This window comes from Anopheles nili, chromosome 3 (assembly GCF_943737925.1).
Source record: "Anopheles nili chromosome 3, idAnoNiliSN_F5_01, whole genome shotgun sequence".
Taxonomy (NCBI): Eukaryota; Metazoa; Arthropoda; class Insecta; order Diptera; family Culicidae; genus Anopheles; species Anopheles nili.
Genome location: NC_071292.1, coordinates 67,625,674 through 67,691,825, shown reverse-complemented (window position 1 = coordinate 67,691,825; position 66,152 = coordinate 67,625,674). Strand labels below are relative to the sequence as shown.

Below are 66,152 nucleotides of genomic sequence, written 5' to 3'. Positions count from 1 at the left end.
TGACTCGTTGCGCTTGCTTGCCAATGTGGCGTAAACTCCGCAACACGAATGCTGATAACGGCTGGTACGCAGGGAGAGCGAGAGTGAAGCAAACAGGACGCCGAAACCCTCCTGGTTGGGGGCGTGCGAGTGCTGCAAATCCATCCAAAAGCTGGCTCCCAACTCCGGAGACATTCCTCAAACGTGTCCCGTAACCCGCGCTCACAAAGGCTTGTCCGTGTTCGCGGGAAAAATGGCACAATTTGATGCTCGGGCTGATCCTGCGAGCTGATAGCGCATTGAGCATCGCGAGTGGGGCAGGTTTTGTTTGCAAAAAGGCGTCTGGCCACGGGTCAGTGGCTCCCGGAGATGTTGTCGTCCCCGCCTCGCCACCTCGTTACGAGCGCACCCGGGAACGAACCGACCGATGCAGCTGACGATTGCAGCAGGACGACGACGGTCCGCTGGCAATTAGCTGAAACCGATGTAATCGGCGTGTAATTACGATGAATTATTAAATCATCCTCTGCGTTGGCGCGCGCGTTATGGGGAGACAGAGAGAGAGAGACAGAGAGCGAGTTCAACTGCATCGCGAGCGCTTATCAGTGCGCTGATCCAGGAGAAAAGGTTCGGGAACCGCGCGACCAAAATGAAGTCAATTCGGAAGCGGGAAAAACACACATACTCCCACAAATCGAAGGCAATCGTGAAGGCAAATCGAGCAATGGTAAACAAAGCCACTCGGCTGGTAGAGCAGCGAAAAAAGTTGCATCAGATTGTTTTTGCGGTGTGATTTTTCTATGTTGCTTTTGAAAAGCATCACGGGGCAGAATTCCCATTGACGATGACTTTAACTACGGAAGGGTTTTCGTGATCATATACTGTTTAGGGTTCGTTTGAGTGAACAGTGTTAACAACTCCTTCTTGCAACGGCACCGTCAGAACCTTAAGCAGTCCCGTTAGAGAACCATAAGCTGTTATTATTTTTAAATGGATTTTTCTTTTATAAAAGTTTGATAGATGCAGCTGATTACAAAATTGACGAGTTTCGTAAAACAACCCTTTTTTTGTAGGCCTAATTACTTCAACAAATTTAAATAAGTATAGCAGAGATTAATTTCAAAACTGATTTTTAGTACACCTTTTGATACTTTGTTTATTTTATAATGTTGCGCTCACTACAAGTCATCATCGAATCAGTCATTTTTTGAAACAAAAAAGAGATGAGTATTTTTGCATTACCAAAAGTCCCTTAAAAATACGATCTACCCTCCTTTACCACAACGTTTTGTTCACGTTCTACAAAGTCCCGGATAGCTGGGATTGAGGCCAGCCTGGCATTGGGACCCGGGACTTCCCGTGGTGTATACCTTCTGGGTGATGATGTTGTTGTACGAATAGTTGCACACAAAGTATACCTTCGTGGCACCTCCCTCGACCCAGTTTTGCATGGCGCACCCGACCTTCCAGGTGCGATCGTTGACCATCATAGTGAAGTGACCGATCTTCTTGCTGTACAGATAGTGGGTAGAGAATGAAAGAAGTGATCAGAGAGTAGACATCGTTAGGGCATTTCTTAGCTTTACTTACGCTTGGGACCGAGTGAACATCTCGATGTGAGCCGGTTTCGTGTACTGGTACTCACTCCACCAGCCGGTAATGAAGCGTGTTATCAAATCGTTGACCGAGTAAGTCGACTCGTAGAACTTTATTAGCGCAATGTTCTGCCCGGAGGTGTAAAACTGCGGCGTGTTGCGGCATCGATCGTGGGCGAAAACGCACGAACGTGCATTATTGCCAGCCTGAGAAGCCAGCTCGTCATCCCACACCATTGTGTACATGCGAGCGGCCGGTGCCAGTGGAAATTGGTAGCCGGAAGCGACGCGCGATCGATAGAGGTTGTGCAGGTGCAGGATGTGCGCCTGAATCGCGGCAGTCAGTGGTACAACACTGGCCGACTTGCCGTAGCAGAAGTGGCCGCCTGCCAGCGGTGGTGGATTGCAACCTACGTTGGGTCCACCATGTGGGCAGAGGCTCGGCGAGCAGTAGTAGCTGGGGCCGTATCCTTGCGCGATCGGGATCATGAAGAGAAGCGTGAGTGCTGCGAGTAAACGAATAAACATAGCTTCTTGTTAGCGTGGGCTAGAAAAGTGTGCAAGTAATTTACCGTTTATTGCTCGATGCATTGTGTACTTGTTATATGCTCAAGAAAACCCTTTATATTCTATGTCACCAGCTCGCGATGCAGTAAGGATGTTAAAACTGCAAGTTAACAATTATAAAACATAGCAACATAAAAAATCATTGTATAATTATTTATGCGTATTCATTCAATCATTCATTCGTTATTTTAAATACTAAAATTGTATAAGAAACACTTTAAAACACTCCTGTGAAACACAATTGATGCAAACGGTTAACCTTTATCATATATAACTCAGGTATATTTGAGATTTTCAAGAACTCAAGAAACAATCTTTTTTCATTAGTTTTAAATCATAAATCACTCTGCTATCCTTGATAATACTTTATAAGTTCTTTAATACTCAATTTTCACAAGGATTTTTAGTTTACTAAAAATTTTTAGAACACTAAGCCTTAGGCTTCTATTGTCCTTTTAATTATTTTTCGTACTAGTTGTTTCTATGTTTGTCAGTTTTTTATGTTTATCTCAAAAAAATATCTTAAATGTAACAACGCTGTAATGATGATTCTATCTAACTTTACTGATGATTTTTAATGGCACCATCGAGTTTCACAACTTTGTCTTCCAATTAACAGAGCATCATCTGGTATATCTTCGCACCAATGAAAAGAAAACCAAATTACTGCGATAAACATATCTCCGTCTGATTTCGAGAAAAGCTCGATTCGAGATTAAAATGTCCAAAAAACAAAAGCATCAAATTGAGGCTAATTTTTCACACAATTTACACACGAGCCACCCTTAGCGGCAAAACGGCCCAGCGCCCTGCGATCCCAACCGAAGCTCGATTCACACCCTGCTAACCGAAAACAGCAAGACCATTAACGGTGATTCCGACCGCAAATGTCGCTGACACCTTGCCGGCCTAGAAGTAGTGCGATAAAACCCATCCACGCCACTCTAATTAACGGCTGCGCACCACGCCGAATCGGCTGACCGAACTGAACACCGATCGCACCACGTTGGCCTATCGTACCACTTTTCGCACGATCTCCGCACCGCGGGAGATTTGAACGCGCGCGCAGAAACTTTCTTTCCGCTCTCAATCGCGGTTGCGTCGTTCCGGACCGCATGCAGTTTCTTACGTGCGTGGTGAACCGAGGGAGTCCAATCGAAATGACGCCTCCGGAAAACAAAATAATTCCTCAAAAGCGCACAACTTCTTGGAGCTGCTCGTTCAGAAACGCTGGTTGTGACACACCGGGTTCGAGCACCAAAACGCGACTACGCGCTCACGCGGCCCAGCTTGACTACGGACTCCAAAATCGCCGAATCGGGCACCAACCATGCCGCTAATCACCACCGGTCGATTGCCCTACCGAATCGCAGCCCGAAAGAAAGACAAAAACTCACCAAAACCCGGTTTGATAGTGTCTTCATTTGTGTGTTTTCACTTCTAGTCGCGCTCCCTCCCCTGGAGCTGGAGTCACCGAATCTAGAAGGCATTGGCATAACTTTAGCCTACTTTGGGCTGGGCAATGGTGGAAAGGCGGATGGACCCTTTCAAGGCCGACCAGCCGGATGATCCCACCGGCGGTTTAGGGCGTTTATCGGGTTTGTGATGTTTTTTTTTTCTTCTTTCTTTCGTGAGATGTAACCTCGTTGTAGCCCCCGTGTGGTCGCAATATGAGCAGAAGTAGCAGCAGGAATGATGTCTCGTTTTGGGTTCCGGTCCCTGTTTTCGGTAGGTGTGTTGCTGCCTTTTAGGGGCTTATTTTCCGATTCCGAAATTGGTCGAAATTAAACGTCGCGCATAAAGACGCATCATTTATCTTCGTGAAAACGAAAAAGACAACAAAAATCCTGTCCAGCCCTGTCGCAGGGCGCGGAGTGATAAATTGTCCAGATCACGCGATTTATTAGCACGAGCGCGCACACGAATTACAGGAAGCCACCGCATCGAAGGACTTTAACGTTCAGTTTATTTTATGACCTGTGTCTATAAGGTATTGGCAAACTGACCGGGTTTTCGGCTGTCCGGTCATTGACTGCGGCGAGATCGGTTTTATGTCAAAAACTACCAGCTTGAGCGTAAAAAAAACCTAAATTTTGCCAGCGATACCGTCCGGACGTTATCTGCCGAAGGACATCTGCGGCTCGCGGTGATGAGTTTGATGAGTTCTCCGAGGCTGCCACGCGGGAGATGGCAATCAATCATGCGCCGATGGGAGCTCATCGGCTTATCCGGTCAGATTGGCGGTTTTGCTGGTGATCTGCTTAGCATCTTTGAGAGGTTTTCCGTTCCCCACTATCGTCGAAAGGCCGGAACGAAACCTTGATGCGCCATGGATAACTAACCTAGGCGCCATTTGCGGAAGGACGGAACATTATGGGAAAGAAAAAAGGGAAATCAAACCAACTCATTTGGGGGATTTAAATCAGAGAGATTAATGTCTGGTGATGCTTTCGAAGGTTATGAATGGGTTGCTTCTTTTTTGTCATAGCTTGTGAGGATAAACAACTTTCGAATGATTCGCCTACCGGAAGCAAAATCACGTTGTTCATCCGCTCAAATGTAAGGATTTGTTGTAAATATTTACCTTATTTCAACTACAACTAACTACTTGAGTTATTTACTGTGTCGTATGTGTTTTATTATGTAGTTTTACCACCTGGTAGCTAATTTAGGAACACTTAATAAATTAAGTTCCGCTTACATTTGAATTATTATGCAAACAAGAGATGTCTTCAATCGCATTGGATGTGTTGTAAATTTTGTATAATCATAAAATAACCGCCTAATGAATTATTCATCCTTATTCAGAAACATATGGATCACTGGAAATATGCATGAGCACATGCTACGCATTTGATTTGCAACGTGATCGTTGAAATTCGAGCTGATCGTAAAAAAGTGAGGCAAGTTGCATACTTTCAGGGGTAATATACGTTTCAGTTATATGTATAACACTGTACTTGAACCCGCGATGAACGACCGATTATAAATGTGTTTTTTTCAGTAAAAACATAAAATAGTTCTCTTATTGTCATTGCCTTGGAGATTAGCTAGCACTGTTTGCACATGAAATCACGTTTATTGTAAGAAATCGTCCTGTATTCGATGTACGATAGAGAATCACATCGTCAGGACAGGACATGCGATGTTTTATTATAACCTGTGGAAATTAAGGATACAGCGGATCTGTGATAAATTTGTAAAACTTGATATCCGAAATTCGTGAAACAATTTATTGATTCCCGCAAAAAGTTGATTACTTATAGGTATAATGAATGTCGGCACCATCATATGAAAGGGGTTATCTTCATCTGAAAGGGGTCTCCCTTGAAAAAGTTCGGCATCCTTAGCCACAAATTTGCCACATGATCTTGGAATGCACCAGTCGACATTTGTAACTTTGGCCCCGTTGCTAAAATTGTGTCACAAGCACTAGGTCTCAGCGTCGCAGCCACCAACAAAGCGGGAACCTGTTAGTTTCGGCAAAACTATGGTAAATGCCGCGTGGCCGTTGGGTTGCTAAGAATAGTGCCCGCGCGCCCACTGGCCACCGCACAGCCACAGGTACCGGTGGTTTCGAGTAATGCAGGAGCAGAACCCAGAACGTACATCCCGACGCAAACGCAGCCGCTACTTCATCCGGAACAATGCGAACCGGGGCGTGTTTTTGAAGTTGCGAATTTAATTTTAACTCCACTCCACTTGACGGTGCGTAGGCACAGAACGGTGATCCGGATCGGCCCTTGGGCTGCCTGCCCCTGGCACCGATAATCGGTGTCAGCAGACGCGCCCCATTGCCGCAGAACGCCAAACGCGAGCAACTTCGTCTCCGATAAAGCGAGCGACTGCAAAAAGGCCACATTGTGGCACATGAGCCATGGTATTAGCTCGACTTGCTTCCACGACGCTGCTTCCTGCGAGGAAGAGAATGATTGCGTTTCCTTGCGGTCGGGCGGATGTGGTGTAGATTGCCCTTCGACCAGCCAGCAGTGGCAGAATGCTTCGGTTCTCTGACGATTCTTTCGTCTACTATGTAAAGCACGTTTAGTTCTAGCAAATGAACCCTCGTTACAGCCGGATCCGGGGAAAAGTGCAACGGAACGGGCCTAAACCCTTTCGCTTGTTGGTCCTTTGTCTTTGTCGCGTTGCGCGCACGCTCCAGCCGCAGTTTCTGTCGATTCCTGCAAGCTGCTGCTGCATCAGCACCAGCGCCCAGCGGCAGTGGTGGTTTATTATTAAACCATTTTAATGAGCAATGCGTTGCAGTGGTGCATTGCTGCGTGTTTAAGGCGCAAAGGGATGACACTCGTGGATGCCGGCAATCTGGACGACGGCGAAGACGACGACGACGACGCAAACGCATGCATGCACACACGATCAAGGACAACGACGCGTGCCGCCTGGCCGGGATATGCCACGGAATCAGCAGCTGCTGGTGCCGATCTCGGCCGATAGCACGACCATATTTAGCACGTGTGTCACAGAGGAAGTGCGTAACGATTTTGCAACGCGTGTCCCATCGCTCAGAATGGGTTGGGTGCTGGTAACCCTTGTGTTGGAGCATTCGAAGCCATAATCCGAGGGGGAATAGTTATTAATTCGCTTGCAATGAGAGGCTCATGATGGATTACGATTTTGCCTGCGTTTAATGAAATAAATGATCCAAGGAGGCTGATGGTTTTGTTCGTTTTAATGTCTGAAATGCAAATAGAACTAATTTCATGTTTCGATTAGTAGAGCTAAGTCTCTTTCTATATATTTGAGATTAGAACCACATCGAGAATTTGAATTTTCAGCATGTATTGTAATCAAATTCAGGTAAATTCGAACGAAGGAATAGATTCATTAAAACAGTAATCTCGTTTCATGAAGAACAGTAAGCTTGTTTCATGAAGAAGCAGCATGTTTTCATATTTTTTATGCACATGGCGTTTCATCAAAAGCATCGACTTGCATTCCGAGCCTCGGCTACTATTTTGGAATCGTCGACTATTTGTTTTTCCATGAACCTAGCCACATCCCACTTTGTACACATGGTTCCGTATTATTCTGTCTAGGCTACTCCATAAAGCAAACATATATTGCCACCCGGCTGTTGCACTTTGTGTTTTTGGGGGTGCGAAATTGAACTCCACAAAAGGAAGTTAATATTTGCTTACGGTTGGAGCCATGCAGGATGTTGTTGACGCCGTCTAGTCTGGGTGTTGTTGACTCTATGGCATACCGGTACCGGTAGGTAATCATAATGGTGTCTAGATGTTTTTGCACAGATGTCGAACACGATGGCCTTCCAAAAATGCATTGCAACTATGCATTGATAATTGTTTAGAATTGCAAGCTGAGTTGAAACATTTCTTTTGAATATTGTTTAGAAATTTCAACCATAATCATGTATGCCGATACTAATAGTTTTACATGAAAAAAGAAAAGGCCTTTAAAAGTAACTCAATTTTCATTGGACTCCAAGAACTTATCAATTTCCATTCTCAAAGACCAGCAGCATGATCGCTGCAGTGCATTTTCCTACCCTATCGCTTATGCTTTCTATTTATTTTAGACAAGTCATGACTCACATGTCGGTAATAAAACCGCAACCCGTCTGGTTTCGTGACGTGCGGTCGAAGATAGCCGGGTCCAGACGATGGACGCATCAGATTTAATGCACATTTGGAGCAATAAAAGTGCACCAAGGAAGCGTTTAAGTTCCGCCATTGGCGCCTAGCCTTTGTTTTTGAGGGCTTCGTTGGAGAGGGCTCTGTAAAGTAAGCGTTTTGTTATCACAGCAGTGAAAATCATCATCTCCGTGCTCGCCTAGCTGGCACCACAATTTCCGGTCTGCCAAAGACTCGTTTTACATGTGTTTTGTCCTCCAGGGGCACTTCTATGCGCCAAAGGGGCTGTAAACTTTCTTCAGATTTCGATTGAGACGTGTTTTCCTAATCGGCTCGTAAAGACAATAAATTGAGACATGTTGAAGTCGATCGTTCGTACCAATAAATACCAATAAATAGTTGTGAGGGAAATTATCAGAACAATTTTTTGGCTCCTAAAGCCTAGAGCCCGAATGTGATTCCATAAGTTAGTGGCCTGATTAACTGCTTTGCTTCCGATAGGAAGGTGTTAGATTCAGGATGAAATATACATTTGTTTTAATACTTTGAAGGTATAATTCCTACCATCCAACACCTACTGAATGACAGATTGAAAACATGCATTTCCGCTGATCTAAGATCGGGACGAGATCGATAAATCCTTAACCACCTAACAAAAATCTCCATTCAAGAGCCGGAAACCTGCGATATAGCGCCAGGGACATCGGTAGTTTACGTTACCACGAAACCGAGAGGCCGGGAAAACTTGCCGCATTTCCTCGAGAAGTTGGATTTGAAAACAAACAAAACCTCATCACCCTGCTAAGAGATGAGCGCGCCTTATTCAGGGGCAACAACCTCAGCATCGAGTCCTCTCAGAGGACCAGACACCAACCGGTGGTACCGGAACGGAAGAAACCACTTTGAGGCGGAACGGTTCCGACCGAAGGACGACCGCCGCGATGTTGATGTGCTGACAAGCCCCGAAAACCAGCCTTCATGGGTGTCGGTTCACTAACCCGAGCCCGGAACAGCAGGTCCACCCTTGGAATCAAATCGCTGCCGTCGTAAAATGTCACCCGAGCCGGAAATCGAACACACATGGGCAGGACGATGTGGCATCAGTTCCGGTTCGTGGAATTTTACTGCTTCCTGACCCAAGAAGAGAATAGCCGAATAAAGCAATTAGCTGGAAAAGAGATTAAGGGATTGTCTTTTTTTTTTTCGGGTGGCACGCTCTTTTCCGCCAACCAAACGACAACCTAAGAATGGTTGCAACAAGTGCATGTTGTTGATGCTGCAACTTTGTGTAAGCAAAAATGCATACATGCACACAGAAAGAATCGGCACGCGCTCGCTTAGTGCGCAATAATGGGTGAGATTCGTTGTGTGAAGCGTAAAATACGAGAAATAATGTTTGTGCGTTGCCATCCACGGCAGCGTAATGTTTAGAAGATCAACTGGATGATGCTTCTAGAGGAAATAAGATAATTTTCCAGCATGTTTACTGCATGTATCTTAGAATGTCGTTGCAAAAGCACAATATGCTTGTGGGGATCAAAACTGCTTCATTTAGATTGTGTTCAAAAGCATCCTTTTTGACTTTATTTCCACAGTATAAATTGTTTCTTGCAGGAATGCAGTGTATTACAAAACTTTAACAAAAATCAGTGCCTAATAGCACACAATGAATCATTCCATTATTACGACTCATCCCAAATGAGCGCTCAAGTAACACGTCCAGCTGAAGTAAGTTTCAACCGCCACTCCAGACGTATTTTCTCGTGCCTTCGCCTTTCCGAGGGCTCGTCGGAAAATCAAGTGAAAAACAACCCCAAAAATGCTCCGACGGTGGCTATGGCAGTTCTTTTTCCGGATCTTTTCCATCAACGGCACCATGGCCGACGGAATCCATCATCTGTCGGGGCCTTGGCCAAATGGGGAAGGCTTCCGTTCGTTCGCCCCTCACGTGGTACGATTAATCTTCTTCATACGCCGCTTCGCTGTCCTGGTTTTCAGCCCTATCTCTAAATGTGTCGCGGAGATATGAAGAAGGCATAAAGTAAGATGGAAAATGATGTTGTCTCTTGAGCTGATCGTACGCGAGGATCTGAGAATGCTGACAACGTGCCGTCGCGATCGTCGTCCTATTCCAGACCCATTCGAATCCTGCACCAAACCCAGATCCCTCGAGGCCGGAATATGACCGGCTGTTTACGCTAAGGCATCCTAAGCAGACATCCGTGCGGAAGAGCTGGCGGCGGCCGTTAAACCGGTGCCATCGTGTTTATGAAAAAGGTGTCAACCGACAGCAGGGAAAAGACAAATTGAGCCCCCTTTTACTTCGCATTACCAGAGCGATCCTTCCGGAGCCAGTCTGCCAGCTCGTGCCAACGTGTGGTACTGGTTTGTTCAACCCCCTTTTTTTTAAACCTTTTCCCGCACGCGTCGATCGTAGAAGCGCACGTGCGAAACCTTAAATAGCTTCCTTAAAATAGCACGTGTGGGCTTCGAACGTATTGAGTGGATTGGTTTAAGGGTTTTTTTTGTGTGTTTTGTTTGTCGCGTGCACTGGACGTTATCAGTCGCGGAGAAGTCCCGTTGTGTCTGCGGCACGAGCCTTCCAGACGGAACAGATGTCCGGCTGGAAATCAGCAAAACCGTCTGGGCACACTCCTGTGACCTCATTTTAAGGTCCTTTTCCATACGTTTTTTCTTTCGGAGGATTCGTTCTCCGATGTTTGAGACAAAAAACATCGCCATTTGTCCATATGGCACGGATGAGGTGTTGAAATTTTTTGTTTCCTAACTTGTTAACCCTTCAAGGACTTCGGGGCTTCTATCTGTGTATACAATTGATTTTATTTCATGATCGATAAGTACCTTTAATAATTAGGCTATTAAATTGGAAAAATCGAATCCTTACAAGCATAGAGAAAAATTTCTCTCTCTTTCAGAAAAGTTAATTCATTTTCACAATAGCTTGCAACGGATAGTGCAGCTGTCATGGGTTTGTGAATTACTCTTTTGCGCGTCGCGTATATTTGCACTCGGTTTTAAATGACCCACAGGAAAAAAAACAAGACAAACTACGGGTTTCTTTCGGCGCGTCACAGCATCCTGAGTTTTTAGCGATCCCATCGGTCCATCGGAACACGTGTTCCAGCCAGCAGTGCATGATCTCGCGTCTAACCCTCGCCGAAACATGTCCCCAAGGTGATGGAAGGTTTTCACAGTTTCCTTCAATGTTCATTTCACGCTACGTACGGGTGAAACATAAACAACTGTGACCAAGGACGAGGATCTCCCCTCGGAAAGTGCAATGCAAGTGAACTGGGAGAAAGAACGAGTTGCGAAAGGCGCAGGACGAAGTGACGGTTGGTTTGTCTGCGAAACATCTGCCTGGATTTAAGACTGGGGGGAAATTTTCTTTTATGTTCTTTCTTAGCGTCATTTTCATTGTACAGCTGCTGACAAATGCAATAAAATGCATTTACAGATGCCTTTGGAAGCATTAAATATTTATCACGCGAGAGAGCTTATCCGATCTGGTTCTTGTTTTGATTCTGAAATTAAAATTGTATTAAAACAGTCATAACTCGCATCTAATGCTGTCTACTAAATCCTTCAACGAAATTTAAAGGTTATAAAAGTAAACTGCTACACAGAAAAGAGTAATTAAATACTCAACATAAACAAATATCTGCTCATTCCACAGTTTTATTGACCGCTTAAGGATGCTCTAAAGCCTCTACCAGTTATGTTTGCAGTTATTTTCCTGCAAATAGATGCGAATTTTCAAAAGATCTCATGCCAAAAATAGTCGACTGCCCTCCCAAGAAGTGATGCATTTGTGCCGAAACCGCTCCATAACGATGCCATTGATCGTTAGAGGTCGCTCTGATGGTCAACCGTAGCTAAGTGCATTTCGGTATGGTCCCGATCTTGAGTTGCTATCCTCCACGATCAACCCGTGCCACCCTGTTTACTCAGTCCATGGAGGGGATCGTCAAAAAGCCATCACCCGTTCGCAGTTTGCCAGTTTGATTTATGCACCCGTTTCTTTATGCAGGCGGAATGAGATCTTCCACCTCCCAGCTCGATCACCAGCGATCCTCGGTGGCGTGGCAATGAAGAGGTCGTTTGCATCCTATAAAACGATAATTTGAGCGGCTGATGAGGCGAAAACTATCCCTCCGAAAACCGCGCCAAAGCAAACTGACGGAGACCAATTTCGGTCCGTTTTTGGCCCCCGGGGCATCATTTGACGGTAAAGGTCAGAAAGCGGCAGGTTGACGACGCACGATGCGTGATAGATCAGCATATCCATACACCCATACCCATGCGCTAGTGGCAGGTCGTACCTTTTTCTGCAATTAGTACACCCTCCAACGGGCCACACACGGTGTGGGAAAATTCGCGGAATCGCCGACCGCACGAATCCGCGCGTCAGGTTGATTTACGCGACTTCTGAAGTTGGCTGCCACCGTTTTGAAGGAATCGCCGTGAAGGTTGTCACTCCGGGTCGGTGACGTGCCGGTCGTCACGAAGGTTGTTCCCTTGGCAGGTAGGCTTCGAGGTGCAGCTTCTGTGTTTGTTTTGCTTAACTAAAACCCGGCCTCGTTCTCAGCTCGATCCGCAAATTCGCGTTCCGTTGCGATCGTGCAACAAATTGCATGCGCCACGCCACGCCGTTTGGGGTGTGAATTTATTGTCGATTCAACGGGGCTGCATTTATGACAATTTTCGGTTTTATCACCCACCATTTCAGAGGAGGATACTAAAAAATGAAAAGCAAAGAAATAACGCCGGTAGTAAATCTGCCTCTGCAAGTAAAGCAGTAATCCACGGGACATTCGTTGCGAGAGGCCATATGGCGCAGGATACTTGGGCCGTTTGAGCCAAGTACCGCGTGTCGGCATGCGAGAACCCAGCAAGTAGGTTTATGGCAATCTTGACACAACCATCGAGCGCGTCGTGTTCCAAAAATGATGGCCTCGAATTGGGGGAATGGTACGACAAACCACGGGCACATGTTGCCGCTCGCGGTGGTTTGAAATTTCGGTCCATTTTTGGGAACAGAGACAAGGCTCCCATGGGGAAACAGTTAAAGAAAATACGGGCGCACCCATCTTTGGGCGTTTTTCTTCCATCGACGAGGTTTTGTACTGGCACGCGACACTGCAGCCAGCTGTTGTGGCACGGGAAAGTATTCCAGCGCCCTCCGGAAGTCTGCCGGAGCGTCTATTTGATGGTTGGTTAATTTTTCGTCCATTTCCACATCCCTCGTTCGTGTCAGAGATTTTCCACGCGGTGCTTTAATTTTTTTCTGTCTGTTTGTTGTGAGCCGCAGGGTGTTTCGTGCTCCGAGAATGCTTCCTGGAATAACGATCGCACATTGTATGTAATCGTAAGGGAGGAAGGAGATATATATCAGCATAAATTAAAGTTATCAGAGGATATTCCGTTCGTTGGAAATTACGAGGCATCGGATGTTGCTTTTTTCTGAGGTTTTTCAGCTCAGCCAGTAAATCACATTGCCTAATTATGCCCAAGGCTTATTTGCCAAATTTATAGCCTAACTTTTACGTCCTTGAAGTCATTACCATTCTTCTTATTAACTGTGTGAATGGGCTTACTAGCTTTCAAACCACTAAATCCACAAGCAAAGGAGACTGATGCTGATTGTGGACTGCATCACCTCAAAGCATTACCTAAACACCTTCAGCTACCATTCCTGTTCTGTGATCCAGAATAAGAGCTAAGAAAAAAAACGACAACTCACCATCGGTTTGTGGCGCCATCAGTGAGCATGGAATCTCTTAAATTATATCACCAGCAATGGCAACGAAATTTCACGCCCTATCTCCTCGTATGCGAGCCTATCCCGCCGGCCTTTCCCGACCGATTCACACCATTAACGATCATCCCAACCCACCAGCCTGGCACGGACCATAGCTCAGGCGAACGTATCATTCACACCACCCGAAAAATTCCACAACGAACGCGCGGATTCACCACTGCGCCAGACATTCGGTGGTCGGATTTAGTCAGTAGGTTTTCCACCCCGTTTTAACCGTTGCCAAACTTCTATTGCTGCTGTCCCCGCGACGAGATGGCGCGATTTCGGTGAATCCGAAACCGTGAAAACATGCGCGAGGAAGAAAAGTCACCGGGAAGGCCTGGAAAACGGCCGAAATCGAACGGCACCATCTGTCACTGTCAACTGGAATGGGCAGGCGAATGATTTATTCGAGAGTTGAGGTTAAGCGGGAGACTGCTGATAATTTTTACCGGCCTGCTTGGATGTTGCTGCGGGAGAGCGTGTTTTTATGCCTACTTGTACACCGGCTTACGTTCATCTGGTCCACTTGTTCCAACAAGTGAGTGCTTCGTATATCCCACTTCAGTGTTGGGGGCTTTGCTGGAAGAAACAAAAAAAAACACACACACACAGCTCCTTCCCGAGGTCACCTCCCCAGTGGAGGGATTTAATGACGACGATGCCTTCCAGTCGCTAGATTGTGTAACGGGCGCTCGTGGTGTTGCAGAAATGCCACCGCCAAGCGAGAAGCAGTTCCAGATGCGCTTCTCGCGAGGATGACACACCACCGACGCGCCAACGGCAGAACATCCGAGGGTGCGTTATGCACAGATTTATCTCCCCGTTGGCCTTCAAAAGTCGGGTAGGGCGCGATGGGTTTTTTCGTCGTCTCGGTGGTTTGGTCGACGTTCGACCCTGCTCATGACCGAGGGAGGTCGATCTGCCGCCGGCGGTTGTTGAATTTCGACGCGCGACGTTCCACACGGCAGCGGACCGCCTCAAGGTGATCTATTATTGCCCGGTCCGGGCTTTATTAGCGCGCATTGTCGGGGGGCCTTTTTTGGGGGCTGGAATTTTAGAATCCATCTCCCCGGCACTGGTTCGACGCCGTCTACGGTGGCTCATTCGGAAGTGGTTCTAAATTTAGTGTTGCCGAAAATGTCCGAGATAAAACGCGTCCGGAAAAGCGCGAGACATCGTCCGCCGGAAAACGGACCCGGGTGGCGCTGGTGGTCCGCAGGAAAACAAGGAAAATCCCACACGGCGGGAGTAGAGAGCGAAGTGTATTTTTTGTTTCACCCTATCACGCTCTACATCCCACCATTCACGCGGAGGAAAAGCAACCGCGCAGACGAAGAATGTTGTCGAATTCTCGGGAATTAAAGAAAGACACCGTGTTCGGCCGTTGCAATTCCATAAATAACGTCTAATTAGAAGTCGATGCGTTCGCTAACGGAAAGGATGATTCAGAGGCCGCACGTCGCGTGAGTGGCAGTTTTTTTTTTTGACTCTCTCATCCCGGATCGTGGAAAATGCGAACAAAAAAACCCCCGACAGCCGCTTTGTTAGCGCTCCGTCACTTGACCGTCAGTTGACCGAGACATTTAGGGGTTGTTTTCCTGCATTGCAAATTGCATTTACCGTCCCATATCGTAAGGCTGCACCGCAACAATGTCGGCGTGCATTCCGCTGCATCTGGTCGGTGATCGGAAGCGTTAAAGGATTGAGCAACGGATGGAATTCATCATCGGCATCTGTCGGCAGGAGCCGTGTGGCACTTAGTGCCACAACATCGACGGCCATTGACGGAATCGACCCACGGGGCGAGAATACAAAGCAAGGAAACGGAAGGAAGAGAAAAACCCAGCACCAGGAACATTCGTGGGGTTGGTTATGATTGATGACAACTGCTACGCAGCCGATCCTTGTTTGGCCCGGTGTGTCAAGGCAGAAACGAATACTGACAAATTGCTTTGACGTTACGTACAAAAATCCATCTTCCATTCGAAAGAGGTGATCGTTGATCGCCCCCATCGGTTTTCACAGGCTGTGGGAGAAAAACAAGCGTATCTTTCCGGGCGATGCAACGCCACTGGGTTAATGGCGATCTAATGAAAGCCCGTCTTCAACGGGTGCTCTCGTATCCTTTTTATTTTCGTCACACCAACACCACCGTCGGTGAGGTGATGGAAAATGCACCCCATGGAGGGGGGTGGAGAAAAAGTGCAATTTCCAAAGGTCCTGCCGGGAAGAAGGTGAAACCCCCGATGATTGATCTTGTTGCCGGTCGATGACAAGATTTTTCAATATGTCAACAATTTTTAATGAGATCCCAGGCGACACCAGGCGTCCCCACCGTCCGACTCACCGGATGTCGGCGCGAAAGCGAGCCGTAATACGAGCTGTTTCCTGGCGGCGCGCGGCTAATGGACAGCTTTACAAGTGTTGCCTTTCAACGGACGCACCGCCGGTCGCTACTTTATGGCTTGTTTTGCTAGCAAACAAGCGACAATGTAAACGATTCGCTTTCCCGGTGGCCCTCCTTGTCTCGGTGAAGGTTGCAGCGGATTTTCCAATAGAAAATACAAAACCACCCATGTTCGCCTTGTGGCCGGAGTGCGTTTTCCAGCGCGTCAGCAGTAGTTTCAAGGTGCATGGAAGGTAAAATTGAAATCAAATAATGACATTTTGAGACCCCTAAGCAGCATTTTCGTAACGCACCCGCAATTTTCCCCAGTCCGGGCAGGCTTTGCGGAGTACGCACGGAGATCAGTTCACCGGTGTCTTTTTTGGCTTATTTTTAGATCCAACCGGATACTGAAGCAACCTAACAAAGAGGGCACTGCCACACCAAAACGGGCCATAGCGCGGTTGCAACCACGTTGGAACCCTCGTTCCGGGCTACGCCACCTCGTCCTGCTCGCTTTTCCCGCAGCAAAGTACCCTTGGAGTCACGATCGATAAACAACAGCCCTCGAGATGACAGCAGCTGTTGGCGTGCTGGAACCAGCACGTCAGTGGCTTCAACCAAGCGCACGCACCATTCCATCCCAGGACAGGTAATGAACCCATAAAACACGACCGACCGCCGGCTGCAAGATGGCCGCCAACCCGGGGACCCTGGGTTGCTCTGGCACGACGCTCTTCCGACGCGTGATCGATAGTGAAAGTTATCGTCGCCTGGCACCGTCTTCTAGGCGTACGGCTAAGGGGGAAGTAAAATATGACAAGTACCGTGGAACGACTAAAAATAAGTACGTCCCCGTAGTGCCGCGTGTGTTACAGCGTGCGTCTGCCAAAACTCGGGCCAAAAGGACAACGCGTCGACGTTGATTGAAGGTGCGCTCAGTGTTGGTTCTGGCGTGCCATACATCGCGAACATCGCTTTCACTCATCTCTCAGCCGAGCTCGTCCGAGCGTATTTGTGAAGGTAAACTACGCCAGCCTGCAGGCAGCAGGTTTTTGACCTTGTCTCGAAGGATCCCGAAATTGGGCATGGAACCAACCACTCCATCTGGAGCGCTCGATAGCGCACGAGGCGGACACCATCCAGGCGTGGTGTCTATTTTCGGGAACAGAACGCACCTAAGGTGGCATCGATGGTGCGCGTGCCGCTGATCGACACCTCGCCTCGTGAAACGGCTCAATATGCTCCTTCCGGTTGGCATCCAGCCACTATTTTTGGTTTCGCATCCAGCCACGGGGCCATTGGCATCCGGAGTGTGCGTGTGCGCGTTCGTTTAGCTGCCACTGACTGGGGCTTTTCCCGCTTGGTTCACCTAACTGGGGCCAAGAATCCGTCGGTTGCTGTTTTTCTCCAGTGCGTGATCGTCTTCCGATCCTGGAACTCGGCGTAATCTAAACAGAATGCGATCCCCTCGGTGGAAAAGCGCCGGGAAATGGTGAGCAGCACGTGCACGGGCACCACTCCACGTTGAAGATCTCGGTTACGTAGCAACCGGTGCAATGAACTGTGAGCCACTCGTTCTTGTGTACGTGAGGCGGGAAATAGCCCGGTCTACTTGATCTATGGTTTGTTGATCGCGCTCTGCGTGCTTTTCCCCGCGATCGAAAGGGGCCCTTTTTTCCTGGCACGAGCGTGGCTTTGTGCACTCTCCAGCGTATTTAGTGCGTGCAGTTTCGTGCGATCGTTTAGAAAAAGGTTGCTTTAAGCGTGCCTCGAATTTCCCGGGCTTCAGCTTTCGCACGCCATCCTCGCAAGAATGTGTCCCGTTCTCGATCGCTTTGCACGATCGAGTTGCGATTGCGTTCCTTTTTTCTCCGCTAACCCTTTTGCTCTCTAATGGGTGTTCATTGCACATTCTAACACCTCGACTGTTGGTGGAGTGGTTGCCGGTTGGGTTGGGGAATTTCCACCCGTTTTTCCAGCCCACTCCGCCCCCGGGCTGGATAGGGGCATGAACGCTCTGGCATGTCGTCGCGCCGGTAACGCACGATCGATCGACAGCTCCGAGTGTGTGCGGTGTTGCACTATCCAGCAGCATGCAGGGCCCTTACGCTGGGTGGTACCTTACGCAACACGCACGCACTATTACGGTTCATCGGAACACGCCGGTAACCCCTGGTGCAACCTTTCCGTTTGCCGGCGGCACCGTGGCGCGCTTCTTGTGGTGTCTAAAAATACTCCACTGTCCCGGCGGGCTGTCCCGGCTTCTCCTGGTTGGAAAGGCATCATTTTCCAACCACCGCACGCGTGCACCCTCGATTTCACCCTCTTCGGATGCTCACGGCACGTCAGTCTTCCACACACGGCCGGGTGGAGTTCGTTGAACCGGAGCGTCCGTTCCTTCCCGGTCACGACACCGGCCACCGGTTCTCGAGCGGTTCGAAGCGAGTTTCAACGAAATTTGTTGCAAATCCATCGCCCGGTCTGTAGTGATAGCTTTATTTAGTAATAGAGGGCTACTTAGGGCGCTGTTTGATGGACAGGTTTCACTTCCCCGACGCGGGCGGCCATCGATTCGGCAGCAAACTGTTGACGATCGGTGAACAGTTGGTTGCACTCCTCGACGCGGTAGAAGTAAACGCATTCGCTAATCGATTTTCAAATGCCCAACGAACGAGACTAATTACTCGTTTTGCCGGAACCGTGTACGCTCCTCCCGTCAACAAAGCAGGCGGCGAAAGGCTGATAATTCGACAATAACTGTCACTTCCTGTTCTGCCGGTCGGTGTTCGATTCAATGTCACATTTCGCACAAATTCCCCATTTGCCCGGGAAGGCAAATCCCCACAATCCATTCGTTACACTGGACGTGTCAGTAATGTCCTGCCCCTCCATCGCGATACAAGCTTCCTCCTTCAACGTCGTGGTCGTTTCGTAGATGATTTACGTTTTGTTGTGATTCGCTTCACGCGTCCCATCACCACGCGGCAAGATGTCGCACTCAAAACAAAGAATTAAAATGTTAAACAACCTGAAAGGCCGCCGCGATCGTTCGTGGAAAGCGGGTGAAAAAGTGGAAAAGGAGCGTCGGGTCGCGTGCGCATCCGGGCGGAGGAGAAAAATGCACAAAAGAATTGGGGAATGATTTATAAACATCGTCGGTGAGGGCAGCATCTCTCGCCATCGCGGAGCTTGTCATCTGCGTTCGGTGTTGATGGCGTAGCTGGCCTCTGGGGACGATCGTGTTGCGTTCAGTAAAATGGAAGCAGTTTAGTGCGACATGAAATTACAGTGAAAATCGTTTCCATGGCCATTTTAATTCCAAATAAATTGATAACCAGCGGAGGATCTATATGGTCTCAACTGCATTCAAACTCGTTTGAATAGTTTTAAAAGCTTTTTTCATCGAGTAATGCTACTATAAACTATTGAAAACTCTGCAATATTACTGTACCAATCATCATTGTTCATATTTTAAATTCAATATCTGATTGCTTGCATAAAATATCCTTCTTAATAAATACAGTATTGAACCAATGTTAAATTCATTTAATCATTATTTAAGAATGTACGTGTAAAATGCATGAATAATCCAAGGCAATGATTAAGTACACTGCTAATAGATTACGACACATAGGATAATTAATGCCTTTACAAATGTGTAGAAATGATCATATACATTAATATTTCCCAAAAATAATAAACCACACAAAAAGTGTTAAGTATATTTTCCGCCCGATCAATATCGAATCGATCTCGGTCACAACGAGATCAATTTTTCTTTTTTCGCCACCATTTGCCATTTCGCGAGGCCCTCTTTCTACGGCGCTTCTTTCTTCACTTAGTCACTTCCTGAGTGATGCCTTCCTGTTGGTCTACTCGCAATCGATTCCCCTTGAGGAAAACGTGTTTTTGTTCATCCTTTCCACGACCTGAAACTCTCAAGCCGGACCACCAGCGACCAACACCAGCGGCACCATCTGGCAGGAGAGCAATCTGTTCCACTTTTGCCGCCCGGTTCTATCTTCGGCAGGATTTTTCATCATCGGGTCGCATTCATGTTTGCATTCATCTTTCTTTTTTGTCGCTTAATTTTTGCTGTTGCGTTTCCAATGCCCGATGAACAAAGAGATTTTCCACGCGGCGACGGCAAAATGCGTCCCAAAAAGCGCAAAGAAAGAAGCTGCAGCTCGCCCAGCGAAAGTGGAGCACCGATTGGACATGATCGGTCCGGTTGGAAAAATTTGGAACCAAGCGGAAGTTGTGACATCGCCACCGGCGGTGAAGCAAATTTCTTTGTTCTTTTGACCACCCACGTCCTACAGGAAGCCAGCGTGTGGAGCACACCGACAAAATGAATCCACCTGCCATCGATATCAAGCTCAAGAAGCACGCATCCCTGGGGTTGGATGGAATCGCGATTCGTAAACCGACACTTGCGACGCGAACGCGTGCCTTATGGAGCGTGTGCTGCGATCGCGAATGGGCCATGATTTAGCGTCCTTTGTTTGGATGAACTCGTGCCAACAGCTGGTTCGTAGGGTGCAGCTGTCCACCGGCCACGAGCGAACTGACTCCGGTGGTTATGCTTTGGGTTCCCGAATTACGCGTTCCATTCCAGTGCCGATCGATACTTCGCAAGTGGCTGCAAAAATAACACCAGCCGCCGCGAAAACGGCGATGAAGATTGGCCTTTTTTTTGGGTAGGCCGAAGGATCAGTCCCGGGTTTGGTCTACATTCCGCGTGTGGTAGCATGTAAAGCGTGTGAAAAAAAATGGAACGTATTTCGCGCGTGTTTCGGCCAAATATTATGCCTTTCCGCACTGAATCATCTCGGTGCCAGACGGAACATGTGGTTCGCTTTTCGATCGCGTTGCTTCGTGCCTCGTTATGCGTGTCGCCAAATTTTTGTCACGTGGAAAGAGGAAGCGAACGTAGCCTGTTGTTTGCAGCGAGAACGCAGATTTTTTTAATTAGCAATTATAATTAAAAATTATTATCTGTTGCCACTTCTTGCTACGCCATTTTATAGAGCAAAGAAAGGGGCAATAGTACTGATTAAATTGAAACCGTATTATATAATAAAATCAAAAGATGTGATTTACGTAATGAATTGATTTTTAATGATTTTAAAATTTAACAAACCGTCATAAAACCATGAAAATCATGTTGTTTTTCCTACATGTTAGATAAATCATATTAAACCGCGCAAAAATGTATGCTCTATTACACAAACAAAATTACTTACAAGAAAAGAAACTTCTTTTTTGATTAAAAGTTTGATATTTCATTGCCTCAAAACTGATCGTTCATGCACAATCGTATCCTCGTTATTGAGCAATTAGTAACCCCTGAACATAGACAGCTGAAAACCGTCCAAAATCCAGCTCACCCGCCTCGATTCCAGCTGTGAAAAGACGATCGATCACAGCATCGCCCTCATTAGAAATTCCATTTGAGCAAGATCTTCCGCTCCTAATCACTTAATAGCCAATAACCACACCACCCTCCTTCAATGGGTTAGTTACGATCCAAATCGAATAACCGAAAACAACGGCGCCCTGACGCTCATTTTGAATTATGTAGTTCAGATGGCGCTTGGTTCGGATAAACGTTGGGCGTGGAAACATTGTGATCTGGCTCGATCGCGGAACAGCCGGGTGAAAAAGCATTTATTATTCCACGCCGCGTCCGATGTTTACGATCGACAGCGGAATTTAATTCGAGTACATTACACCGCACCACGTGGTGGTTCGGAACAATGTAATCGTAAGCGCGAAATGAACCACCGATCGTTCGATGTAAGTGACGATCGATCCTGTCAACCCGCACGGTACAGTGTGTGCCGAAATAATTTTCCCATCATGCTCCCTAAAAAACACATACACCATCAGCCAAACCAACGCAACCATCACCGGCACGGCAAAAACATTTCGAAATGGCCGCTAACGGCTGGCGTACGAACCCCCTACCGTTTGTGATCGTAGCTGCACTTAATCGAGCGCGTTTTATGGCCTCTCATAAATCAGTCATAAAATCGCGCGATCGTACTCGAGACGATCCTCCCTCGCATTCCCACCCAAAGCCGCGATCGTGATGCAGCTGAGCCATCCCCAAAACTCGTTCGTTTGAAAAATTGAACGAAAAAACCACCGCCGACCGACTGGCTGGCGTGGCATCGGGAAAAATGCATCCACCCTGGCGGGAAAATGTCGGAGAATGCAGCGCGCAAACATTCCGGCTCTCGTTCGGCGCGTGTTCGGTTGATTTTTCGCGGTCAAGCATATTTCGGCGCGATCCGCGTGCTGAAGGGTGGACTTTCGGGTGCGTGTGTGTATGTTTTGGGTGCCGACGTAAGGGGTCTCGATCGTACAGCTGGACGCGCTAGCCGCAGCCGGCCGACGTCAGCGAGTAGTGCGCGCCAACATAACAGGTGCTACCGGTTGGTTTGCCAAAAAAAAAAATAGCCCCTTGCTGGTCGAGGGAAAAGTGTAGTGTACGAAAGGCGGATCGTGGAAACGCGAGGTGGAAAGAACCATATGATGGCCTCCCGGACCTCGAGCTCTTCGGTTCTGGCAGATCACGGCTTAGACGCATCTTCCCGCGGTGTAGCGTAATCACATCCAAGCGGTGGTCGATTATTCCTCCCGTGGGTTGTTTTTTTTCTTTTTGCTGCTCTCCTTTTTGCTTTCAAAAAGGAAACCAAGGCGCTCTTTTTTCCACCGCCATTTTCCCTACTCTAACTGACGCAACCGGCGTGCTGACGTGTTGCCACAGGCTGGCGGGCTTGCGATCGCGTACACTTGTTGACTCTTCGAGCGGCTCTTCGAACGGCCCACCGGAGGTCTCCGCGTGTTTGTGGCGGAAAAACCCCGCAGGAGGGCACTCGTTCGGTGTTCGTCATCGGCCGTCGGCCCGTCAAGGCGTCGCGGGATACCGGGTGGCAAATGGTTTTTGATTTATTTATACGAGAGGCAAAAATCACCCGGTGACATAAGGGGAAAAACGGACCGCATGCGATGAGGAAAAACAAGAATGCGAAAAAAGAGAGAAAAAAGCAACGAACTCATCCCGAAACGGTCAAGAACGCACCCTGGGTGGAAAATGCCGCCGAAAACTACCGCTCATCTCACCTCAAAGGTCTCACGCGATCGCGCCGCTCTGTGGTGGGGGGTTTTTGTTTTCGTTTTCGTTTTCGTCTAATTTATTTTAACTAAAAACCTCCCCACCATCGAAACCACAACCGGCCGGCGTACGGATCGGGTGACTTTTCACGGTCTGACTTTGGGGAGTTGTTTTTTTTCGCCTGCTTTTGTTTTGCGTTGTTTCTGTTTGATTGATCTTGCTTTTTTTCTGCACCTTCTCGGTCGTTATGAGTGATGGCTTTTGTCGCACCGCTCGTTGGATGAAACGCTTCCGAAAGCCCGGTTGCTTTCCGCAGCCGAGATTGGCGTTGGCTCGCACGATCAAACGTTTGCTGACCATTGAAATTTTCCCACTACCGAGAGCGCGCGAATCTGCCTCCACCACGGTGTTTATTTGGCATTTGGGCGGTTTCATTCGTATCACGATTCGCGGTACGGGCGATGGGATCATCTTATGGTCGTTTTGGCCGCAAGCGTGAGCTTCTTAGTCAGTGGTTTTTTCGGAGCTCGATGCCGGCACTTCACCGGTACGCTCCATTCGGGGCTGGGGCAGCATTTTCACCACCGACCGTCCTTTTCCGGTTTAGATGTTTTGTTTCCTCACCGATGGCAGGTTGCCGCCGGAACGTCGAGACGTTTGTGCCACAAGCGAACGCCCAGTCATCCAGCCGGACCACTCTGTACGCCAACGGTTCGAGGAAATTCACGTTTCGGTCTGCGTAAAGTTGCGCTATCGTTGCGAAATGCTTCCACCGGCATGCCAGCGCACTGATGGTCACGCGATCGACGATCGTTTAAATGGGTTGCGTTGGTTAGGGAAGCGAATGAGTCACGTAGAGCTCGCTTTTAAGCGCAAGCGCTTCAAACGGACGAATTTCAAATTCTTTTCGGACTCATCAGAAAGTGGCCTGAAAATAGTTTTTAGTTGTTCTTATAAGCGCAAGTATTATGGCTGAAGAAGAAGATGATCGTGAGCTGACTCAGAACACGTTGGTTCAGGAAAATTATAGATGCGTAACCGATTTGATGGCTAGTTCAGTAGCTCAACTAATAGTTTTTTTCTGGAATATAGATCTACTAAAACAACCCAAAAATAAACTGTGTTATAATAAAATCAAGCATCAAATCATTTTATTTTCTAATTTTAATCCATAAAAAAATTAAATAAAAATCTAAGAAAAACATTAATCGATTGCGAATGTAAAATTGTTGCACTCCTTTGCACGTCAAGCAACATTTAATTCGAACCAAAATCACGAGGCTGGGCATCTTGAAGCATCTTTGGAATACAGATCTGGTTACAAATTGTCAACATCCCCAACCGCGGGGAAACAACGCACATCTGCCTATTCCATTCGCAAAAACTTTTCCCTTCTTCTTGCAAAAATCCTTCATATGCAAGCATTCGCTCAATGCGCTTTCTCGCATTCTCATCTCCCTGTTGAATTTTCCTTCTCACTCGAGAGTTTGAAGGGGGTTTTGCTAGACCCGAGCATATCTTTTTATGTATGGAGTCACTGCACGGGAGCATCCTGCGATGCTCGCTATGTGGCGCACGCGCTCTTGGCAGGGGTACGCGATCGTTCCACGGTTTTTTGTTACCATTTCTCTTATGTTTAACTCTTTATGCTGCGGTTTCGTGTTGCATGGCTCTGTGGTTGCAGCTCGAGTACTTACATAGATTCAAATCGGCATTGCTTTATTTGCAACTGACGTATGAGAATGGATTTTTGAACGATTATGTCCCAATACAAATTTATACATTATTTATTATCCTATCATGAATAACTTCAAGGAAGAAGCATTCAAATCTGTGATATTAGCATCACTTTTCCCTATTTTTACTCATTGTGTTAAACACATCCATTTCCAGCTTCCGTTGCATTATTTCATTCATCGAGCCGCATCTTATCTTCCTCAACAATGCAGCGGTTTAATAACCGATCGTTTTCCATCCACCCTCGCCGTTGGCTTTCCCGAGCGTGTTTACATGTGTTAGGATTTGTTTATTTTCCTCCTTTTTCTTTCCACGCCTTCCTGCGGGCCACCCGGAGCGTATTCGCTGCATCCCACATCCAGCGCCCCATGCAGCAGGCTCGATGCACAAGAGTGCATCGCAATGCACACCAACGCATCAGTACATAATGGGCTTGCGTGTGTTGCGCATAACCGCACGCGATCATGCGCCACGGTGTGAGGATACACTCGCGATCCCTTTCTTCCCTTTATTCTCTCTCTCTCTCTCTCTTTGTCACTCTCTCTTTCTGTGGGTTGCTTTGTCTCCCTTACGCGCAGGGTTCTCCTTTTCTTTCCTTCTCGAGCAAGCCTGAGGAAAACGATCGATTTTCCACGGGAGCGGGAGCGAGCGAGACGCTACACTCTCGAACTGTGTTATTTACATCCTCGTGGACGGTGCGATCGCGCGATCCTTGGCGTGCCGCGAAGCGACCCCGTACCGGAGCCGGTTCACCGACGACAGCAGAAGATCAGAAGACAACTGGCAGCTACCGGAGACGGTTTTCGGGTCGGTGCGATCGAGTTCGAGAACCGGCAGTCGAGCGCTGGCTGGAAAATCGGGACGTGAACATTCTTGTGAGCGGTTGAAGTGTGAATTTTCCGACTGCAAAAGGACATACGGATGGACGGTTAAGAAAAGTGCTTATGAGAAAAATTTTAGTGCTATCCAATCAAGTGACATATTTCTCAGCACGTTATTAAACAATTCATACCTGCTGTTTCGGTGTAAAATGAAGTGTTAAAACATGTAAAACAAACCTGCTACTCGTGGCATACAATTGTTAATGGCAGACTTTGAGAAACAAAGTATAACGCTGAAGTAATGTAGTGGAAAACTTAAACCTTAAACCCGTTGAAAAGTACAACGACGCAGCGAAAACTTCCGAGCACGTGGCGAACGTTTACCGACGGAAGATTGACCAGGTTTAGTGGAACCATTGACATCCAAGTGCCGGTTTGTTGCCTCGCCGTACAACGCAGAACAAAACAGACCGTTCTACCATTAATAATTTTTCACGGAAGTATAAACACCCGTCGCAAAAGGCCCACAGCCAAACCTTTGGCTCAGTGCAACCGGTGTGCCCCTTTTCCGCGGTGTGTTAATTTTCCATCCGCCCAGCATCACGAACATTTCCGCGTCATTCGCGTTTCGAGCATCTCGCACCATCCCCGCAAGGGTGCGAAAATTCCTACACGCTTCCACGGTCCGTTCGGAGCGTAGGATTTTCCTCTTGGCCGCCGTTTTCCTCGCCGGCACGGCTCTCTCGGATGGTGGTCGTAAAAAGTGGTAAGTGGGTGTGTATGTGTGTGCATGTGTGTGTGTGTGTGCAGCTGGGGGCGTTGGTGGGACGCATTTTCTTTTCAACAAATTAGTTGACATCTGACAAGCATACCACACACCGCGGGGATGCGACGTGAGTTCGGCACAACTTGTCGAGTCCGGGGGTGGTTTCGCCAGGTGACTTAATGGGCTATTGATTTACGCGTCCTGGGTGGGAGGGAAGGCAGGAATATGGGGAAAACGGTGGGTTTGGCACGCAACTCCCGGGGGAGGGTAATATTTCAACTCGAAGCTTTCAGGCGGCATTTGAATGGCAGTGTGAATTCCTGGCATTGCTCTAAAAATGATAGGAATTCCGAGGCAATAGAGTTGTCGTCATATGAGATATGGAATAATGGGCATATAAGGCATTCTTATTTAATTAGGCTTTAATTAGGCTTAATTAATTGAGTATTTATTGATTGTTATTGTGCCATGAAAAGTGATTAATTAATCATTTGATTATACAATAGTAATTTTAATATAATCATTTTTGGTTCAACAATTTTGTAAACTGGTTGAGAATACTGGAAAAAAATGCAGTAAATATACACCAAAGCTTTCCCCATCAAACCGTCGTGGATCGTAAAGCCCTGTTCTACTTGAAATCAATTTCAATAACCCTTTCAGTACACCCTTAATGGCTTGAAAGCAAACGCAGACGGCCATCACTCTATCGCACCGATTGGCTTCCATTCAGATCATCGGCCTGCCCTGAAACGTACCCAACATACTGACCTTTAATTGAGCCTTTTAAACGTTCTACCCAAGACAGTATATTCCGTCTCTGTCGATAGTGCGTTCGGTTCGATCAAGGTGTACGCGCCAAGGAAAAAACCAACCGTAGCCGATCTTGCGATCGCTACGGAAGCAGATGATTTCCCAGCCAACCCGACCGGTGGTTGTGGCGAAACTTGGTGCAGAAATAATATCGAAAGTCGATACGCAGGTCGGTGGCGATATTCTACCACCTCGAGAGCGATCCGGTACTAAAAATAGTAACTCGATACGCAAACCCCGGCGCCATCGAAGCGGTCAGCACGAGCTGTCCATCCTCCAGCCGGACGCGATGGACGTAAGCACTTAAGCCAAGGTATGAATACTGCATCGTATCACTCCGCCAGCTCGAGATCCTTCCTGACCGGCCCTGTTTGCTCTGAAGCTAGCAATAATGAGTACTAAAACCGGCGCCTGGAATGCACTCAGCAGGCACTTCCGAACGGAGTGAACCGGAGAAGTGTGCGCTCTCTTTCTGTTCTAATATTGCGGAGGAGTAAATTTCCCTAACCATGCTGCTTCAGCTGATCACGAGAAGCACTTGCCACGCTCGACCAACAACCTTTGCTTTGTTAATGTTGTGATAATAAGAGTATCTGTTCGTGAGCGTTATGCTTAAATTCAACACCATTAATACTTTATGAAGCAGCCGTAACGACTGCCACAACATTGCGAATTAATCTGCTGTTAAAACTCATCACAAAATTAAGCCACACCGGCTGGTATGATCATTTCCCACAGTTCCTCCTCAGTACGGTGAAGCGATTTTTCGTGTTTTCGTGCATCCTAAAACCCCCGCTTCTCGAAAGGGGCTGAAAATATCAACCCTTTGCTCCAATCGCAACCACAACTTACCCCCACGCCAATTAACGGCTCATTCCCCGCTCGCCCACGGCCCTCGAATAACACGCGGTCGAAGCTTAGAGATTTTAATTGTGTACGCGCACGGACGCTCTTTGGCGTCAATGGCTGGGATGCGACAAGACGCGACGTTTCCTTGCTTTATTTCGTGTTCGATTTTAAATATAAATATCTATTTATTGCGGCTCACGCAAAACCATAACGGCGTCACATTAACAGCTGCTCGGCACGGTGGGCTCGTCGGGTGGAGGCGATTGGTCAAAATTTCCCACCCATGCGAAGCAGCTGATCGGAGCGGATGTTTGATTTGCGATCCTTTCAACCGATCGTTGATTGAACTGAACGCGAAAGTGAAACAATCGCATCCGCCAAAGCGTCACTGCGGTGGAAAACCCACTGAGTGGCCGAAGAAAAACACACCCGCCAAAATCGCCCCCGGCCACCGGCGAAAGGATCACGGAACAAGGAAGTGAAGCGCGAGGCGAAAAAATAAACTTCAACAAGTGGATGATCTAATGCGCCGGCGGTCAGCTTCGGTGGCCAGCTGAAAAGGTGAAACAACCTGCTGCTTCAGGTTCGGTTTCGCGAGGCCGGCCGGTTTTTCTTTTTGTCTCTATTTTGGCAACGGGCGAGTTTTCCATTCGCACGTTGCTGTTTATTTCGGCCACCCGGCGCACCCTTTTTCCTTCGCTACCGGTGGGCGAGGGCGTCAATTTCCACGCGTGGAAAAACGGAGGCCAAACGTAACGGGTGCCGGTTTCGCGCACAACCTTACCGGCAGTCAAAATGCGTCATTCGAGAGAGCCAGTATTTTTACACTTTTGGCGCGCTCGGACTCGGGGGATGATGAAAATGACCGGTTGTAGAAAGGGCCCTCTCTCCTTCCTCAATAGGGATTGAGTCCCAAGTGGTGGTTTTTTTATGGCGTTTTGGCGTCCCCGATACGAAGGTGGCGTAAATAAGACGCTTGCGCCTGCGTCCTTCTAGCGATTCCAGCCGGTTTTGGACGAACGTTTGAGGGTTATTCCAGACGCACAGAGGACCAGAAGATGCTTAACGGGATAAAGGAGACCTCTCTCTCTCTCTCTCTCCCGGCCGACCTTTCTGCCCCATCAACGGCGACGAAATGTTTACAACGCGTTGGAATCGTTCCAAAAATGCTCTCCCACTCTCTAGCGCGGCTCTGACCACCTTCGAAGCCGGTGGTCACCTTGATCGGTCGCCGTCGATCGGTGGTCACCCGACCGAACCGATGCACTTCGTTTGCGTGGGAATCGACTGGAAAAGTCCGGAAGGGGACGTGAAACTCTCGGTGCACGATAATTAAGCCATAAACCGTACGTCCGATGCTCGTCCTGCGAGATCACACTAGCCAGATCACCCAAAGGCAGACCGGATAAGTATTGATCTCGATCGGCACTGTTTACGCGACGTAGAGTGATCGTTATAAATTGTGTGATAAATCAAAATTATTTAGACGCTCACCGATCCTGGCCAGCCTGGGGTTCGGGGTTTTTAAACCACCTTCATTGACAGTTACGTTGCGCAGAGTCGAAGGTGCGTTCACCTCGACCTGGATTCGCACCACACGGATGAGTGAGCGTCCCGGGAAATGTTCCCGCCATGGTTTGATGGATGTAAATGGGTGCCCCGATAACGAGTGCCCTCACGCGCGAACGGTGAGATGAAAACAAAACGTCGGAAAAACCATGGCCCGCTTTTCCTTTTCGGCGTCGTAGCAGGCAAGCGTTCGCTGCGTAGTAGTATCTGGTTTCCGCATCCGTCGTTATATTTCTTCTACTTCTTTTTCCACGTGCTACTACTGCGCATGCCATTTTGGAGCACATCCAACGTGGTGTTGTCGGTTGCTGCAAAGATCAATGGTCTAAATTTCAAAATAAACAAACAGTCAAGCCGCCAATAAAAAAAACCAGCGTCACACACACCGTTGCCCGTGCGTTAACCTTTTTAGTACAGTCAGTTGTACTAATAGGGTTTCTTAGTAGGCGGCAATCGAATGACGTTATTGGAGGCAATTAATTGTAACCAAAATGAAATCGATCCAAAGGCACCTTGTGGACTTTGGCACAACTATAGTCAACATCCTAACAGAACGTTTAGACGTCGTGTAGTTCTACTCAGCGCGCGGATAGCGGATGTAGCCTGACGCAGGTTTTTTATCCTCTACTCAAACAGCTGGTACGCTGGTTTAAAAAAGATAGAGCACAATGGAAGCAAACGGCGATGAGGCTAATTTTAAACACCCACTCGTCGTAATGTCGTAAATCAGCCCGTTCCGGAAGATCGGAAACCACTAGAAGCGGCGATATTCTATAAGCACAGCACATGTAGCATCATAAATTGCAGTTTATAATGGCGGATATGTGAAGAGCGACAAAAAAAAGCTGAAAGGATCGGAAAAGAGATTGAAGGAAGAAAAAGCCCAGCTTCTAGCTCGGTTTGCTGGTTTATGTTTCCGCTTGAAACAGTTGGCATCCAAATAGGGATTTGAGGAGAAAAAAATCCATTCGATTTTTATAGACTTCCGTGATGTTTCTGGTAAACTACTTTTTGCATTAGACTAGGAGCTCATTTGAGTTTAGGAACAGTCACCAATTGGTACACCTTCGCTATGATACGCCTCTATCAGACCGTTTCTAATAAAATGAACCTCATAAATCCTTCGTTCACAGCATAAGACCCGTCCACGATGGTGCAAGAGCTTCCGTACAACGTGCCTGAAGAGCTTTACAATCTGACTCAGCTAGCTGACGTATCGATCGCGGCGGGTAAGCTGAACACAGACGCCAACCAGGACTGCTGGCCACAGTCTCGGAACTATGCTGAACCCAGTGGCTTTCTGCACGGCCCCGGAGCAGCCAAACTGTTCAGCCCAGTGAAGTACAACATCCTACGATACCGTAACGCATCCAGCAAGGAACGAACACCATCGCCTTCTGCCAAACACGTGAGTCCGAATCAAACCATACTAGTGGAAGAGATCGAACGAGGACGTGTCACGAAACAACACACCCTCGCAGCGATGGGTGAGCTTGAGGATGACGTGAGAATGAACGCAGTACCGGCGAAGAAGAAGTGGACCAAGAAGTGGAAGATAATCCATGGCCCGGTCAATCCGATCGTACCGCCACCAGCACAGCCGCAGGTAGACCGAATGGCAACCCATGTGTCACCGGTATCGCAGATGTCCGTTTCAGCCGATGATGCAGGAGATAACGAACGTTCCTTTATCTATTACGCACCCACGATAAGGAGTTCCAACGATAGCGCCCCGCATATCAGCGAGGCGGGGTGTCCAAACGATGGCGATAAGGATGTGAAGTTGTACACTATAATAGGAGGTCCTGGCGAGAAGGAGTCTGTCAGTTGCTCCGGTAATTCCGGCCGACTCGGCACGGGCCATGTCGTTGGCCATTTCGGTGCTGCGACGTCATCAGAGGAATCGCTTGATGATGGGTATTACTCCCATAAAGTGTTCGATCGCAAGAAGACGCGCAAAATCCGCACGGTGTCGGTTACGAGCAGTGGCAGTGTAGTGAGTGGAGTTCCAGGATTGTCAGAAACTGACGGAACATCCCAGGATGGGAGAACATCCCAAGATACGGTCGAAGATGCAGTCACGTTGACGTCTCTCAGTGGAAGTGATCCCGAAGCATCGCTAGACGTCGGTTGCGAATCCGGTCCTGATAGTGGAGATCATGCCATGAAGAGTAGTGACGAGAATTCAGGAACCTCTCGCATGGAAGACGTCCACATCTGTCCGGAGTGCAACAAGCGCTACTCGACGTCATCTAACCTGGCAAGACACCGTCAGACGCACCGGTAAGTCATTCGAACGCCCATTTTTGTGTCACTCAGGCTACAACTCACGAGTTTGGTTGCTCTTTGTTTGATTCTACAGCTCCCTCGAGGACCAGAAAGCCCGCCGGTGTCCATACTGCTCGAAGGTGTACGTTTCGATGCCGGCCTACTCGATGCACGTCCGAACACACGACCAGGGGAGCAAATGTCCGACGTGCGATAAGCGCTTCTCTCGGCCGTGGCTGTTGCAAGGACACATCCGCACGCATACAGGCGAGAAACCCTTCAAGTGTGCCGTCTGCAGCAAGGCTTTCGCTGACAAGTCAAACCTACGGGCGCACGTCCAGACGCACTCGAACACCAAACCGCATAAGTGCGCCCGCTGCGGGAAGTCCTTTGCACTCAAGTCCTACCTGTGCAAGCACGAGGATTCCTCCTGCCAGAAAAACGATAAACCTCCGAAGGTTCGCAAACCACCAACTACGGTTCGCGTACGACGCAGAGTTTCGAAAGCCGATCGAATGGAGTCGATCACCACACCGGTGGTTGATGAGCAGACGTCTATCAGTGGGCCTGCGCACGTTGTAAACGCTCAGCAGCAATCACCCGACACTCGGTACAACTATCCTTCAAACGTACCGCTAAAGGACATGTTGAGAGCAAAGATACGCGAGGTTGTGGAGGACAACTGCAAGCGAACGGCTCGTATGTTGGCGGCCTCAAATGCGTCCCAGCATGACAGTGCCGCTCAGGAAGCACCCGTCCAGGATAACCGCATCAGTGTCATTCGCATCGCAGGATCACCGGCAGGATATGCGCTGAACGGTGCAAGGATGCCTGCTGCGAGTGGGTCCAGTGAGTACCCGGAAAATTACGCCGTCAGTGCGTGAGGTGACAAAGGCACTCCGTTTTCGTGTTGATCTCCTGTGAAACCAAGTATTTCTCCCCTCATTTATAATGCATTGCTCCATTTGTGCCGTCGATGCATCGGAGTACAAGCAAACGAGCAAGTAAATTTATTTCTACCTTAAGACTCTTTAAGACGATTCGCTAAGAAAAGTGCCATATGATCCACGTATGAGACTCTTTTCTAGGTTCCTTAGCGTTAGCGACACTGCACGTAGCATACCCTGTACATTTGTTTATTTCAGTGCAAAATTTTGTGGCGGCTACAATCGAAAGATTTTTGTGTTAAGAGCTAGACGTGTCAAAAATAGATCGCGCTTCGTTACTCATTTTGGGCACAATCCGTAAAAAACGAAACGAACTCCAGTAATATTCCGGCTGTCGAATAGATTAGGATCGGTTGTATTTCTCCCTTTTGGCATTAGCGCGCGTAGTTTTGTAAGTGTGTTTTTTTTTGTCACATTACTTTTTAGGGCATAGATGTTTGACGACATTTTATGAACTGGACGAGCATGTTCTAGTCTGATTTTAATTTACGTTTGTGCATCTGCAGCTGCTGCCGTGACGGACGGCCAATGCGTTGCCTGCGTGCAATGAGGCTTGCCGGCAGTGGTACAGCAGACGTTAGCGTTTGATTAGTTATTAGCGATTCATTTACATTAATTTCAATTTCATTTATTTATTTAAGTTGTTTAAACTCCACGTGAATGTGTGCCATGTCGCAGATATGAATTAATTTATTATTTTTACGCCCTTTCAAAATATGTGGTTTACATTGAAACATTGTAGTTATTATTTACGACGAAAATTTGTTCACGAACATGCTGAACAGATGGTGCTAATATGTTAAAATGAAAGATTTACTACCCTGCCGTCCTTGCGGGTAGTATTTCATGGCTGGGATAGCTGCAATAAAATATCATTTAAGTTGTTTTAATTAAAAGCTGACGCTGATGCCTTTGTAGGTAAAAGTGCGTTAAGTTATTTTGAAAGCCAATGTTTGGACGTTATTTTAAGAATCGATAGGACTGTTTGAACTGTAAGATTGATAAGACATTTACGTTTTTAAGACAATAAAAGATGTACAATTTATAAAAAAATAATACGATCTTATATTTTAGATGACAATTTCAGCTACAATTGATTATAGGGGTGTGTTTCCACAAAGAATGTATTTCTACTTCTTTTTGTGTTATATTAAATCAATGTATTTTTTGCTGAAAAAAATGCATTCTTTTAATGCATGCAGTGAATAGAAACGCCCTGATATGAATAAAATCCTGCCGGTTGTAATCATAAAATGCGCCAAACTCATTTTGGGTCAGTTTTGTTAAAGCGTTTCAATATTCAAGCGTTTTACGCCTAATGTTATGCAATTGATGTTTATGCAAATTTGTTTACAACAGTGCACTTTCGAATGCACCCTGTCTCACCGAGACATCCAAGCATTGCAGTTTTGTTTTGTTTATTAAGAAAACCTTCAACAATATGAAAGCACTATATACAACTATTTCGTCAATGCACATATATCATGGCTCATCCACGATGGAACAGCGGCTCAAGTAAACCGGTTTTCTTGTTTCAATTAAATTTCGTTTGCAAAGCAACGAACTAGCGACCGATCGTAAAAATGTTATGATAGTGTTTTAATTACACAGGTTTCTAACGACAGTCTACAAACAGCTCTTCGCTTAAAACAACGATACACCTGCAGTGTTTTAGGGGTAATGGTTTTATGTTTTGCACAAACATGTTAGTGTTGACCTTCGCAAGATCACCATCTGTAAGGTAGAGGTCAATTGAAACAAAATATAAAACTTCCCATCGATCCATTCGATCATTGCATTAAAGGCATGCACTAATCTGCTCAAAGTAAATCACGCTGCTAGCCCTTTAAATGTCTAGAGCACAAGGTCTATGTCACGGACTTGTGAGGCCATCAGTAGAACCGGCTCCACTGATATCACGAACGCGTGCATTTTGAGTTCAAGTGCATGTAGCGTGGCGCCTCATAAATTGCGTGTGGCTAGGCGTTGTGCAAAAATGAAAGAAAAAAGTATCGGTCCATCGGAGCATCGACCAACACTGGCGGTTGGTATTAGTGTAGCATCAGGTGATTAGAAAGTGAAAGCGCGGGCCGCTGCTGGCTCGCGGCGTAATTGCATCGAACCGTGTGGCTAATTCACTGGTCCTAAGCGACATACGTAACACTTCAGTTGATCGTTGGCTATCCACAGTACAGTTCACCTCGGAGTCGTTCGAGATGGCTTCAGGTTCCGATAGCCCAAAAACCCTATCCGTTGATAAGTGCCCTTCGAAGTACGAAGCAAACGACTTCTCCACCACGTTGTCGGAAGTGCATCGTGGGATCGCCCTCCGTGAGCTTGGTGAGACAGACGAACGGCGTAATGAATCACTACGGCTGCTGCGCCAATGGATCGCTACGCATCCTCACATCCGATCCTGTCGCACGGACGCTGCATTTCTGCTGCGTTTCTTGCGTGCTCGAGCCTACGATCTTCCGGCGGCACAAACCACCCTTGAGCGTTATCTCTCGATGCGTCAGCTGTTCCGAATATGGTATGAAAATCTCGACCCAACTGATCGGTACATGCGTGCGTTGATTGAAGACGTTCAGGGCTGTCTACCGTTAGGGCTTGACGTGAAGGGCCGAATGGTGGCATTGGTGCAAGTTCGCAAGTACGACGTGTCACGTTTTAACTGTTACCATCTCGGACGGCTGCAGCACATGCTGTTTGAAGCGTTCTTCGACGATGTCGAGGTGCAGATCGGGGGTGGTGTCGCGATCGTGGATTGCGAGGGCGCCACTATGGGCCACTTCGTATGCTTCAAGTTATCCGACATCCGGAACTTTATGGATTGCCTCAACCACGCGTTGCCGGTACGCGTGAAGGAAGTGCATATTGTGCGGTTGCCGCGAATCGGCCAGGCACTTGGAAATCTGGTGTTAACCTTCGCCGCCGAAGATCTCCGGAAGCGCATCTTTGTGAGTAGTCTCGTAGAGAAGGTGGTCTGCTAGGCTAATGTTGATATTTTGAACCCTATTCCAAACAACAAACAATTTCAGTTTCACACCAGCATGGAAGATGTCGTGAAATACGTGGGCCGAGATCTGCTACCGATCGAGTATGGTGGTAAAGTGAACCCACAAGAGGTTACTGACAGTTTGAAGCAGCGGTTGGTAGCCAAACGAGACACCTTGTTACTTCTCGATCGAATGGAGATCAATGTAGAGCCGTACGCACATCTCTGGGCACGTCAAACGGACGAGGCTGACGTGGAGTTCGGGATGGAGATTGATTAGATCTTCAACCCTTAATAAGTGTTATCGAAGACGATCGGTTGCGTAACGTCGCACGATAAATCAATCACGACAAAACACGCTCATTGTGGGGATAATCGCATGTGTTCCAAATGTTTAATCGCACGTTGCGCATCTGATCAAACGAAGGCACACACTCATTACCACGGAGATGGATACGTTCGCCGACAGTCGATTAGCTTGTAGCTTCTTTTTCATTACGAGTAATCTCAAAGTTGATTGAATGTGATCGCTGTTTTTTTGTTTAATAATCTTGAAGCACGTTATTCAACTGCAAAGTCTGATATGGGTTGATGGGGTGAGGGCTTAGCTACTATATCTTGCCACTAGTGTATTGTGAATCTGTTCGATTTCATCAGCATTAATACAAATAATATACATTATTAGATAACTACAATTATAGAGTGTGTTCAGCATCCCTGAACGCGTTATACAATAAATTTTATTGCTTTAAAACTGGTTTGTATTTTTTTTTCGAAAATAACATATATGTTTTGTTTTGACATGCCTCTTTCAGAGATAGTTTAATTGATCATATAATGTTCCTAATTTACTTATCATAAAACGAGAGTTTGCTACGTATGATTGTGATCGTGATAGGATAAATTATTGCAGAGATCCTATAATACATGATCGTTCTAGCACGAGTAAAATATGGACACCTGTGTACACTAACTGATCGTAGTTGTGTGTACCGCGCGCTGCATCCACATGTCATGTGCATTGATTATTGCACTAACCGTATTCTAATCGCCTGGCAATTATAATGTCATCGTCAGAAGCTTCAACCCAGCGCAGTTGCGTGTGAGAGCGAACTACGCGACCGCACAAGGGAATATAATTTACCAATCGATTAAACATTCCCGCAAGGCAAGCTCTCGTTTTCCTTGAACGATCACTTGCACGCACAACCACGAGAGATGGTAGCGTCTCGTGGCCTACACAACTCGACCCAACTCAACCCCAACCGAGGGCACCGGCTAGTGTGTGGGTAAGGGCGATGCAGTCACTTAGATCACTTTCTCATCAAAGTCCAAGGTGTGTGGTTCTCGGTCTCCCACTTGAGGTGCTTTTGCTGTAACAGATTCGCGATCGCGAGCAGACAAACACACGCTGTCTGGAGGCTGCGCTGAGCTGCGATCGAGCTGGACACGTCAGTATTCGTTCGCATCGCGAAGAAGCTACAACGAAACCGTATCCAGCCGATCATGGTGACACCGGCGACCAATTATTCGGTGGAAAAACGCCCGGAGAGCTACGATAAGTACGAGTTTACGCTACCGGAGCTCTATCGCAAAATCGCAAAGGACGAGCTACGGGAGGATGATGAAATTCGGGAGCAATCACTGACGCAGATGCGCGAGTGGATCGCAAAACATCCGTACATTCGCCGATGTCGAACGGATGCGTCCTTTCTGCTGCGATTCCTGCGCTTTCGCAAGTACTCCATACCGATGGCGTGTGAAGCCCTTGAGCGATACCTGGCGATGCGTGAAACCTTCCCAACGTGGTTTAAAAATCTCGACTGCAACGATCCTGTGATGCGGGAGATGCTCGAGGATGTGCTCTTCTCAAAGATCGGCCAGGATGCGGAAGGTCGCATGGTGATCCTGTTTCGACCGAGACTGCTGAATGTGGACAAATTTGGCCCACTCGAACAAGGCCGTCTGGTGGCGCTGTTGATCGAGTCCTTGCTAGAATGGGAAGAGCTACAGATCGGAGGATTTCGAGTGATGCTCGACTTCACTGATACCGTTATGAAGCTCTACGGTCTGTGGGGTGTGTCTGACATGAAGATTTTCATGGACGCGATCAATCGATCGTACCCAATCCGGTTCCGTGAAATTCATGGGGCTAAATTTCCCAAATTCGCCGTGTCCATCTTGAACCTCATGCTCACGTTTGCCAGCCCGAAGCTAAAGGAGCGAATTATTGTACGTATTGTTCGGGTTTGGGAAGTGCATTTTACTGATCACGTTTTCGAACGATAACCGGTTATTCTCTTATTCACAGTGTCACAACACGGTGCTGGAGATGAAGACAAAATTCGACCCATCGCTGCTCCCGGAATCGTACGGTGGAAAGCTGGATTTGAACGAGCTGCATCGCAAGTTTCGCAAACACCTCGAGGATCGCCGCAGCGTGATACTGGCGCTTGATGACATGGACATTGACACGACGCAATATTCCGCCCTCTGGAGCCAATCGAACCTGGTGGAGAATGAGGTCGAAGGAGGCGTGGCTGGAAGTTTTCGTAAACTCAACGTAGACTAGTCGTTAAGAGTTGCTAGCGCTAAAGGGTTGGTATTGAATGTGTATGAACCTTGATCATACTGCGTTTGCTTTGATCTGATAATTGTGATGTTTCAATGTTAGTTGTCAGCCAGCTGGTTATGTGGAATTGAAAATAAGTGCACTGTAGTACAGTTGTTTAATATCTTGTTCTAATGGAATCAAAAAAGTAATTGATTTCGAAATACAATGCAAATCATAATCCTTTTCATTCATTGTGTTTTAGTTCAACGTGAAATATGATTAGCAATATTGATATATCATTTTTTTGCTTTAGTACAGGTTGAAATTAAATTGTTGTAATTTAAATTTAATATTATTTCTGTTACGCTATATTATTTATACTCCATACATTGCCTTGTAAGCCTTTAGGGATCATTCTTATTGTTTTAATCAATTAAACAAAATAAAATGAAAAAAAGTTATCCACATAATATTATGAGATACTAATATTACTGAAACGTTTCTATCATGTTTAAGTATAAGTAACTGTTGTTTTTATATTTTTATTACAATAACACGTCATCAATTATAAAGTAATGGCGATTCATAATTTAAATTATATTATTCTCATACGCCAACATGTACACTGAATTCGCAAAATCGCAAAATCTACTAACCGTTGCCCTTAGCTTACGTTTTCCCTTTGCTTGTTGCCTCATTCATTCCCCTTTCAATCCTTCATATTAAGTTACGTATGGCTGTTATACGGTTATCGCTTAGCAGCGAGTGAATATTAATTTTAATTATCGTGCGAATAACTGGTTAAAGGTAAACGGCGATTGAATCATCAGATGCTGGCCATCGTCTCAGTATTGAGTTAGCTTTGATCGTGTAACTACGTGTTATTAGAAGCTATGGAAAAGCGTTACACGGTGGAAAAGAACCCGGAGAGCTACGAAAAGTACGAGTTTACGTTGCCGGAGCTCTATCAAAAGATCGCGAAGGACGAGCTACGGGAGGATGATGAGATTCGGGAGCAATCACTGACGCAGATGCGCGAATGGATCGCCAAACATCCGTACATCCGGAAGTGTCGCACTGATGCTAAGTTTTTGCTTCGATTCTTGCGTTTTCGCAAGTACTCTGTGCCGATGGCATGTGAGGCTCTCGAGCGATACCTCGCGATGCGAGAGACCTTCCCGAAATGGTTCAAAAACCTCGACTACAAGGAAACAGCTATGAGTGAAATGCTGAAGGATGAAGTGTTCGGAAGTCTCGGCCAGGATGCGGATGGACGTACCGTTGTTTATTTCCGGTTCGGTCATTTCAACATCGAAAAATTTGGTCCTCTACAGGAGGGTCGATTCACGGCGTTGTTGATTGAATGTCTGTTAGAGTGGGAAGAGCTGCAGATCGGAGGATTTCGTGTGTTGGTCGATTTCAATGACACCGTCATGAAGCATTACGGTATCTGGGGTGTTTCCGATATGAAGATTTTCATGGACGCAATCAACCGATCGTATCCGATCCGGTTCCGTGAGATTCATGGTGCAAAGTTTCCCAAATTCGCCATACCGATACTAAATTTACTCCTTACATTCGCCAGCCCAAAGTTGAAGGAACGCATAAAAGTAAGGAATTGAGCAGTCTTATCTTCTCTTGCGCCAAAATGTGCTAATAATTTTATCTTCTCGTTCAGTGCCACAACAGCGTCGTGGAAATGGCCAAACAATTCGACGAATCACTGCTACCGAAGGAGTGTGGAGGCAAACGCGATCTACAGGACCTTAACCAACGTTTTCTGAAACATTTGGAGGAATGCCGAGAGGCCATACTTGGGCTGGACGAGATGGACATCGACACTACTCACTACGTTTCACTGTGGCAGCAAAGCCACGCACCGAATAATGAAATCGACAGTGGTACGATGGGAAGCTTTAGGAAGCTAACCGTGGATTGAACTCGGCCATGCTTACTGGATAAAAAACATGTAATTGAATGTTAACAAAAACTTAAACAATATTTTGCACTTCTGGGGCACAAATAAAACATTTTTATTCAAAAGTAGAAGGAGAGAATACCAATGAAAAGTTACCCTTTTTTCAAACGGTGCTAGAAAACACGATCGCTAACTGTGCTACAAAAATTCTTGAAATGTTTCGAATATGAAATGTTTCGTGCGTGAAATGTTTCAAACGTTTTAATGATAGCGTCATTTATTGGCGACTAGTGAAAATTAACTTGGTAGCGCCACCGTACTTAGTATTACTACAGTACTCCAAATAACTAGTGAACATTTTTTAAAATCTGTACCAATAATTGGCAGCTCTAAGCTAGTATGCCCTCCTGTTACTTTCGCGTAAAATTTTGTATGTGTTGTCTATGTGCGACTTTTTTTTTGCTTTACAAGCTGTTGTATCAGATTGCGCCAATGACGTAGCTTCAATATATTTACCGGCAAACAAACGCTTACAAACACATAACATTTAAAAAACGAAAATGTTCATAAAGCTTTGAAATAAAACTGGGAAAGCTGCTTTCGACAGGAAAGGATTCCATTATTTTCTCTTTCATTACTCTGCACCAAGAGCATCTCTTTCATGCTTGCAGCTTACGCTAGGCAAGAATACTGCATTATTGCAAGTGCGCATAAATGCAATATTATCACGAGAACGAAAGAAAAGTGCACTCAAAAATACCTGTTCTACGATATCAGTACCGTTACAACATTGTAATGTTTCTTTCCATGATGTGCATTATGCTTTGTTTCAATAAAACGACACCATTTCAACTGTTCAACTTACTGCCAAACAGCATCTCGATCGGCTGTTCACCGATAACAAACTGCACAAAGCAAATCCAACAACATGTCATTACTTGGCTTATCAATTATTATGCTGCTCTTTACGCACTCCTATCTCCTCACCGATATTTTAAACAGTCAGGAAAGGTCGTGACATTTTCGCAGCTATAAATAAAAATGCATCGTAATCATCTTTAGCCGATTTCCTTGTTACAAACCGCATAAGCCCGCAGTTTCATTTGCGAACTGGACAAGAACACATCAACCGCCATGGCTTCCAAGACACTGCCCTACTCGGTCGACAAGAGTCCTGAGTGCTACGACGAGTACAAGTTCACACTGCCGGAGCTATTCCGTGATTTAGCGAAGGAAGAACTCCACGAAGATGCCACCGTTCGCGAGGAAGCCCTCACGCAAATGCGCCAATGGATCGTGGATAATCCGTACATCCGTAAGTGCCGCACCGATGCCCAGTTCTTGCTTCGATTCTTGCGCTTTCGTAAGTACTCCGTACCGAAAGCTTGCGAGGCCCTCGAGCGATACCTGGCCATGCGTGAGACCTACCCAAAGTGGTTCAAAAAACTCGACGTCAACGAACCAGCAACGCGAGAAATGCTGGAAGATGGAGTGTTCGCAAATCTCGGTCAGGATGCGAATGGGCGCACCGTTGTCTACTTCCGGTTCGGATATTTCAACGTGGACAAATTTGGCCCACTGCAGGAGGCTCGACTGGCGGCGCTGTTGATCGAGTCCCTGATGGAGTGGGAAGAGGTGCAGATCGGAGGATTCCGCGTGTTGGTCGACTTCAGTGACTCTGTCATGAAGCACTACGGCATCTGGGGTGTGTCCGACATGAAAATCTTGATGGACGCGATCAATCGATCGTACCCGATCCGATTCCACGAGATTCATGGTGCAAAGTTTCCAAAGTTCGCGATACCAATCCTAAACCTGATGCTCTCGTTCGCCAGCCCGAAGATGAAGGAAAGCATCATTGTAAGTGCAGGAAGGTTTTTTCTTTTTACATCTCGATGTCCTTTTAATCGCACCACTCTCACACCAGTGTCACAACAGCGTCGAAGATATGGCCAAACAGTTCGACGAATCGCTGCTACCGAAGGAGTGTGGCGGCAAACGCGATCTTCGCGAGCTGACGCAGGATCTTCTGAAACATCTGGAGGATTCGCGAGACGTTATACTTGCGCTAGATGACATGGAAATTGACACGGCGCATTATGTTTCCCTTTGGCAGGACAGCTACGCACCGCACATTGAAATTGAGGCTAGTATAATGGAAAACTTCCGGAATCTAACTGTGGATTGAATGGAAAAAAATCCCTTCCTTGTACTACGGACGGTTGTTGTTCAATAAAATGAAATATAAATCAGACACAAAAAGCTGTTAACTGCTTGGGTTTTATTTCACGACCTTTTGCTCACGTTACCGATCGTTTGACTCACGCAGAGGGCGTCTCACTCGTGAGGGTCGGATTCTGCTCGTCCCAGATCGGTGCGTAGTAATCGAGATCGATCTCCATGTGATCCAGCCCCAGGATAACATCGCGTTGTTGCTCGATGCGCTTCCATGTCGTCGGTATGACATCCTTATCCAGATCGAGCTCACCACCGTAACCCGTGGGTGCCAGCGCCGGTTCGAAATGCTTCTGCATCTCGGCGACGGTGGCGTAGCACTATGAAGGTAAAAAAAAAATGCATTAAATCATTAAACAAGCAATCCACTCGACCCACTAACTGATCAGCTTACATTGATACGCTCTCGAATCTTGGGATTAGAGAACGAAATGATCTTCTCGATGACCGGTACGAGTTTTTTGGGGAGTTTGGCAGCGTGCGTTTCGTTGTAACGCATCGGATACCACTGAGTGTACGCCTCCATGATGAGCTTCAGCTCAGACGAGCTCCAGCTGTCGAACAGCTTCAGGTCCACGCCGGTGTAGTCGACCAACACTTGCAGTCCACCGATCTGTACCTCTTCCCACTCGAGCAGAGCTTCGATCAGCATCGCGATGAATATACCACCCTGGGGCGGTACGAACATCTCCGGTGAGAAGCGAGCAATGCGGAAGAACAACACCGTGCGGCCATGGCTGTCCTGTCCTAGAATCGAGGTGCACCCAGTCGCAAAGAGCTCCTTCATCTTGGAATCACCACAATCGAGCGTTTTGAACCAGCTCGGGTACATCTCACGCATCGTCAGATACCGCTCTAACGCCTCACATGCCATCGGCACTGAGAACTGACGGAAACGCAAGAAACGGAGCAGAAACTTGGCGTCCATGCGACACTTGCGGATATGCGGATTCTCCACGATCCATTGGCGCATCTCAGCGAGGGCATTTTCACGGACCACGTCGTCCTCGCGGAGCTCTTCCTTGGCTACCTCGCGGTACAGCTCCGGCAGTGTGAACTTGTACTCGTCGTACTGGGTCGTGGTTTTGTCCACGGAATAAGCCGCAAACTTCGACATTTTGAAGGACGAACGGTTGCCGCGCTAGGTGTCGTTCGAAGGCGAAGTGAAATGAAACTGAGCGCTCGGAGAAACCCAACCAGGTATTACATCGAACCGGATGCTGGTCAAAAATCGGCCAATCAAGCAATGAAGCTGGTAGCGAAGTCCGATAGTAGCCAAGGACAAAAAACCGTTCCCAGTGCACAAATGCAATGTAAGGTTCAATGATCCCGCTTATCAGCTTGGTTGCAGTTTTGGATGTTGTGCGATGTTTTTTTTTTTTTGAGCAAATAATTGTAATGTGAATTGGAACTAGCCTATCTTGGTATTTTATGTGATTTTTTTTTTCAAACTTTAAATGATCTCATTCTTACGAATTTCATCAAAATTATGCTCTAATAATGATGCACATTCTGTTTGTCGAATGATTGCTGGCTCGTGATAAGCTTCCTGCTCTTCGGCATGAAAACAACCCAGCTTGTAAACAAAAGCATAGTTCACACACTTTATCTCTTCCTTGATAATTAATGCCCTCAGCAAATACAGTCAAAAGGTCGACCGATGTGCATCTAAGAAAATGCAGCTGGATGCAACAAGCTTCCCAAATTTCCTTTCGATGAGTTGAGTAGCCACGCTGCAGTTGCATTTGCGAGTTGGTCGATAAAGCATTCATTAATATGGCATCCAAACCGCTGCGCTATTCCGTAGACAAGAATCCGGAGTGCTACGACGAGTACAAGTTCACGCTACCGGAGCTGTACCGCGATTTGGCAAAGGAAGAACTCCGAGAAGATGACAGCGTTCGCGAAAAAGCCCTCGCGGAAATGCGCCAATGGATCGTGGAAAACCCGCATATACGAAAGTGTCGCACGGACGCAAAGTTTCTGCTCCGATTTCTACGATTCCGGAAGTTCTCGGTCCCGATGGCGTGTGAGGCACTGGAACGATACCTAGCCGTCCGGGAATTGAACCCAGCGTGGTTCAAGAACCTCGATTGCAACGACCCGACGATGAAGGAAATACTGGCTGTACAACCAATGACGTACCTTGGCCAGGATCATACCGGTCGGGCAGTATATCTCGTCCGCTTCGGCATGTTCAACGGTGAGAAACATACTGCCCAACAGGATGCACGGTACATGGCTCTAGTTCTGGAAACGATACTCGAATGGGAGGACACGCAGATCGGTGGCTGTTATGCTTTTATCGAATACGATCGATGCACCACGAGCAGCTTCGAGAAATGGAGCATGACTGAGCTCAAACTCATCATGGAAATCTTCAGCCAAACGCATCCGCTGCGCTACAGCGAGATATACGGCGCACAGCTTCCCAAATATGCTGTTCCAGTCATCGAAACGCTGTTGTCGTTTGCCAGCCCGAAGCTGCGAGAAAAAATTACGGTAGGGATTATTTGTTTCGTTTCTGAAACGATATTGCAAGCTTTCATACCTATTTCAGTGCTATAAAACGATCGATGAGCTGGAGAAACATTTTGAGCCCGCGTTGAAGCCATCTTTGTACGGGGGAGAGGCAAACCTGGATGAACTGAATCAGGCCTTCCGGAAACGCATCGAGGAACAGCGAGAGATTATACTTGGGCTGGACGATATGGAGATCGACATAGAGCATTACGCAGGTGTTTGGGCTTCTGAAGAAACCTCCTTAACAGATGACATCAGTGAAGCTGTGTTCAAGCAGCTAAACATTGAATAAACTTGCTGCACTTCAGAACATTGACTATGTGCTCTAATCCAATACATAATATAGTATACGTCTCATAACACATTAATTTGATTTATGTGTTTCGATTGACGAAAAATGCATAGAACATCACACAGTAGGCGAGGATCGTCGTTCCGAAATACAGGTCAGAACTTATCAAACCGCAGAAGTGAATGCAAAAGTTTAAGGTCAACCAATTTATAAACAAAGATTATTGCTTATCTTAATTCGGACGCGAGAGCTTAACTCGAAACAGTGTGTTCGAAAAAAATATCAGTTCCACTTGCACAACGAGACAAGCCGCATGCAAAATTCAGCGAGAATGAAACCTTATTCGGTCGACAAGAGCCCGGCAGCTTATGACGAGTACAAGTTCACCCTGCCGGAGCTGTATCGAGAGTTGGCAAAGGAAGAACTCCGAGAGGACGATGCAGTGCGTGAGAATGCCCTCGCCGAGATGCGCATATGGATTGTGAAAAATCCGCACATTCGCAAGTGCCGAACCGATGCGAAATTCTTGCTCCGTTTCCTGCGCTTCCGGCAGTTTTCGGTCCCGATGGCGTGCGAGGCGCTGGAACGATACTTGGCCATACGTGCTCTCTACCCTAGTTTGTTCAAAAACCTGGACTGTAATGAAACGGTTATGAAAGAGCTCGTGGGCTACGAACCTCTGACATACCTCGGGCAGGATCATACCGGTCGGGCGGTTTACCTTTATCGCTTTGGTATGTTTAACGGTGAGAAACATAGCGCCCTACAGGATGCCCGCTACATAGTTCTAATTCTGGAGACGATTCTTGAGTGGGAGGAATCTCAAATCGGCGGTCTCCACGTTCTGCTCGATTACGACGGGTGTACCATGAGCAACTTTGAGAAATGGGGTACCTCCGATCTGAAACTCATCATGGAAGTCTACAGCCAATCGTATCCATTGCGATTCAGTGAAATTCACTCGACACAGCTTCAAAAATTTGGCATTCCTGTAGTGGAAACGCTAGTGTCGTTCGCCAATCCGAAACTGCGTGAAAAGATTACGGTAGGAACTCGTTCAGGGGATAGAAAAAACTTTAACTTCATAGCATGATGTCTTATCTATTTCAGTGCTATAAAACGGTCGCCGAATTGGAGAAGCATTTTGAGCCAGCTTTAAAGCCGACCGTGTATGGTGGAGAGGCAAATCTGGATGAGCTTAACCGAGCCTTCCGAAAACGGATCGAGGAACAGCGAGAGATTACACTCGGGCTGGATGATATGGAGATCGACGTTGAGCATTACGCAGCGGTGTGGGCTTTTGAGGAATCATCCCCTACAGATGAAATTAGTGGCGCTTTGTTTAAGCAGTTGAACATTATGTGAATTGGAAGGGCCAATAGAACTTTGAAATTTCCAATCTTTTACTGCCTTTATTCGTTCATGACTTAGATAACGCATGTACTTGAAATAGAGCAAACCAAACTTGTCCTATGAATCAACATGAGCCTTACAGCTTAACGAAAATATTCATGTACATAATTCAATAGCCTCAGAAGGTCTTGTTCATAAGTAATATAGGGATTTTTTGAAATTTGTTTCTATTGCGGAAAGCTTGCCAAGAAAACTCATGAAGTTTGTGCCAGCCACTACAAGGAGGTTGATATTGCACAATTTTCAAACCAAATGCAAAAGCTCAAAGAAAAGAAGAAAAAAACATGCCATAAACACAGATTATTTCTTATCTGAATACGTCCTCATGAGGCTATCTCGAAGCAGGGTGGTCGACAATATTTCCAGTACCATTTGCTCATTGTACCAAGACGGATTAAACATTTTGCAAGGATGTCATCATACCTTAGGACCTTCTCGGTGGACAAGAATCCGGAATCCTGTGACGAATACAAGTTCACGCTGCCGGAACTGTATCAGGAGTTAGCTAAGGAAAAGCTTCGAGAAGATGACAGCGTTCGTGAACAATCCCTCACGGAAATGCGCCAGTGGATCGTGGACAACCCGCACATCCGCAAATGTCGCACGGACGCAAAGTTTCTGCTCCGATTTCTACGATTCCGGCAGTTCTCGGTCCCAATGGCGTGCGAGGCACTTGAAAGGTATCTTTCTATACGTGCCCTCCACCCTAGTTTGTTCGAAAAACTCGACTGTGACGAAGCGATCATGAAAGAAATCCTGGATTGTGAGCCTCTATCTTACCTCGGTCAGGATCACACCGGCCGGGCGGTGTTTCTTCTCCGGTTTGGTCAGTTTAATACCGAAAAGCATAGTCCCATGCATCAGATTCGCTACTCGATGCTCATGCTGGAAACGGTGCTCGAGTGGGAAGAGATGCAGATCGGTGGCTTTGTACTGCTGATCGATTATCGCGACTGTAGTATGGATCTATTCACGCAATGGAGCATGATAGAAATGAAGTTCATTGCTGACGTGTTTAACGGATCCTATCCGGTGTGCTGTGAACAAATTCACGCTGCGCAGCTGCCCAAACTAGCCGTTCCTGTCATTAAAGTGCTGCTTTCATTCGCCAATCCTAAACTGCGTGAAACAATTACGGTAAGATCACAGCGTAAGAGTACAGCGTATATTAGCTGCTGCAACCCATAAAGCATATTACCGCTTACTTCACAGTGCTACTCGACGATTGCGGAGTTGGAGAAACAATTCGAGGGTCCTTTGAAACCGAGTCTGTATGATGGAGAGGCAGACCTGGATGAATTGAATCGGGTCTTTCGAAAACGCATTGAAGATCAACGCTCGATCGTGCTTGGATTGGATGATATGGAGATCGATACAGATTACTATGCATCCGTGTGGGATTCGAAAGCCGACATGTTTTCGGATGCAATGCACCCTGAGATTGTGTTTAAGAATTTGAGCATTGACTGATAATTGAGTCTATATAAATATATCTTGGGTGAAACATTAATAAAAGGGCTTTAGTTGATGCCATTACTCGTTTCCTTTTCTCAGCATCTGAAAAGTTTGTGTATGTATACATTTTACCAAGAATAAACATTTGAATAAATCGCAGCCAACATTCTCAAACATAAAATTCATCCATCCTGATAAAATTACATTTACACAAACAGAATGCCTCGCGTATCAATAAAGAGCTTTAAATTATCAATGTATAAAAAAAGATTCAAAAAACAATGCAATGAAATGTTGTTTATGAGACCATCTATCAAGCGAACTGCAAATCGGTAAGGTCATGAATGTTATTCATGTTTTTTATTCCATCTGAAAGCCCAACGTCTAGCAGTTTGGCACTCAAACCGGCAGTACCATTTATACACTGCTCCACGTTACATACTCCATTTGGTAAGAATGGCATCGAATCCCAAGCCTTATTCGGTCGACAAGAGCCTGGAAGCTTGTGACAAGTACAAATTCACGCTACCAGAACTGTACCGCGATTTGGCCAAGGAAGAGCTCCGGGAGGATGACGTAGTGCGTGAAAATGCCCTCGCTGAGATGCGCCAATGGATCGTGGAGAATCACACATCCGCAAGTGCCGCATGGACGCCAAGTTCCTGCTTCGTTTCTTACGATTTCGTGAATTCTCCGTACCGATGGCATGTGAGGCACTGGAACGTTATTTAACCATTCGCGCCCTCTACCCCAGTTTGTTTGAAAACCTCGACTGCAATGAGCCGATCATGAAAGAATTAATAGAACGCCAAGTTGTGTCTAATCTTGGCCAGGATCGCAGCGGCCGGGGACTGTATCTTCTTCGGTTTGGCGAAGGAGACCCATCTAAGCACACCCCTTTGCACATGTGCCGGTACATGATTCTCATTTTGGAGACGGTACTCGAGTCCGAAGAGTTTCAGATCGGTGGTTACAAACTATTCGTTGATTATGGAAACTGCACAATGGCCCACTTCGAGAGTTGGAGCACGAGTGAGATGAGGATCATAATGGATATCTACAATGGTTTCGTTTCCACTGCGATACGGGGAAACGCATGCAGCAGCACTACCCAAATTCGCTGTTTCCACTATCAACACGTTTCTAACGTTCGCCAACCCGAAACTGCGAGAAAAAGTCACGGTAAGTGTTGGGCTAGTGATTGAGTTGCGCATACACCTAAGCATCAATTGATAAACGGATAATTTCACATCGATTATAGTGCTACAAGACGACCGCTGAATTTGAGAAGCATTTTGAACCATCATTAAAACCGTCGTTGTACGGTGGAGTGGCCGATTTGAATACATTAAATCGAGATTTTCGTAAACGCATCGAAGACCAGCGATCGATTGTCCTTGCATATGATCAAATGGAGATCGACGTGGCGTACTATGGATCCAAGTGGGAATTCGAAGAGCCATCATCAGAACACGCTATTGCTGAGGCGATTTTAAAACATTAAAATATTGTATGTAGTGCAAAAAATGCATATGAGCAACTAAATTCAATATACATTTTGTTGAAAAATTATAGACTTCGACTACTTGTTGCTAATATAATTAAAAATTGAAAAAGTTCTACAGCTTTCCTTATTGTGAAATTAAACCTGATATCTACAGCACGAAGCATGCATTGCATCAAAAATGGAGTTCAATTTCGTAAAGATAAGGTGTTATTGCTGAATAAATAATCACGGCTTGGTTGAAAGGTCAGATATTTTACAAACACTGATTGTTGCTCACCGAATTATTCCGAAGCTTGCCTCGAAGAAGATTGGCGATGCAAGCGTTCAGTTTCATTTGTACACCATACGAAGGCTCTTCTACCATCTCGGGAAAATGGAATCATTTCTCGCTCCTTATTCAGTGGATAAGTGCCCAAAGGACTACGACGAGTACAAGTTCACGCTACCGGAGCTGTACCGCGATTTAGCAAAGGAGGAACTCCGAGAAGATGACAGCGTTCGCGAGAAAGCCCTCGCGGAAATGCGCCAATGGATCGTGGAAAACCCGCACATCCGCAAATGTCGCACGGACGCAAAGTTTCTGCTCCGATTTTTACGATTTCGACAATTCTCGGTCCCAATGGCGTGCGAAGCCCTGGAGCGATATCTGGCCGTTCGTGAGCTGTACCCGAGCTGGTTTAAAAATCTGGACTGCAACGAACCGATCATGAAGGAAATATTTCACAATGCACCCTTCACCCTACTCGGTTGGGACGACGCAGGACAGCTGGTGGGACTTTCGCAGTTTAAACATTTTGACGGCGAAAAACATGCCCCCTTCCAAGATGGTCGATTCATGGTCATGCTAATGGAAACGATGCTTGAGTGCGAAGAGTTCCAGATCGGTGGCTGTCAGGAGCTGCTCGACTTTACTGGCAGTACCGTGCAGAACTTCGAGAAATGGAGCACAACCGATCTGAGGATCATGATGGAGACGTACAGCTTCGTCTATCCGCTGCGGTACACCTCGATCCATTCGGCCGCGTTGCCTAAGTACGGCGTTCCCACTATCGATACGTTTATGGCGTTCGCTAACCCGAAAATGCGCGAAAAAGTCTACGTAAGCTTTCCTGAGAGTTACAGCTTGCAACATGTGCCACGTATTGTACATTCGCTCTTGTATTTATGCAGTGTTACTCGACGGTTGCGGAACTGGAAAAACACATCCCACCCCAGCTGAAACCGATCGAATATGGCGGCAAGGCAGATATGGAAGAGTTGAAACGGACGTTGTGGAAACGGGTGGAGTCTCATCGTGAGATTGTGCTGGGGCTCGATCGAATGGAGATCGATGTGGAGCATTATGCGTGTCTGTGGAACATAGAGGGAGCCTCTCCAAGCGAGATTGCAGCTGGTCCCATGTTTAAGCAGTTGAACATTCATTAAAGAATTATGATCTTGATCGATGATTTGTTCGCACGAAGTGCAGTTGAATAAAAACGTGTGAGAAAGTTTTAAATTTTATACTTCCATTATGTTGATATCTGCCAGGTCGCGAATGAATTTGCATTTCTTATTATATAAATCGTTCAACAGCGATCGTGAATGATCATAGAGAAGCTGCAGCTGCAAACTGGCAAGATCAAGTTCAACACATGCACATTATATCGATTCGCCATACGTATGATGTGCATCGTGCGTGTATTCGCTACTGACGCATGTATTCGCGAAGGTCAGCAACGGAGTTTTATAGAACAACGACTATAAGCGAGACCTTGAAAATTATAAAGGCGTAACACACACTTTCCTCCAACCATTTGAAATCAGTTTCGATGCGACGCTGACTGCGGTAGGTTGTAACTTGCAATTTCATCGATTTATTCGCTGTTGAAAGCTCACGCATCTGACGCATAATGGCGGCGGTACCGACGGTGGACAAGTGCCCGGAAAAGTACGACTCTTATCAGCTCGTGGACTCGGAGCTTCACCGACAGATCGCCCGGGACGAACTTCGCGAGGATCGAACGATCGTCGAGCAGGCGCTTCAACAGTTGCGTGAATGGATCGCCAAAAATCCAGCCATCTTGGCCTGCCGTACAGACACAAACTTTATGCTGCGGTTCCTGCGGGTGCGTAAATTTTCACACAATGCCACGTGCGAGACCATCGAGCGATATCTAATGGCGCGTCAGCGTATCCCGACGTGGTACCAACGGCTGGATACTGCGGAACCTTGGGTGCAGGTCATGATCGACAGCGAGTTTGTAGTGCCGCTGGGACGCGATGAGAAGGGCCGAATGGTATTTTTGATTCGGTACGCCAACCTGGACTACGTACGGTTCAGCGTGATCGACCAAGCTCGGTTCTTTTCGATGGTGTTCGAGTGTTTGTTCCAGGACGAGCTGACCCAAATCGCAGGCCTCGTGTGCATCCTGGACGACTCCAACGTATCGATGCAGGTGTTTATTCAATGGACGCTAACGGACATCAGGAACATTATCGATTGTGTGACGAAAGCTTTCCCGATTCGGGTTAAAGAGGTGCACGTTATTAATTTGCCACTGTTCGGAGCAACCGTTGGCCAGTGGATTATGAGCTGTGCAAGTGAGAAGCTACGTAGTCGGTTGATGGTAAGTGATAGAGTTTGGTAGTATTACCCTGACGAAATAACGATATCCTCTTTTCTCATGTTTCTTACCAGTGCTACCATTCTGTGGAAGAATTTCTTTCTAAAACCAACCTGAAACCCATGATGCCCAAGGAGTATGGCGGCAAGCAGGATGTGAAGGATCTAAAGCAGCAATTAAGAGATATGTTGGATCATCACAGGAACATTATACTGGCGTTGGACGATATGCGAGTGGACGAAAAGCGGTGCGAGGTGCTAAAAACTCAAAGTAATTTACCGCCCGCCGAAGCGGCAATGGTTGGCAGCTTTCGCAAGTTGGATGTCGATTGAATCGATGGTATCAAATGCGTTCCTAGGTTTTTAGCACAATGCAAAGCTTCTAACACTTGTTGAAGGGATTCCGTAAAAAACAGTTAACCCCAATAAAAAACATTTTTTACCAACTGAGGAGTATGGCACATTTCCGATTGAACATAGCATTAGCAAGGATGACAACGTAAAGCAGTTAACCTTGCACTAGTTAGAAATGATTTGTTGTTAACCTTCAAAATAAGCGTCATGTTCATGCGTAAATGGCTCAAATCAATCTTGATCTTTTGATTATAGAATACGGGCGATTTAGGGATAACATTAACATTTAATTGTCTATAAAATAAGTATTGCAATATTGAACACATTAAACAGTATAAAGAGAGGCTTGAATTATTACAAAGCATTTTAATAGTATTTAATTCGATTCTGGATTACATTCCGCTATGCAATAGGATTGTTAAAAATTAAATCTTCATGTGACTGAATATTACAATCAAACGGCATGGGTCTATCAATTGTTTTGCTTGATTTCCTGCACAGCATTTGACTGCGTAAGCGTGTTGTCCTCGTAGGTTTCCAGCACGTCCGCCAAGTGCTCGTTGTCGCGGGGTTTCTTGAACTGTCGTTTCTTGTTCGCCAACTTCTTGCGCTTTGGAATAAGTGGCTTCTTGGGGCCGTGATCCTGCATCGATCGAATGCCCTGCTTTTCCAGGTACTCGTCAATCTTTGCGTCATCCATTGCATCAACGGTTACCGCCCGCCATAGCTTCTGAAAGTCATCATCGACTTGAAAGTTGGCCGTACGATCATTGTAAAAGAGAATTTTCTTCTTATCGTTCGGCCGTGTAATGAAGATAATTTCTGATGCTCGATTCTTCAGTACTTTATCACAGTGAGGTAACGACTCTTGGACGTCATCTAGCAATACACCACCCAGCCCCTTTAGGTCGTGCTGTTTTAACAAACGCATGAGGCTTTTGCCGTCTTTGATTTTAAATACCGATTTAAACAGATACCGACCGTCCGGAGTGAGCTCGATTTTTGGATTGTTGCGTAGTGCCTCTCCTTGCAGCCACTGTCATAGGGAAAAAACAACCTATTGTTATTCAATCATGCAAGCTAGTAAAGCATACTCTAAAATACCGCTTTTACTGATGATCCTATATCTAGTTGGTTAGTTTCATCAAGTATATCGTCTAGAGTCAACGGATGGTCGTCACCTTCTTGATGACGAGTACGCATGTGTTTCACGATCTTTGCTAGTACACCAAAGCGATACTGGGAACTTCCAGACATAGTCTTGTAGCTAAAATTAGTTCATTAATCATGAAAAATCATTGCCATTGCCTCGAACTCTATCTTCTATCTGGACATACTTTGTTGCATCGATTTTTGGGGCGGCACTGGCAGGCCTAGGCTTTTTTATATCCTTGGTTGACGCAAAAGAGCTTTCTGTTTTTGCCTTCTTTTCAACGCTAAAAAGGAGATAGTTGAAAAGATAGAAAAGATAGATCATTCGACAAAAACGCCACTGTGGCAAAGAAATTCTGGAACTTACGTTGGCGTGGCCATCGCCCGCCGCTTGAAGGCTTCGCGCTCGCGTAATAGAGCAGGATCCATGATTAAGGATTTTCTGCACTTTCAGCTAAAAAAGCAAAGGATTGCAGTACGAAATATGAATCTTTTACTCCTTAAAGTTAGTGTTTACTCTCAGGGAGCTACGTACAAACTATTTGCAATTGTAAACAAAGAACCAAGGGTTGCTATTGTCAAAAATGACAGCAGATTATCGCTGTCAGATTTCTGTGTTGTAAACAAATAATATTTACTTAAAAACATTACAATTTTCAATAAAAGCACTGAATATTACACTTTATATTCCAGAATGAATTTTAAAGATGACAGTATGATGTCCAAAACTAGTTGTGATTGATAAAAACAGACCTGTAGTTGCAAAAGCATATCTTATCCATTCGCTCTCTAACGCGCTCTCTTTCATTCTCTCTCGATCACTTCCCTAACCTTCCTCAACAACACCCTCTCATTTATTTGATGTTTGTTTAATGTCGTGCCCTCTAAATCTCTGCATTGCGTGACGGTTGCGTTCTTCATTTCGCCCATGTTTTGTTTTTGTCCTTTAGATTCCTTCAAATGACTAACAAACTGAAGCACAAGCATCTACGCCCGCAAGTGATGCGAAAGCTGAAATAATATTCAGGACATTGCCCGAAACTCGTTCGACGGAACCGGTTTTGAGTGCGTTGGTGAGGCAATCAAAACGCCCAAAGATCACGTACCGGTCATTGTCAGGCGCAAAGGAATGATACAGCCAATAAAAAGAAGACGTTCCCAATAAAAATCAGTGCTCCGATGAACTTTGTCGGTATTCGGTCACCATCATCCAGAACCGGCAGCAAACGGTACGTATGAAAAGGATAGATTTGGAATCGGTAGAGTATAAGGTCCGTTAGACGGTTCAACTATCCCCCAGCGGAAGTGAAAGTCTGCGCTATTATTCCCCACCCTTTCATAGAGTAGTGTGTTTGTTCAAGGCTACGCATAAAATTAGTTTGCAAATCATTTCACTTTTAATTGCTCTCAGCATTGTAACACACCTCGCTTTATCTGGCGACTTTGCTTTCAGATACCATAAGGAGAGTTCCAATATCGCGGACACGATGAGTTGTGGGCGTTTCGTAGCGACTGCTTTTATTGGGCTGTTGTGTTTTACCACGGCAGCCTATTCGGAAGAGTAAGTACCTCGTAATAAATATGCCCGCGCTATGTCGTTGTTTTGTAATGCAGCTAAAAGGATTAAACACGAGTGCTTGACATTGCTCGCCAGTGTATCCCTACGGCAGTCTAAGTTCTTATCGGTTGAACAAACATCGTGCAGAAATGTTCTATTATTGGAGTGCCATCTATCGAATTCAGTCGCAATATCGATCCTGAGGTTCAAGATATGAGTTATACACGAAAATGCTTTTTAACTGGCACTCTGCTGGTAGGAGTAGCCGTGATTGTGTCCGTATGCTTGACATTGTCGAAAAAAGAACACTCCTTGCAAGGGTACCATCTCGTAGGCGGTAAATAACGAACCTTGTTTGAATTTATGGTATATTTTCATTTCTTATTGCAGCGACGCCGTGTGGGGCTATCAATGTGTCAACGATCGCTGTGTTAAAACGGCGATATCCAGTGCGTCTTACCCAAAGGAGAAAGCCATTAGCTTACCAGCATGCCGGCTATTTTGTGGCCCCGCAGTCGGCCTCGTCTGGCCATTGCCTTCTGGGGATGTCAGCATGAAAAATGATATTGCACACATCGATCCGGATCAGATATGGTTCGAATGGAATGAAAACTTCCACGCTCTTGTTCCGCTGTGGGAAGCGAACAAGGAACGGTTCCGAAAGCAACTGAAAACCAGAGCACAGGGTGCGAAGCTGAAGAGCGGCGGTAGAGCTTTGCGCATCAAGATCAACGTCGAGAATGATTCGGTCACCTTAAACTACGCAACTGACGAAAGCTACAAGCTAGTCATTGCAAGTGGTACGGACGGAGAGCTTCTGGCGACAATCACTGGTAAAACGTTTTTCGGCGCACGACACGGGTTAGAAACGTTATCACAGTTGATCTGGCTCGATGAAATCCGCAACGAACTGCAGATGGTTGTTGAAATGAACCTTAGCGATGCACCGGCTTATCCCCACCGTGGGCTGGCTCTGGATACTTCCCGAAACTTCATTGACGTCGTATCGCTCCGTCGTACGATTGACGGCATGGCCATGGTAAAGCTGAACGTGTTCCACTGGCATATTACGGATTCACAGAGCTTCCCGTTGGAGATTAAATCGCGCCCAACGCTACACACGTATGGTGCGTATAATCGACGCAACGTGTATACGCTCGAAGATGTGCGCGAGCTGGTACAGTACGCGCTGGAGCGTGGTATTCGCATTATTCCCGAACTTGACGCACCAGCACACGTGGGCGAAGGCTGGGAAAAGCTCGGAGTGACGGCGTGCTTCAACTACCAACCTTGGGAAAATTATTGTGTCGAGCCGCCATGCGGTCAGCTTGATCCCACGAAGAGTGAGGTATACGATATCTTGGATGATGTTTACCGAGAGATGAACGCTATGTTCGATCGATCTGATGTGTTCCATATGGGTGGGGACGAGGTGTCCATTCGATGCTGGAACGCCACGGGTAGCATTCAGAAGTGGATGAATGACCAAGAATGGGGTTTAACTGAGCAGGACTTCATGAAGCTGTGGAACTACTTCCAGACGGAAGCGCTTCGTCGGCTGGACCAAACATTGCCCGCTGGAGAAAAACGTCCCATCGTCATGTGGACAAGTAAGCTCACGGAATCGCCCTATCTGGAGCAGTACCTCGACAAAGATCGCTACATCATTCAAGTGTGGACCACTGGTAACGATAGCAAAGTGAGTAACCTGCTGGAGAAAGGATACCGATTGATCATGTCGAATTACGACGCACTTTACCTGGACTGCGGCTTTTCCGGGTGGGTAACGGATGGCAGCAACTGGTGCGCTCCATACATCGGCTGGCAGAAGGTGTACAACAACGATCTGATGGCGATCGGTGGGCCGTATGCGCAGCAGATCCTCGGGGGTGAGGCAGCCCTATGGACGGAACAGTCCGACAGCTACACGTTGGATAATCGTCTTTGGCCGAGATTGAGCGCACACGCCGAAAGGTTGTGGACCAATCCGCGGGCTGGTTGGCAAATGGCTGAAGCACGTATGCTCATGCACCGTGAACGCCTGGTTGAGGAAGGAATCGCAGCGAACAGCATTCAACCGAAATGGTGCCTACAGAATGAAGCCAACTGTCCAATCGGGGGCGACGGAGGTCGTTCGTGAAAAAGCCTAGTCCTCTCGTCTAGTGGACTTGATCAAAGGGAACAAAAATGAGCATTGTCTCGATGAATTTCAATAGTTTCAACACACGTCCTTATATATTCTACACGACTAGCTTCTTCCATAGCCTTTAACGCCGTTAACTAGTTGATTCCATGCCACAGTTTAGAGAAGCACCAACAAATGTTTGAGTATATAAATAAATGATACTTGTTTATTGGTTACACTTGATCCATTAATTTTTCTTTTCTTGGGACTGTTTGTTTTTACATTATAGATTTATTTTGGAAATCTCGGGAATTTGGGCACTGAGCCATTTAAGAAGTTCAATCGATTATTCCGTCACTTTGTCACTAAACATTTGGAGTGTATACTTATTAAGAACAAAAAATGGTTAAAAATAATCAAAACACCGCAACTTCGCCGTGGAATACGCTAAATATGAGTGACAGCGACCGTTGGACAGCGCTCTCTCGTTTGTGTTTAATATACGAAACGATAAGCAGATTAAAAGGTTAAATTATAATGTACGCTGATGGAACAATGATTCATATGCTCGAGCTGATGGGTTTTAAGATGGAAGGCCATTTAGTAGCTAGCCAAATATTCATTTTCATTCTGAGGACCGAATTTGTAGATCAGCGTGGAAAAGAAAATGAATATATTGTGAATGAGTAATGCGTAGCCGGGATACTTGTCGGTTCGTGACTCGTTAACAGCGAATTCTGCAATCATAATCCAGATGGCGGCAATGATGGAGGTAAATCCCAGCACGAATCCAGCAAAAAGAAACACCTTTATGCCACTCGCCCCCAGTACACCACCGGTCCATGCATTGCTACTGTGCAGCTACAAGAATTTACAGAGAAACGACAAAGCAAATATTACCCAAAAACAACATTATAGCACATACAATGATTCAGATAACAATGTTACATACCATCTCGTTAGATATTGCGTTCACCATGAAGAAGCTAATCGTCGCTAGAATACCACATATGTAGTACGAAAAGTTGAACGAGTGTTCGTAAACAGAAGCTGTGTCGATGATCACCCACCATCCTGTGAAAAACTATGAACGATTGGAAGCAAACCGGAAATTGGTCAGTTAATGCAATTAGTGCACTACTTCATACAAAAATACTCACCAGTAGCGACGCTATTATAGTAGCTACGATGGTTCTTTGTGGCATGTTTTCCAACCAATAGCTTTGTCGAATTCTATCCATTAGTGACATTGTGCTGAGTTCACTTCTGGTAATCTGGATGTTTAACTTAATTATACGTTGTTTTAGCAGAAACCGAATTCGGATGGAATCAAGCAAATGTGTTTTTCTCCGATTTGTGATGTTTTTTCAGAGCCTTGACTCGATGATTTTTGGTTTATTGATAAGTTTTGCTACACTGGACACTGACAGTCGCTGTCAAAAGTTCCTTCTCTTTAGTTTGTCAATGCAACAGCCGTCAAACAGCATCCTTGCATTGAAAGTGTAAACAAATCAAACAACGTTTATTGCAAGCGTACTTATTTAACCGGCGCCCTTATAACCGCTTAGCGGTCCTTGCATGCAGCAAGAGAAACCGGAAACGCTTCCCGCGGAGAAACATCTCCTCTCCTCCTTGGTGCAGTGAGTAAATGAAAGCATCTCTGTTTTATATGCTATTATTACACTAATGCGACAATGCCGCGTGAATATTAGAGTCAATAACAATTACAAAATTAGTAGGTTTTTACAATTTATACTAGTTCAACAAATTTCGTCTTCGACGCAGGAGTAGCTACTTGTAGCAGATAAATGATAGCATGTGGAACGAAATTCACAAATGCAATATACGCTACGTAGGGTAGCGCAGGGCTGCTCTTATTGAAAATCGGAGTTTTAATCCATATTCCTCTTCTCGTTGCATCCCGGATATGATGTGTGCTGAATGCTACAAAAGCCATAGCAATGAAAAGACGCAATTTAACGCTTCCGTCAAATCGAATTATGGCAAATAATAGCCCTAGAATGAACAAGCATAAAGCTGAGTTGTGGAGAAATGGTCGGTGATCGAGATGTGTGGCATCCTAAAATGAAACCAAATAAGCAATCATACTAGGCACATGATAAACTTCCAACTCGGTCAAAATACCTTTAAACTGAATGATCTTGCCTCGATGAAATGATCCAAATCAATGCATGATGACACGATCGTTGCTTCAAAGAGAAACATCCAATAATCTTGTTTAGTAACGTGAATTTTTCCACTGTTTAAAACGATCACTGAAACAATACACCCGATTAAGGCATGAGTAGCGTTGTCAATGCATGCTCGTAAAAGAGCTGGTTTCTGCACAAATTCTCCCAGTTTATCTCCACCAATGCACGCCAAACATAATATCACATGCTTAAGTAGTAACGCAAAATTCAAATTCATCTGAAACAATGCTTTATAGTGAAAAAACTGCACTAATTTTTGTTATTTGAGCTTATGCATCCGAAGTACGCCGATCAGTTTGTTTACGTTTCTGCACGATGGGAATGTAAACGGGCAAAAGTTTTCCAAAAGAATTTAAATTAACTTGAAACATAGTAAAAACCGTTCAAAAGTGTTTGCTTCACTAATAACAAAAAATCTAAAAAGCGAAATATTTTTCATAAATTGTAAATATATATTTCTTGATAAAGAACTTTTTACCATTAAACAACTGCTATCTCAGCTAAAGGTACTCATATACGAAAGCAATACATATTTTTGAATTCATATTTCACGACGAAAGAAATCACGTTTTAACTTCAATTCGAAATCTTCAGCCATTTCTCTAGCCTATTTGCTGGAAGCAATCAGGGAACATATCCTGTTGATGATCCAAAAAAAAACTATTACAGTTTTACCTGTTCCTTTGGTCTCAAAGGAGTATAATACATCCTCAATAAAGTATGACATGCTAAAACTAAGGTGGCCAATGATCGCTATTAAGATCGAATGAACGAGATATAATCAGATTCTCTTAGCTCACATCATACGGGTTTCCACGACGCGAACCACGTCTTGATTCAGTATTTTTTAAGGCTTAAAAAGACTGAACTCTTGCAGTAATTTGCATGATCTGCGATGTTCGAACATTGCTGATTCAGTTGAATAAGCCGACGACTCCCTTTTCCGGCCCGTAGTTGTTAACGAATGCTTTTACTTCGCTTCGCATGCCGCATTTGAACGGCCACCAAAAATAAACACGCTGCAATCGTGTCTCAGCCTGATGACGTACTAAAAATAGCTCCGATGGCCAAGCGGACCGCCAGGCAGGCAATAAACCTTCTTCCCTGTGCATCGCCACCCATTCCACAATCAACGTAGAGACTCTGAAGGGCCACGGACGAATCCACTCCAAATAAACGTATCTTTTGGTGTACGGATCCGGGTCGAACAGACGATCGGCAGCTTCATCAATGATCGACGGCAGTTTTCCACTGATGACCCGTCGGACTTTTCCTGCGCGTCTTTCGACGGACCACGCGTCTTTCGTGCAGGTTTTCCTTGGAGCGAGTAATTAAGAATCAATCTCGCAACCGATCCAATGCAGTCACCCTTCGCTCTCGCTCCCGAGGTTCAGCGGCCATGGACCCGCGACCTTGCTGCCGGCCATCGTGCCGATTCGGAAACGTATTTGTTTACGATGACACTTTCCTTCACCGGACAAGGGTACTGTCCTTGGAGGTGGACGTCCGAGTAGCGGTTCATGTGGTCTACCAAGCGAGAAGGGATGTGGCGCGTCCGATCATCCCTTGGCTTCCCGCTCGTCCTTGCACCACAGGATGGCTTAGCTCTCCATAAAGTACGGCATTTTGCGACTTAATAATCTTTCGGTCAGCTTCCTCCTCGATGGTAAGGGTGGAGCACAGGGAGTCATTTCATTTACGGCCTGTTGAAATGTTAGATGAACCATTTGGTGGATAAATGGGAACTTGCGGAATGTGAGAGTACCTGGGCGAGAGCAGGGACGGTTGGAGCAGGAGCAGAAAAATACCCCACAACCAGAAAACACTTACCAAAGCGGCGTGCGAGATTCGCCGGGGGCAGTGTGATTAATTATTTATGAACACCATGTGTGTCGTATTAGCGAACGAATCTGGCCGGAGGAAATTAGTTTCAGCTTCGGCTACCGTAACGGTGATGACATAGTGCAGGGAAAAATGCGAAAAAGATGGAAACCCCGCTTTTGGATGCTAGATTTGTACGATCTGGTTGAATGGTTGCTGTACGAATGTTAGTTGTTACATCTTGTGCAATAACAATAACGATAAGTCAATTTTTAAATTAATTCGAGATTGCTCAAACCATCATTAAAGCTTCATTAAACAATGAAAAATATATTATGTCTACATCACTGCAGATTTCATCTTTCAGTATGTTAAATATGGTATTTGGTTTAGTTAAGTAAGATTTGTTATTAGCCTGTGCAATTAATAAATGTCGCACATCCTCGACAAGTGAGAGTAATTATTTAATCAAATGGCAATTAGCTATTACATCTCATTCCTCGCCAGTGAAAAGGGAAAATGATCGATCAAATATAACCATCGAAGATCAGCTGTAATCGTTGGCAGCTAATGCAAGGAAATCGCCACCGAGTTCAACCGTACCTTTTTCCGTGGCGACTGCAAGCAGCATCCCTTAAATGTCGCTAAAACCGTCGCCCTGACCTTTGGCAGCGCGAGCGATGCGCCAGTTTCACTTCTGCTCGATACCACGGTCCAATCCGTTTGACTTTCCCGCTCAAGGCGCCACTTTTGTTTTCCGCCATGGCGTATCGCAACTGTTGCCAGGCAACGCATCCTAAGAGCGAAGCCGATGATCCTCTCAATCGTTGTTCCTTTGCTCGTCTCGGCCATTTTCCCTGCCGTGCTGGGTTGCACGTGAAGTAGAGGGCGTGAAGGGGATGGGAAGAGCTAAATATCTCTACTTATTTATTTATTGGCACGATAAGCGACGACAGCAAAAAAAAATAAATAAATACGTCGGTAACAACGCCACCAAGTCACGAGTCGTGTCACGATGGTGGTGGGTTTTGGTAGAAAGTCGCATTTTCGCTTTGTTTTCCCCGTACTTGCTGGCCCGTGTATCGTGCAGATCGTGCCACGGTCCATATTATGCGTCGTAACGCTTGTAAGCGGCTTGCTGTACCGCTTGGCTAGCCATTTTTCGCCACGAGGACGTGCAAATCACGCAAATCGGGCAACTGTCAACCGCGGTCTGCTTCTCAAATTGGCGTTCGGTTCCAACTGTCAACGTCTGTCTGCCAGCACGCGAGCCGATTCGGTCGGGAACTGGTGGAAAATCGTTCCGTGGCCTTCCACGGTGGGAAGCCTTCGGCGGGACATCAAACGGGCCATTTGACGACAGCAAAACTGAACGTTTTTTTTTTTCGTCTGTTTAGGGAGTCAGAATTTGGCTTTGGTGAATTCCGATCACGGTGGGTTTCTCACTGTTGTTCGTCTTGCGGCCGAAGACGAATCGATCGTGTCGTGGTCGCGAACTCATTCAAAAAGGATCGTGCTTTTGGAACGTGATTTTGGCGGTTGATACGGCAATAGAAGGAAGGTTTTTTTGCAGAGCACAACCAGGAAGGTTGAAGGTCACACGAGAAGCTCTCCGAAACGTGAGGTGGTAGTTTTGAGAAGGACGATAGATTGAGCCCTGTCCATCAACACGGCGCATCAAGGAGGACGCAAAACGAACAAAGTAATTGAGCAACAGTGAGAGGCTTTGATCGGGTTGAGTGCTTTTTTAGACTGGCTTTAATACAGCATTTAGTGCATAAACTATTTTATTATGATAATTGAAGATGCTAAGTGTGAAAGATGCTATAAACATTTTCCCTTATGATTTTCGTAACAATGTACCATAATTAAGCAACGCTCAGTTCTATTTTAAGTTAGGAATATAAAAACTAATGATTTGATTTCATCACAGTCATATATCCATTCAATTTTATATTTTGTCGTACGTGCTTGGAGCTCTTGTCAAGCAATTAATCTTAGCATTTTAATACGCTTTTCCAGAGGTATTCAAATGAAAATGTTTGTCCAATTTCTAAGCCAACGGGTACTTCGTGTAGTAGTACTTACTCTAAAAGAACATGTCAGACCAAAACGAACAGGACGAAATTATTCCGGAATTTGTTAAAAACAACGTTTTGTGATCCCATGTTGGGTATGTGAACGCCATAGCAATCGCCATTTCGAGCTTGATGGTGCTTCTGCTTGAAGATAAAAGTGCATCCTTCCTGTGAACTCCCAACCATTCCAGACTCTAGACTGGAATGGTCATGGCTGGACTCGCGCAAAGTCTTGCGGCAAATATGTTCGTATAACTCCTGCCACCATAGCAGCGCATTCCTAGCGGATGTCACATTGTGGATTTGATTTTATTTTCTACTCACACTTTTACATTTTCCTTGACGAAGCGCACCGGGAACGGATATGACCGATTACCGGCCAGGAGCCGACATTCCCGCTCGGTTGGACGTTTGCTTTTCAGCCACTCGTAGTGGCTTTGGAAAAATTTCCATCATCCGAATTGTTTGTCTGGCAAAGAACTCAAACTTCAAATACACTCAACGGCGCGTGCAATTGGGAATATTAAATTTAGACCAATACGCCACGGTCGTTTATTTCGGCAGGTTCGCGCACAAGGGTCAACTGTTCCGGCTTGCGTTGATCCACATCCCTATCAATGGGTTTCCTTCCATTGCACACTGGGAAAAGGTAGTTTGATCAGCTGTATGTACGAATCATTACGAATCGATTGTTTATAATTTAGCATGCATTTGTCGTTTATTTGATATTCTTTAAGATGCTTGCAATTTTTGATTTTTCACTTTCCAATTCCATTTTCCTGAAGCACTTATCGCATTAGCCGTTACCTCCCATCACAGGGTTGCTGCATTATTGTGTAAATCAAACCCCATCACAATGCGACAATATTAAGTCGGGCAGGTGTTGCCGCGGAAAAACCCCCTAAGCTTGCCGAACACGCACACAACCCGAGACGGCATAGTGGCTCGGTTTGAGTGACAATCCGGCCCGGTCTATGCGCCAACAGGCAATCTCTTTAGGAAGCGACCGACCACGCTTCCCTCCGGAGTTTTTTTTAATTCCTTTTTCCTTCGAGCTATTCTTAGAAGGTCAGCGAAAGGTGGTGGGGCTGGCACCGCGTGGCCACCATTACGCCACACCGTGTGCGCTACGCTCGTGTGCGTACCGTAAGCACCCTTATTTCATCTTACAGATGGTTAACAGAAACTAGGGTGTGGGCAAAAAACAAAAAAAGACACAAAATCAGCAACCCATCGCAACCGCACGACATCCCGGATGGTGAATTCCGGGAGCGATCCGATCAACCATCCATCCCCTACGAAAGGTCCTTGTTACCTCGTAGCGCCTTGGTGGGATCGAGAAATCATCACTACGGCAGTCAACCGCCAGCTGAAGCCGGTGGACCACCTGCCTGTGTTGATGCGCGTCCCGATCGTGTGTGGCGTGCGTGTGCTAGTGATCGTGCGATCGCCAGCGGTCAGGAAGCGAGCACGCCTGCCGAAAACAACGCCACGTTGACTGTGCGACAAAACACACCAAACTCAAAATAAAATCAAAAACCGACCGCACCTAAGGTGGCGAACGATGCGTGTGCGATCCTCAGTGTGGTGGGCTGAAAATGGTAGTAAAGCGACGCCAGCGCGGTCGAAGTGAAGGGAAAATTGTCGGAAAATAAATCCCCGCGTCCCCCGGTCGAGAGCGCAGCTGATTAAACCGAGGTGGCTCTTGGACGTTGTCGTTGGCCGTCGCAAGGAATAGCTAAGTCGGGCAGGAGGTGTTACAAGAAACCTCGCTCATCTGAAGGCTCGCCTCGAGGATCGCTAGTGCTACGGAAGGCCTTGGATCGCGAGGGTGCGATTTTGTTGTTCTACCACACCGGACGGACTGGTTTGTGATGTGACATTTCGAGTGCAAGTGCGTGAAAGTGCAAGTGAACCGAGAAACTGCATTATCCTTGTGATACGATCGCCCCGTCAATGGAAAGGTATTTGATTGTTTGGTGCAGTTTTCCCGTTCGCAATCGTACCGGTGTTGGAGAAACAGGACGCATGTGCGTTCCAGTACATTTAGTGTGACATTTTACCGTGCGACTTGGAAGAGAATCTGTCACGCACAGGCGTGGAAACCTTCAAGAAAACCGGGAAACTCGGAAGATAACTCGACGAAGAGACGTAGATTTTGTTTGTGAAAAATCGTCCCGTGCTTCGAGCGCTTGTGCGCCAGTGTCCTATAACGTTGCGCGAGTGTGCGAGAAGCGACGATATTCTTTTTTCCACCATATATTCGAGACACATTTCCACCTCCCTGCCAGCGAACGCATTTCGAATGAGCGGATTCTACAGTCAAATTAAGGTAGAGTTTCAAACGCCAAAAGATGTGGTGGCAATAATTTGTCACTGATGTCGCACCTTGCACGTTTAATGCCAAGCTACACAATCGACGAATCTGTTGACATTTTCCACCGGCAGCTGAACGATCGATCGATCGCCCGTTGATCTGGGGCGCGTGTTTT

At 46.3% G+C, this 66,152-nt stretch overlaps 16 protein-coding genes and 1 pseudogene across 16 annotated transcripts; 12 read left to right on the top strand and 5 right to left on the bottom strand.

Annotated features, from left to right (window-relative positions):
• Positions 1-1,271: 1,271 nt before the first annotated feature.
• Positions 1,272-2,165, bottom strand: LOC128724879 (scoloptoxin SSD976-like). Its single transcript, XM_053818601.1, has 3 exons — positions 2,147-2,165; positions 1,570-2,080; positions 1,272-1,491 (listed from the first exon to the last, which is right to left on the bottom strand). Exons 1-3 carry the CDS (start codon positions 2,163-2,165, stop codon positions 1,272-1,274), a joined length of 750 nt encoding a protein of 249 aa, XP_053674576.1.
• Positions 2,166-26,394: 24,229 nt separating this feature from the next.
• On the top strand, positions 26,395-32,796 carry LOC128726740 (gastrula zinc finger protein 5-1). Its single transcript, XM_053820565.1, has 3 exons — positions 26,395-26,413; positions 30,784-31,927; positions 32,007-32,796. Exons 1-3 carry the CDS (start codon positions 26,395-26,397, stop codon positions 32,794-32,796), a joined length of 1,953 nt encoding a protein of 650 aa, XP_053676540.1.
• Positions 32,797-34,855: 2,059 nt separating this feature from the next.
• LOC128724878 (retinaldehyde-binding protein 1-like) lies at positions 34,856-36,250 on the top strand. The gene is made up of 3 exons (XM_053818600.1): positions 34,856-34,925; positions 35,050-35,819; positions 35,901-36,250. Exons 1-3 carry the CDS (start codon positions 34,856-34,858, stop codon positions 36,135-36,137), a joined length of 1,077 nt encoding a protein of 358 aa, XP_053674575.1. The 3' UTR covers positions 36,138-36,250.
• Positions 36,251-37,242: 992 nt separating this feature from the next.
• LOC128725146 (clavesin-2-like) lies at positions 37,243-38,651 on the top strand. The gene is made up of 2 exons (XM_053818868.1): positions 37,243-38,089; positions 38,169-38,651. The coding sequence occupies exons 1-2, from the start codon at positions 37,364-37,366 to the stop codon at positions 38,427-38,429; spliced, it is 987 nt and encodes a 328-aa protein (XP_053674843.1). The 5' UTR covers positions 37,243-37,363; the 3' UTR covers positions 38,430-38,651.
• A 644-nt stretch (positions 38,652-39,295) lies between these two features.
• LOC128726245 (clavesin-2-like) lies at positions 39,296-40,350 on the top strand. The gene is made up of 2 exons (XM_053820043.1): positions 39,296-40,021; positions 40,090-40,350. The coding sequence occupies exons 1-2, from the start codon at positions 39,305-39,307 to the stop codon at positions 40,348-40,350; spliced, it is 978 nt and encodes a 325-aa protein (XP_053676018.1). The 5' UTR covers positions 39,296-39,304.
• Positions 40,351-41,427: 1,077 nt separating this feature from the next.
• On the top strand, positions 41,428-42,577 carry LOC128722988 (retinaldehyde-binding protein 1-like). The gene is made up of 2 exons (XM_053816690.1): positions 41,428-42,189; positions 42,257-42,577. Exons 1-2 carry the CDS (start codon positions 41,464-41,466, stop codon positions 42,515-42,517), a joined length of 987 nt encoding a protein of 328 aa, XP_053672665.1. The 5' UTR covers positions 41,428-41,463; the 3' UTR covers positions 42,518-42,577.
• LOC128722989 (retinaldehyde-binding protein 1-like) lies at positions 42,552-43,703 on the bottom strand. The gene is made up of 2 exons (XM_053816691.1): positions 42,959-43,703; positions 42,552-42,884 (listed from the first exon to the last, which is right to left on the bottom strand). Exons 1-2 carry the CDS (start codon positions 43,679-43,681, stop codon positions 42,651-42,653), a joined length of 957 nt encoding a protein of 318 aa, XP_053672666.1. The 5' UTR covers positions 43,682-43,703; the 3' UTR covers positions 42,552-42,650.
• A 536-nt stretch (positions 43,704-44,239) lies between these two features.
• On the top strand, positions 44,240-45,387 carry LOC128725915 (clavesin-1-like). Its single transcript, XM_053819689.1, has 2 exons — positions 44,240-45,066; positions 45,125-45,387. The coding sequence occupies exons 1-2, from the start codon at positions 44,341-44,343 to the stop codon at positions 45,377-45,379; spliced, it is 981 nt and encodes a 326-aa protein (XP_053675664.1). The 5' UTR covers positions 44,240-44,340; the 3' UTR covers positions 45,380-45,387.
• A 305-nt stretch (positions 45,388-45,692) lies between these two features.
• LOC128724877 (retinaldehyde-binding protein 1-like) lies at positions 45,693-46,780 on the top strand. The gene is made up of 2 exons (XM_053818598.1): positions 45,693-46,424; positions 46,490-46,780. The coding sequence occupies exons 1-2, from the start codon at positions 45,693-45,695 to the stop codon at positions 46,742-46,744; spliced, it is 987 nt and encodes a 328-aa protein (XP_053674573.1). The 3' UTR covers positions 46,745-46,780.
• Positions 46,781-47,203: 423 nt separating this feature from the next.
• LOC128724876 (clavesin-1-like) lies at positions 47,204-48,262 on the top strand. Its single transcript, XM_053818597.1, has 2 exons — positions 47,204-47,929; positions 48,005-48,262. Exons 1-2 carry the CDS (start codon positions 47,204-47,206, stop codon positions 48,260-48,262), a joined length of 984 nt encoding a protein of 327 aa, XP_053674572.1.
• A 441-nt stretch (positions 48,263-48,703) lies between these two features.
• LOC128726324 (retinaldehyde-binding protein 1-like) lies at positions 48,704-49,926 on the top strand (annotated as a pseudogene).
• Positions 49,927-50,127: 201 nt separating this feature from the next.
• On the top strand, positions 50,128-51,179 carry LOC128724875 (retinaldehyde-binding protein 1-like). The gene is made up of 2 exons (XM_053818596.1): positions 50,128-50,853; positions 50,925-51,179. The coding sequence occupies exons 1-2, from the start codon at positions 50,128-50,130 to the stop codon at positions 51,177-51,179; spliced, it is 981 nt and encodes a 326-aa protein (XP_053674571.1).
• A 416-nt stretch (positions 51,180-51,595) lies between these two features.
• LOC128725668 (clavesin-2-like) lies at positions 51,596-52,860 on the top strand. The gene is made up of 2 exons (XM_053819429.1): positions 51,596-52,363; positions 52,435-52,860. The coding sequence occupies exons 1-2, from the start codon at positions 51,647-51,649 to the stop codon at positions 52,690-52,692; spliced, it is 975 nt and encodes a 324-aa protein (XP_053675404.1). The 5' UTR covers positions 51,596-51,646; the 3' UTR covers positions 52,693-52,860.
• Positions 52,861-53,106: 246 nt separating this feature from the next.
• On the bottom strand, positions 53,107-54,294 carry LOC128725430 (general transcription factor IIE subunit 2). Its single transcript, XM_053819171.1, has 4 exons — positions 54,233-54,294; positions 54,051-54,149; positions 53,818-53,980; positions 53,107-53,749 (listed from the first exon to the last, which is right to left on the bottom strand). The coding sequence occupies exons 1-4, from the start codon at positions 54,292-54,294 to the stop codon at positions 53,186-53,188; spliced, it is 888 nt and encodes a 295-aa protein (XP_053675146.1). The 3' UTR covers positions 53,107-53,185.
• Positions 54,295-55,074: 780 nt separating this feature from the next.
• LOC128726544 (chitooligosaccharidolytic beta-N-acetylglucosaminidase) lies at positions 55,075-57,791 on the top strand. The gene is made up of 3 exons (XM_053820359.1): positions 55,075-55,094; positions 55,319-55,426; positions 55,814-57,791. Exons 2-3 carry the CDS (start codon positions 55,353-55,355, stop codon positions 57,561-57,563), a joined length of 1,824 nt encoding a protein of 607 aa, XP_053676334.1. The 5' UTR covers positions 55,075-55,094; positions 55,319-55,352; the 3' UTR covers positions 57,564-57,791.
• LOC128726547 (transmembrane protein 50B) lies at positions 57,766-58,953 on the bottom strand. Its single transcript, XM_053820361.1, has 3 exons — positions 58,709-58,953; positions 58,501-58,632; positions 57,766-58,409 (listed from the first exon to the last, which is right to left on the bottom strand). The coding sequence occupies exons 1-3, from the start codon at positions 58,796-58,798 to the stop codon at positions 58,149-58,151; spliced, it is 483 nt and encodes a 160-aa protein (XP_053676336.1). The 5' UTR covers positions 58,799-58,953; the 3' UTR covers positions 57,766-58,148.
• Positions 58,954-59,154: 201 nt separating this feature from the next.
• Positions 59,155-59,978, bottom strand: LOC128726546 (transmembrane protein 267). Its single transcript, XM_053820360.1, has 2 exons — positions 59,694-59,978; positions 59,155-59,628 (listed from the first exon to the last, which is right to left on the bottom strand). Exons 1-2 carry the CDS (start codon positions 59,976-59,978, stop codon positions 59,299-59,301), a joined length of 615 nt encoding a protein of 204 aa, XP_053676335.1. The 3' UTR covers positions 59,155-59,298.
• Positions 59,979-66,152: the final 6,174 nt, after the last annotated feature.

Bases quoted from the DNA above. Each gene is read 5' to 3' on its own strand.
- LOC128724879 (XM_053818601.1), bottom strand. The intron at 1,492-1,569 runs GTAAGTAAAGCT...CTATCTGTACAG, and splicing joins ATGTTCACTCGGTCCCAAGC to CAAGAAGATCGGTCACTTCA.
- LOC128726740 (XM_053820565.1), top strand. The intron at 31,928-32,006 runs GTAAGTCATTCG...TTGATTCTACAG, and splicing joins AGACACCGTCAGACGCACCG to CTCCCTCGAGGACCAGAAAG.
- LOC128724878 (XM_053818600.1), top strand. From the start codon at position 34,856: ATGAAAGAAAAAAGTATCGGTCCATCGGAGCATCGACCAACACTGGCG. The intron at 34,926-35,049 runs GTGATTAGAAAG...GGCTATCCACAG, and splicing joins TGGTATTAGTGTAGCATCAG to TACAGTTCACCTCGGAGTCG. The intron at 35,820-35,900 runs GTGAGTAGTCTC...AAACAATTTCAG, and splicing joins ATCTCCGGAAGCGCATCTTT to TTTCACACCAGCATGGAAGA.
- LOC128725146 (XM_053818868.1), top strand. From the start codon at position 37,364: ATGGTGACACCGGCGACCAATTATTCGGTGGAAAAACGCCCGGAGAGC. The intron at 38,090-38,168 runs GTACGTATTGTT...TCTTATTCACAG, and splicing joins AGCTAAAGGAGCGAATTATT to TGTCACAACACGGTGCTGGA.
- LOC128726245 (XM_053820043.1), top strand. From the start codon at position 39,305: ATGGAAAAGCGTTACACGGTGGAAAAGAACCCGGAGAGCTACGAAAAG. The intron at 40,022-40,089 runs GTAAGGAATTGA...CTTCTCGTTCAG, and splicing joins AGTTGAAGGAACGCATAAAA to TGCCACAACAGCGTCGTGGA.
- LOC128722988 (XM_053816690.1), top strand. From the start codon at position 41,464: ATGGCTTCCAAGACACTGCCCTACTCGGTCGACAAGAGTCCTGAGTGC. The intron at 42,190-42,256 runs GTAAGTGCAGGA...CTCTCACACCAG, and splicing joins AGATGAAGGAAAGCATCATT to TGTCACAACAGCGTCGAAGA.
- LOC128722989 (XM_053816691.1), bottom strand. From the start codon at position 43,681: ATGTCGAAGTTTGCGGCTTATTCCGTGGACAAAACCACGACCCAGTAC. The intron at 42,885-42,958 runs GTAAGCTGATCA...TTACCTTCATAG, and splicing joins AGATTCGAGAGCGTATCAAT to TGCTACGCCACCGTCGCCGA.
- LOC128725915 (XM_053819689.1), top strand. From the start codon at position 44,341: ATGGCATCCAAACCGCTGCGCTATTCCGTAGACAAGAATCCGGAGTGC. The intron at 45,067-45,124 runs GTAGGGATTATT...TACCTATTTCAG, and splicing joins AGCTGCGAGAAAAAATTACG to TGCTATAAAACGATCGATGA.
- LOC128724877 (XM_053818598.1), top strand. From the start codon at position 45,693: ATGCAAAATTCAGCGAGAATGAAACCTTATTCGGTCGACAAGAGCCCG. The intron at 46,425-46,489 runs GTAGGAACTCGT...TATCTATTTCAG, and splicing joins AACTGCGTGAAAAGATTACG to TGCTATAAAACGGTCGCCGA.
- LOC128724876 (XM_053818597.1), top strand. From the start codon at position 47,204: ATGTCATCATACCTTAGGACCTTCTCGGTGGACAAGAATCCGGAATCC. The intron at 47,930-48,004 runs GTAAGATCACAG...CTTACTTCACAG, and splicing joins AACTGCGTGAAACAATTACG to TGCTACTCGACGATTGCGGA.
- LOC128724875 (XM_053818596.1), top strand. From the start codon at position 50,128: ATGGAATCATTTCTCGCTCCTTATTCAGTGGATAAGTGCCCAAAGGAC. The intron at 50,854-50,924 runs GTAAGCTTTCCT...GTATTTATGCAG, and splicing joins AAATGCGCGAAAAAGTCTAC to TGTTACTCGACGGTTGCGGA.
- LOC128725668 (XM_053819429.1), top strand. From the start codon at position 51,647: ATGGCGGCGGTACCGACGGTGGACAAGTGCCCGGAAAAGTACGACTCT. The intron at 52,364-52,434 runs GTAAGTGATAGA...GTTTCTTACCAG, and splicing joins AGCTACGTAGTCGGTTGATG to TGCTACCATTCTGTGGAAGA.
- LOC128725430 (XM_053819171.1), bottom strand. From the start codon at position 54,294: ATGGATCCTGCTCTATTACGCGAGCGCGAAGCCTTCAAGCGGCGGGCG. The intron at 54,150-54,232 runs GTAAGTTCCAGA...TCTCCTTTTTAG, and splicing joins CGGGCGATGGCCACGCCAAC to CGTTGAAAAGAAGGCAAAAA. The intron at 53,981-54,050 runs GTATGTCCAGAT...AACTAATTTTAG, and splicing joins CCAAAAATCGATGCAACAAA to CTACAAGACTATGTCTGGAA.
- LOC128726544 (XM_053820359.1), top strand. From the start codon at position 55,353: ATGAGTTGTGGGCGTTTCGTAGCGACTGCTTTTATTGGGCTGTTGTGT. The intron at 55,427-55,813 runs GTAAGTACCTCG...TTCTTATTGCAG, and splicing joins ACGGCAGCCTATTCGGAAGA to CGACGCCGTGTGGGGCTATC.
- LOC128726547 (XM_053820361.1), bottom strand. From the start codon at position 58,798: ATGTCACTAATGGATAGAATTCGACAAAGCTATTGGTTGGAAAACATG. The intron at 58,633-58,708 runs GTGAGTATTTTT...AATCGTTCATAG, and splicing joins CTATAATAGCGTCGCTACTG to TTTTTCACAGGATGGTGGGT. The intron at 58,410-58,500 runs GTATGTAACATT...AAATTCTTGTAG, and splicing joins ACGCAATATCTAACGAGATG to CTGCACAGTAGCAATGCATG.
- LOC128726546 (XM_053820360.1), bottom strand. From the start codon at position 59,978: ATGAATTTGAATTTTGCGTTACTACTTAAGCATGTGATATTATGTTTG. The intron at 59,629-59,693 runs GTATTTTGACCG...GTTTCATTTTAG, and splicing joins CAAGATCATTCAGTTTAAAG to GATGCCACACATCTCGATCA.